This window comes from Lytechinus pictus, chromosome 4, assembly GCF_037042905.1.
Source record: "Lytechinus pictus isolate F3 Inbred chromosome 4, Lp3.0, whole genome shotgun sequence".
Taxonomy (NCBI): Eukaryota; Metazoa; Echinodermata; class Echinoidea; order Temnopleuroida; family Toxopneustidae; genus Lytechinus; species Lytechinus pictus.
In genome coordinates, this window is record NC_087248.1 from 17,147,380 (window position 1) to 17,219,468 (window position 72,089).

General features: G+C 36.5%; 1 protein-coding gene and 1 long non-coding RNA gene across 2 annotated transcripts in view; one reads left to right on the forward strand and one right to left on the reverse strand.

Annotated features, from left to right (window-relative positions):
- The first annotated feature begins 241 nt into the window (after positions 1-241).
- On the forward strand, positions 242-41,442 carry LOC129259437 (glutamate receptor ionotropic, kainate 2-like). The gene is made up of 14 exons (XM_064099021.1): positions 242-257; positions 5,450-5,620; positions 17,402-17,665; positions 18,631-18,806; positions 20,666-20,719; positions 23,389-23,550; positions 24,746-24,901; positions 27,752-27,853; positions 28,782-28,892; positions 29,543-29,752; positions 30,474-31,034; positions 33,097-33,325; positions 33,948-34,204; positions 35,118-41,442. Exons 1-14 carry the CDS (start codon positions 242-244, stop codon positions 35,274-35,276), a joined length of 2,628 nt encoding a protein of 875 aa, XP_063955091.1. The 3' UTR covers positions 35,277-41,442.
- Positions 41,443-66,848: 25,406 nt separating this feature from the next.
- The window catches only part of LOC129265931 (uncharacterized), a 5,456-nt gene continuing 215 nt past the window's right edge, over positions 66,849-72,089 (reverse strand). The window contains exons 2-4 of the long non-coding RNA XR_010293386.1: positions 71,011-71,088; positions 70,532-70,742; positions 66,849-69,527 (exon numbers count right to left, since the gene is read on the reverse strand). This is a non-coding gene — a long non-coding RNA (uncharacterized LOC129265931). The remainder of the gene's footprint in view (positions 69,528-70,531; positions 70,743-71,010; positions 71,089-72,089) is intronic.

A 72,089-nucleotide genomic window follows, 5' to 3' on the forward strand; every position in this document is an offset into this window, starting at 1 on the left:
TAATCGCAGGCAATTTACCCGCATGAACTTTGTTTTTTGTGTTTTACATAAAGAGGGAAAAAAACATTAGGCCTCAGTTATTAAACACAAATGAGGGGGAAAATAAAACCATGCCAGGTAAAAACCCTTGAATTATTTAAAGGGAATTATAGTGTGGTAGTTGCGTCATATGTCTGCGGTGTAGTGCTTTTCATATCCTTCCGGGAGAAACACTATTTCAAAGGAGAGAGGGAGATTCATAATGATGGATGTAAGAGGTAAATTCTACGCACAGTAAAATGCACAACAATTGTTTCCAACAATCTTTTCGCCGTTCTGATTGCATTCGTCGGCTATGGCTATCTTCAGTAGATCTGAAGTAATTAATTCTTAGAATGTACTCAACCCAAGCACAAAGGCTTATAAATCCGTAATCGGTTCATTGTTAGGGAACATTTAATTTATTACGAAGTCCTGCTTCAATTTCCTAAGCATGATTTATGTGAGATGTTGATAATAAATATTATATAGTCAAATCCTTTTTCTCCCCCTTTCTCCATTTTTCGCAATCATCTGTCTTTCGTATTCACCATTTTGTTATACTTTTATCTCTCTGCACCCCCTCCCTCTCTCCCACTATATTAATCTTTTTCGTAATGTATTGTTTGCAGCAAGCTTCTTGCTCAATTATCTGCATTTGTCGACAATAGTTATATTCAGTAGATCTGAAGTAATAAAGTGTTCAGATGGAATCAACGCAATAGTTTATACATCTAAACTATGTCATTGCTAGATAACTCTCTATTACGAAGAACTCTCTTTATTACGAAATCCTGCCCCTACATCATAAGCTTGGAGTATGTTAGTTGTTGATTATAAACATCTGAATTCAAATCTGTCTCTCCTCTTTTCTCCATCTTTCTCCATCTGCGCACACACACTATACTGTTTTATCAACCCTCCATCCCTCTTAATTTTATCTCTTTTGCAATGTATGAATAGTTCCCAGCAATCTCGTCGTTGTATGCCATTCGATTCGTAAATAACAGAGGCTATCTTCCGTAGATCTGAACGCATTTAGCGTTCAGATAGAATCAACCCAAGCACAATAGTCTATAAATCTTAAACCAGTACATTGCTAGGAAAATAACGAAATAATATTCCTAACCTTGATAATGTTGATAATGTTAAGCAATATGATGATATTGAACAGTGAAATAAATATTCAAGATGAAACAATTTAAACGCTCGTTTGCCTCTATATTCTTGGCGTTTTATTTCTTGAGTTTTATATTTCTATCCCAGTATCCTATCCTGGATTCCTCTTGCTCCACCTCTCTCCTTCTCTATCTCTTTCTCTCTCTCTCTCTATATATATGTCATTCTCCTTCCCTTTGTCTTTCGCGCTCGTCATACTGCGATACACGAATGCTTTCTCCCCCCCCCCTCTCTCCACCTCTCCGCCCTCTCTTTCACCCCATCTTCGCTCTTATGAATAACTTTCTACTTTCAGTCTTAATCTTTAAGTCAGTTTGCAACCCCTCTTATCCAAGCTATCACCTCTTTCAGTACTTCTATAAAGCTCAGGAGTGTTGTTGACCTATGACCTTCACTCGGCTCACTTTCAGAATGAAGTGATCACGTGGTCATCATCGAAGTGTCTTCTTACCAGAACACACATCTTGAGTACACATAATCAGGGTCTTCGAATGCTGATGCCGTAGTGTCCCGAATAAATCACCAAAAGTAATAAAGGTGTCGTACTCTGAACCCTAAGCTTTCCATAGATAATAAAGCAGATTGTTTCAAGTGCTCTGTCAACATATTATAGCAGTCTGTTTAACAACGCGGGATAATATCTTAGTCCATACGAAACAAAAAAGACATACTATAATAGGGGATACGTGGAAGTTGAGGGACAGCAGAAAGCTACTTAGCCCTTTTTTAATTCAGCCAAATCGGCAATAAGTTGTGGATCTCCAACAAATGTTTCCCCTCAATCACTGTCAATGGAACCCTTAATATGTTTATTTAACCTATGGCATTTCGACCGTTCATTTATTTTTATGTTTATTATACTTCCAATGAATTACTTTATTTCGAAACTGTAGAAAAGGTAAAAATCCCTGTTCACCGTTTATGTTGGCGGGATCCTTCGAATTATGAGATGCTAGAATGGGAATGATTTTATGGTTGTTGTCTTCTTTACGACATATTTATGTTTAGATTCCGTAATTCCATGGTAATCTTGGGATTCATTGCCATCGTGCATTAAGTTGGCCAATCTTAAATACTAAGTAGGCATATTTGCCATTCTTCATTTCATGAGGTAGAAAACCAATGTTAGTGGAAATCATCTGAATAGCATCTTACAAAATACAAATATGCAGCTTAAGATTCGCGACCCTATAAAAAATAAAGGTTGACCAATAATTATTTACCTGACGGTATTTTCATTTGCAAGAAGTAAAAGGGCCTGGGCCCGTTGCATGATGCATTAAAAAAAATCAAGGGCAAGTCCCTATACGCGCATCGGTTAATAATCACGATGCATTTGATCACTATTGGTAAAAAATAAGCGTACAGACAATCATAATGATCAAATGAGTACCTTTCGACCTCAGAGGTGTAGACATGATGTTGCTAAATGGGCTTCAGAGAGAAGGTAAAACGGAAGTCGAAATCTAATCCACACCCAAGCCGTATCGCACACTCTTGAGATGTTTAGAGAAGGAAACTTAAACCAACATCAAGTGCTTTTAGTTAAAGCATGCTTCAGAGGTTTAGTAACACTTCACATGTGTAAACTAACCAATAGGGGAAAGGACAATCAGTGCATTCCTTCCCCTCTTATTTACAGATGTCTAAATGCTTCGTTTACATGTTTGTTGTTTAATTTACAACTAAATCACGCAAATTATAACAGTCAACCCTACCTTCTTTGGTTTCATCGGCATTTTCTTCTTTTAAAATGTATAATACATCGTAACTATTGATCTGGACGTCCCTTTCGACATAAAAATCCTGGTTCCACTATAGACAGTGAATAGAGGGACTGCAGTTGCAGGTGGAATTTCAGAAAGGAAAGACGCTTGTCGATACCGGAAATGTCTGCTTCGTGATACATTACCAAACACACAGAATACAATGTACGGTACTTGAAACATTACCGTAACGATCAAAATAAAGGTTTCAGGTTCGTACATGAATTTGACTTACATGTAGTCGAGACGTATCTTGAGCAGTGCTCAAGGTGATGAAAGTCCCAGTATTACGGGAGGTAAAAGAAAGTTTCACTCAGCGTCGTACGAAAGATTCAAGCGAAGATCGATGTAATAGAAAGTTTTCGCACAGCAACAGAGAAAAGATTCAAGAACTCTTTATACTGTACAGGCCCTATGTTTGAAATGCCCGTCAAATGACAATGAACAACTTATCATTTATAAGTTTCGGAGCTGACGAAAAATTAATTGCCAATATTTCATTTGTCCAATGTCCGGAACGAAACTGTTGTTTTGATTCACGACACTTCGACAAAGGCTTCTTAGGAATGGTTGTTTCAACTGTTGAGCAACTATATTATAAGTTTCATATAGTGAACGGCACATTGCAAAAACTCCGGTGTTGATTTAACACCAACCCGGAATCTATATATGTCCACACCAGAGAAGTGTTGAAACAACACCAGTTTGGAATCGAACCGATGCTGTTTTAACACTAATTGGTGTTGTATAACATCTATCTGAAGTTAGACCGAAACCAATCTGGTGCTTTTTAACACTTCTCTAGTGTGGACATACACAGATTCCGGGCTGGGGTTAAATTAACACCGGAGTTTTTTCAGTGCATTGTATAAAAAAAATTGCAAAGGTGTTTGTACTGTATAGATATTCCAGTCACTAATTGTATAAAAAGGCAAAGAGACAGAGAAAGAGAGAGATGAAGGGCTTGAAGGAGGATATCATCAATTAATTCTTAATTTGCTTGGAATGCATTTCACGCAGTCATCATCACAATCATATCAATCCCTTGCTGTGCACATACACTAACAATAGGATGTTTGGTATTTTGTGTATGATGAATGCATATTATATCAGTAATGTGACAAACCAAACAGTTCATCTACTAAAAAAACAAATAATTTCCAGTTTTATATTAAAAAAAACACAACATCTAATATTCATTAACTCCGACATGGAGACGTCCCATTCCAGGTTACAGTAGCTCTTGTGAATACTCATATGTGCGCTTGGCTAACATCCGTGTAACAGATTATGTGTCATTGGTGAATAAATGAATAATGGTTGCATCAGAAATAATCCATTACCCCCTTCATACAATATACCTATATAATCATGCTATGATTCATGTATGTTTCTTTCCTATAGGCCTAGAATGACAGAGTGTTTTAAGGAACAGAATATCTTAGCCTGGATTAGATTCCAGTCTGAATGCATGCTGTTACCCCCCCCCCTCTTTGGGTGTCGTTGCATAAAACGCAGCAATCAAACGAGACTCTGAATCCTACGCGAATCGACTTTCAACCAATCAAATTCATCTGTGTGGTATTTGTACTTTTTTTTTTTTAGATGCGTTTGATTATAGTTCTTCATGCGATGAGTACCTCTGTCAAGCTCTCGGGCTTTCAGGCACCACTTAAAAATGGCGTGCTTGAATTTAAATGTAAAAAGACATTTCGTTTATATAATGTAGAAATACAAATTACATACTCGCTCCGATCACCTTACAAATTAAAGATATTACATAACAAAATGATGTAGAAAAGGGGAAACATCATATTTGATAGGATAAGGAATGAGGAAACAAAACCTATATCAAAACAAGTCAAGAGCTTGTTTTTTTAATAATATATCATTTATAGGCCTATAGATCGTCATTAATCATGTAATGTCCGGTCGACCATATTGACCGTCGATTCCTAGGAGCCCCGCCCCTCTTGGGCCCGATTGGAAACCATCAGATATGAATTTTTAAAAAGATTTCACAAAAATTTAGGTCACTGTTTCTTCTCTTGTGTCTTCGGTTCTATGACAATTTGGCCTCAAATTATCGACCAGCCTTCTCTGTGAACCCGTTTTGGGAACTATGTCGGATAGCTGTCGCCATTTGATGAAAGTTGATAATAAAAGAGATAGTTTTGATATTACGTCACAATTTAAGAAGTTTAAAATTTCTAAAGACCAAGGAAATGGTACGAATTTGAATTTTAAATGCATTAAAGCTTGAGTATGTTTTAGCTAGTATTTTTATTCAACACTTCTTCTTTTTGTCATTTGGGAGACATCTAATGAATTATTCAAAAATCTTTTTGTTTTTAAAGTTCTCGGAGGATCTATGCGATTTTCGGAGCTCTGCATTGAAAGTTACCGGGCTCTTCCGTAATGTTACTTTCGGTAAGAAAGCTACAGCTATACATCCCTCACTTTTGTTCTCTTGTTTTCTTTTACAGGTGGCATATTTAATAGAGATGGCATGAGTAGCAAGGAGGACCTGGCTTTCCGGTTCGCGATAGAGAAGGTGAATGCGAAAATCCGAACCGACTCTTCGCTGAATATGAGTATGCTCACCTACGATATACAACATGTAAAAGGCAATGATACATTTGAGGCGACGAATAAAGGTGAGTCGGAACTTTCTACTTTTGAATGTTTGATGCCAGTCGCATTTAATCAACGCCATTAATTTCCTATGGACAACACCGTTTTGGCAAAATAAAGTTGCTATTCTCTGAGCTATACTTTCAAAAGAAAATTGTGTCTACTGAGCCCATGTTCAATGGATGCACCTATAATGGTTTGAGAAAAAAATCTATTCAAATCATAAATATTGGCCTATATAAGGGAGTAAGATTACCCCTTTTCATCATCATCATCGCCATGGTGAGATATTTACCGTCATCATCACCCACATGTGCCTACTCAAATCCCTATTCATCTTGGTTTCCCGTGGGTGAATGCCCATCCTCTCTCGAACCCTTTCTATCATTCATGGCAAACCATAATTCATTAAAGAAAGACCAAAAAAATAGGAATAAAGATGCTATGAATTTATGCCTTGAAATATAGAAAAATAAAAGCTTCAGATGCACAAATTTGTTAATACCATTGCAATTAAAATTTTTATCAACAATCAACATTATTAAGGGATAGTTTTCGAACTCAGGTTTGAATTAAACCCTGGTTTAAAGTTGTAGATTAACTATGGAGAGCCAATTTGGGCATGAGATCCCTACAGTACACATCCAATTTTATAACTAATTTGACTCCCATATTGTCTATAATTGTCTGCGAATGATAGCTGAAATATTTTTCTTCATTATGAAAGCAAAAGGAAACAAAATAGTAAACATAAGAAATATACAATAAAAACGTAATTTTTGAACTTTCGGCTCCCATAATTTTAGCAGAGTTAGACCGTGGTCTAAGTTAAACCTGACTTAAGAATACGGGCCACTAAGTTTACAGTTTTATCTAAATTCCAACTATTCTTTTAGCAGACCATTACCTCATATTAATCATTAACGTTACTGTATTCATTATGCATTAGAGATTTTAACCAGTCTACAGAAAATAATTTTCACAGAGGGGAGGGGATTAATGGATAAATCGAGGCGAAAAAAAGTAATAGACAAAACCCTTGTGATAGCCGTTTTGGAATTGACAATCAAGGCTACTCCGTATATAAAAATAATGATTATATTTTAACATCAGTGTGTTATCATTTCGCATTTTTCAATTCAGTTGAGCAATACCCCACATACCTGTCCTTTTAACTATGTTGATTTTGGGACGCACAAAGCAATTGAAATTGTCTTAAAATTGCTTTAGGATTTTAGGGGACATGTGAGTTCCAATATCATGAAAAAATAAAGATTAATTAAAAACTCAAGAAAAAATATGTGAATTCGCATGTCCTTAATTTACTCTAGATTACCTTATACGTCCAAATGTCGCATACGATCTACTAGATACGCTGAGTGTAAAATTATACAAAATGAAGCGTTTTGATCGATGTGGGCAGGTGGAATATGACGTCACAATGAAGAAAATATCGTACTTGGAATACCTTTGCTTCAAAATGCATATTATAAAGGATACTCAATCAACATGAGGCTCTGTGTCCTTCGAATATTTGGCAATGCAGTTTTATGAAACTTTAAGCGTTGGAATTCCGATGCAATCATGCAACTACTAATGCCAGCCACGGTCCCTACAACGTACTTGTTCAATATGGATCAAACAATATAATGCGATTAAAGCAATATATTACATTTTAGTTGCATTAATAGGGACTTTGCATGACAGTACGGGAACGTACCCGCTATAGATAAGTACTACCTAATTCAATAGAGCATGCACATGTAGATGTAGTGTAGCAATCATGTCAATTCCAAATTTTCTTCACCGAACCGACTCTAATTTCTCATAAGGAGTTTTTGCAATCACAACGCAGACGTTTTGTACAACGCACAAATCCCTTTAAAATGCAAGTCAAATCACAATGCACAGCTGAGAGTTTTTTTGTCGAAAGTTGGTGGACTGGGACAGCAGATTTTTCCAGTTTTTATTTATTGAATAATTTTATAACGTCCAATGTTCTCATGAACGTAACCGCCTAAAGTCAAGTGTTTAATGCAATATATTGACTACTAGTCCTTCCCTACACAATTTTTATATCATAACCTCATCTCACTTCTCATCTTGTTTCCTTTTCTAAACAAGCAACAACAAAAAACATCAGTCTGATATCAATATTCGTAATACCCCCACGAATTATACTCCAGTCAAAGCCCAGACTGGACCTTAAAAATGCATTTCTGTGTCATTTTTTGAAGCATTAAGGTCATCATGACTAATATGCCATATTTTTTGTTTGAACATTAAAATTCAGCTTCGAAACACCAATTGTATAGCGATATCTCAGCTAAGAGGGTAATCGCTTTGCTGTACCATAATAACCATCACGCTCAATTTGGGTATCTGGGGTAGAGTGAGAGCAGGGATGAAGTTTACCGCCATTAATGGGGATCAGGAAATAGGTACGGTGTATGGGGTACGAGTGAGCTGCACCTGTATGACTGGTATACTATAGATACAGGTGCAGGATAGATGCCGACGACCATGATGGATGGGGGCACGGCGGGGCATCAAAGGGATCTGTTCACTGAAGATAGCTTCCATAACACGGGGATTAGCAGTATACCCATCCATCATTCCTCTATCGCGACACGACAGCGAATACTACCAGTGAGGGAGGGAGAGAGATAGAAAGAGAACAGGGGTTGGAATCAAAGCTGAAAAGAGCGCTTTTTATCACGGAATGTGTTACAATTAATTCATCAGATTCTTAAAAAAGGATTCCCGTTCGTTATTCATTACCTGATTCTAACAAGATAAAAGAAACGGGGGTATTTGGCATGTAACATTAAGTTTAAAACGTACAGTGTCATTGACATAATTCGTGTGGCCAACTTTAAACATGGCAGTGATGAGGAAAGATGAGACAAAGGGGAATCTTGATAGAATAGAAAAAAAAATGATGAGATTATCAAAAGAGAAACTATTTTAAGTGCAACTTAGATGAATACAGAAAGAGATGAAAACAAGAGGAGAGGACAAGATGAAAGAATGACAAGGGAAGAGAAAGAGAAAGAGAGAGGGGGATATGGGGGTATAGAGGAAGGCAGGGAGAAAGATAAATGAGAGAGGAGGAGAGGGGAGGAGGCGTGATTGGCATTGGCTTAAGTTTCCACCTCTCATTTTAACCTAGATTGCGTCCAGATTACACCCTCACTTCCTCGATCATCCGGACAGATATGAGATTCACCCATCGTCAAATAATTGAAAGAAACGGGAACGCGATAGGGACGGGACGTCATTTACTACCAAGAATGACACAATTTCAATACTGACGTATTTTCACCTATAACAGCCAAAATCTAAAAATACGTTCTTGTGGGAGGACACAATCAATGCATTATGAAACGACTGGAATTACGCCGTCCATGACACCAAAATATGATTTAGGTTTGTCAAAATAAGCTATTGAATAAGTTGGTTGTCGAGACGCATGTGGTTTTCAGCGACGCGGGCGTATGGCAAGCCCTTTTAACATTTATTCAAGAAATTCAAGAAAGAAATAAATGTTGAAAGGGCTTGCTACATATGTCCGCGTCCCTGAAAGCCCTGCACGTCGCCAAGCGAACCAAAACAGAATATTTGTTATTTTTATAGAAAACTGAATATTAGCCGCAAAGAAGAAGACATAAAAGAGCCGAACAGATAAAGTGAAAATATACCATTCCTCAGAGAAAGGCGCCGTGAAATATACTGTAGTAACATGTATGGTAGTAATTCTCTTGATTTATTTGCAATTTTGTATTGGTTATGTTGTTATATTCTTCATAGATTCTTCGTTAAAAAATCCTTTTCAAAGAATAATTCTGGTGTGTCATTAGTTATTGGTATATCCTTCGAAAGGCACGCATGTCACAATGCTAACACAAATTCTAAGGTCCATTAACAACGCTATTATTCAGTGTTAACAACCAAATACCACGGTCACATTCGATCTACGGCGGCCGTACGGCGAGTCGAAAGCAGCCGTTTTATTCATTTTTACTAAAAACCACCTATATGTAGCTGGTACAAAAAATGTTAAAACGGCTGTTTTCGACTCGCCGTACGGCCGCCGTAAAACAAATGTAACCAAGGTAGGCATGTCTTTCATGTATACCTGACATAAAAACCTAAAAGCAGAATCATGTAAAACTAGAACTTTAAATGTGCACACCTCTCTCTTTACTTGACGGTCCAAGAAGACTAGCTTATCTTGGTTTCATCCAAAATGAATGTAAGTAATATATTCCAGGAGTCCGTGTCTCATTGTGACCCACTTTTTATTAAAACAGGCAGGCATTCCGCCTTCCGAATCATCGAATTCAATTTCCATTTCTAACAATAATCATTGCATGATGGGCCCCTGGAAATATTGAAGATGAGATGGAGAGAATACGAAAAAAGGGCAGACTATGGACATAAACGAAATATTCTGTTACATTATTTTCATATTTCTCTCAGCTTTCAATGCTGAACAAACTCCAAGTCTCAATTCATTTATTCACCCTCTCTACTCTAGGTCTACCAGGAGTAAACGACACGGCAGCCAAAAAAGCCTTGTTTGGCTTCAAAGAACGTTCACAATATCACTTGAGGCACACCTACATGGTATCCCGCAAACATTGAATTTTATTTTAAATTTTCACCAGGAACTCATGATAAGGTGTATATTGCAGTTAGAATAACCATGGAGGTAGTATTTCTTACTACCTCCATAGAATAACAACTTTATATACAGTGCGTCCCGGAAAAGAGGAAACCGGGAATCCCATGTCTTTTTTTTTTCTTCAAAGGCGATTGAATTATGATATTTAATTTACACCATCATATAATTCAATAATTACTATTTATTTTGATACGTAATATGTAACAAACACTTCACGCATTAATGAGCAAAACGAGTTTGAAATTTAAATGTTAAAACCAGGTTGTGCAGAAATATTGGACAAAATTGATTTGTGATACGACGAACGTGCTTGTTCGACGATTGGTTCATTAGCATTTCTTTTGTATTCTTTGTTAATTCTCTCATTGATCCCTGAAGTGAGAAAAAATCATAGAGATGTATTACTAGTTTGCGTTATTAGTATATATCTCTATGGAAAGAATTCAGATTCACGTGTGACATTCTGCGCAAATCGTTTCTGATATGCCTCAGTATTTATTGTTTGTAATCTGCCATGCGTGAACGATTTACTTTTTGTTTCATATCAGAGATGATATTCCACTCTTGCCATGAGTATCAAATTTATAGTAAAAACCTATTTAATATTTGTGATATCTATCTCTGAAAACGGGTTTCCTTTTTTGTGGGACGCACCGTATATACGGCATGTGCTTGTTTTTGGTCCGACTCATGATTTGAGCAGACGACGTCAGTAGCTTGTGTCGGTCGCTTTATTTGTAAAATACCCCTCGCCGTTTTGGCACATGAAAAGGCAAACAAAGAGCAATCACGTTAAGGCGGGCACACAGCCTTAAAATAAATTGACGCAATCGGACAAGGTTTGGTTAGATATTAGCACCCTATTCTCGCTTTGCCCTTTCCGTATTTTGAGAAATGTTAAGAGAGGCTCGACATGATGCCCTGAAGGATAGTCTTTCATAGAGAAAGACAAAATTAAATCAATGTTATAAGAAACCATGCAATCTAATACTTGCATTCAATTTGATGGATGTTTACTTCACAGTGCTCCCGAAAATATGAAACATTGAAATAAAACTCATGTCATTGTATTGTTGATTATTAAAATCAAACAGAGTTAAAATGGGTTTCATTCAATATATTTATTGTTTTTATAGATAGGGGAAATGGCTTGAAAATTATATTTGAAATAATGCAAACAAATAAGATTCTTTTTGGCATGAAGACTTTCGAAAATCCAATATCGATGCAGTTGCACATGTTGTGGCTAGAAATGGTATGGCACTAGCCTTATTTAATGTTTGCAGAATGTTTAAATGGTATAAAGATAAGCAAAATCCAAGTATGTTTCATGACATCACTGCATCTTGGTTTTTGCCTCATGATGCCCATATTTAAGAATCCAGCGAGAAGTCCAGAGGAAAATTGTCGATTTCCAGGAGTACTGAAAATCTTACACATAAAATAAAAAACAAATATATATTTTAGCATTTGTGATATTGCTCTAGATTATAAAGAAACCTGGGATTTTTATATCAGCTTGCATTTTGTGCCCAAATGACTTTCTACATCAATGGCCATGACTATTATTTTGGCGGGGAAATTTGTTTGGCAGCCAAATGTTATTTGAATGTCCATTGGGGGAAGGGAAGTTACCGGTGTAGAAGATGAGTGAAGTGATATGACAGTCAATCCTAAATCAATTTTTAGTTGGACTGCAGATATATATTTTAAACGTTTATTCCGGAGACACATTAGGAAATTCAACAAGTCGTTGAATTCGACCAGACGTCTATAAGAACCCACCTAACAAAACAACAACAACAACCAAGGATAAAAGTTTATTACAACCCGCTTGCGTGATAACTTATTTCATTTACTTGTAAAAAATGCTTTATTTCATCTTAATTTCTTTAGGTTTTATTTCATGGATCTCATCCAGCCTTTCCATCCACCCTCTCTCTCTCTCTCTCTCTTGTCGATGACTTTTAATTCCTAGAATTTCGTTTCCTTTTTGTGTATTGATTTGTTATCATGACTATGATGGGCGTACGTGTATTTTTTTTTCAATCTGTCATCTATGTTTATGTCCCGCCTTTTCTTCGTCTTCGGTGCCTTCTGTAAATTAGACATTCCACCTTCTTTCTTTGTGTTTTCTCTCACAATAAGCCTCTCCTGACCTCTTTCACACTGCCCTGTCGGTTCGTAATTAGTTTATAATCCCGCCACCTGACACGATGTGAATCTATAATGAGACTGAGGCAGGCACACCCATGTAAAAAAAAACGGCTAATTTTATACATACACACACTTGACACCAACACTCGCACTTCCACCGATCACGCACATAAAACACACACACTCGAATTGCCAAGCAAACTGTTCCACTGTCCATCAAAAATTGTGTAAAAGTACTTTTTGTAACGCAACTTTTCGGGAAATATGACCAATAGTGTAAACGAGATCCCTCTTTATAAAAATAATAGAGTAAATAATGCATTTTTTAATCAGCTCTGTGGTTTCGTTTCCCGCATATGATCATTCATGCTCACTTTACATAACCCCCTCCCTCCCCATGAAAAAAAATGATGAGAATGGCCACCCTTACAGACAAGGGGGTTAGAAAATCATGAATATAAATTTCCTATCAAGAAAGAATTACCTGCCATCTAATGAAAAGTACGATCTTGATTTCTTCAACCGCAAACTGGTGTAAAGCAGGAGGGTTTTTTAAACATGAAATGAACATTATAAATTCGAATGAAATGTGTCATTAATCAATGCTCACAATTTGTTTTCTTTTTCAATGTATTTAAAAATCATAATTTCAGAACTACAAACAAAGAAGAAGTCATGATTGCTCAGGGAAACATGTGCAGGTAGATGAAAACATGCTTCCTAAATCAATGAAGCGATGGTAAGGGTTTCCGTGACTTCTCATCCGACATTACAGTTCCCAAAGGCAAGAATGAAAGGCCTCATCGGTAAAAGAATGAATAACCAAAAAGGAATTCTTGGAATGGAATGGGTATTCATCCTGTAGAAATGAGGTTGAGAAAATGAGAAGTGAAAGCAGTTGTCATGTTTTAGCATAAAAGGAGACAAGATTAATTAAAATAATAAAACAGAAAAAATGAACGAAACGATGAACATAATTAAAGCGGGTGAGGTGATGATTATGATTGTATGCATATAGTTCTGAGGGACATTGACTATCATGTTGGGACTCCAAAGCAAAGCGACGGATGGAGAGAGAAAGTGTGTGGGAGGGTGTGAGATTCTGTTTTTCTGTTGTGGTTAAGGGAGGTAGAGAAGGAGAGATGGAGAGAGAAACATCTACAATCACTATTTAATAAGATGCGCCATTCATTGTATCACAATTCAAAAGTCCAAAAAGGGGCCCAAGCCATGCACATGTCTCCCAAAGGCAACAACTTCTTTCGCCTCGACATTTCATGACGTCACAATATTTAGCCATAAAATCGAAACGTGTGGTTAAGTTTGCGGAAAACCGTCACCCAAATTTCATTTCTCGGACGTTTCACAGATCGACTCCCTGTGATACCAATGATCTAGATTGCCACTCTCCCAGGGAATTTCTACAAGTTTCACCCATATCTGTAAAGGTCATATGCACCTTACACCAGATCAGACGCCTCAAGAACGAACCCTCTTCGGCTATCGATTAACAGGGAGACGCTATCGATAGGAAAGCATGTCAGTGAATTCATTGACTGTCTAAAGTCGTGCTTGAGAATACTCTGCACAGGACAATCATTCAAGTGTCATGTTATGACTGATAATAGACTCGGGTCAACATCAATAAATATGGCTTTGGCCTTGTGTATAAGATGATGTATACAGCATCCTTCTTATGACATGTTTCTTAGGACATGTATGATGTGCACCGTGTTGTCCGTAGCCTGAGAATAGCCTATAGATAATGATTTACATCGAGATAGGGATCCTACGAAGAGTGTCAAAGTTTAGCTTGGTAGGTCGTTAAGACCGATTTCAGAAATACTCACCCCCCCCCCCCTGTTTTTCGGCTTGTCTCCATCAAAATCTTACTAAATTTTATAATCTAAGATTTTGATTAGATAGCTATCCTTCTTATCATGTCCTCATCGTAATGGAATCGTCTTTATCAATTCATTATTGTCGAAATGTTTCCACATTGATTGAGTACTATTTTCTAGTCACATTTTCCCGTTACATTGCAAAAGCTTTACTTCTCCAGTTGAATTCATGTAGATCGAACGCGACGGAAATGTCAAGGTGGCAAAAGATTTTAATCATTCATTTCGCCTTTCTCAGATGTTTAGTTTTAGCAATAAATGAGAAATTATTGAAATACACGGTTTTCTCTAGGCCTTGTAACCAGTGTACAAAAATGGCAATTGTAATCGTGTGAAATATAGCTTTCGCCCTGCATTTATAACGTGCGAAGGTGAAGAAATAATGGAAATACTAATGCATAGGCATAAACAGTTTTGCAGGGGTAAAATGCTTTCATATCGGTTGTTCTTAACGTTTCCCACATTTTGATCCAAGACAAAGCCTCAGTACTGTCCGTTAACAATTGTATCAGCGTTTAAGTTTTTACTCTCTAAACATTTGACATCTTGAAGAGGATATCCATCATCAAAGTCAAAGGTCTGCTGTCATGGATATAGACGTGCAGGGCCTGAGGTGTTTTGAGGATACAGGATCTTGATAGATTCTATCTTTGTTCTCATAAATATTAGATGGTGACCAAGAAGGGAGATTTGTTATCATTGTAATACTCAACCTAAGAAGTGTATGTATTGATTCGTATTTTGAAAGGATTGATTGGTCACCTGCCTGTATAGATAAAGACATCTGAAATATCATCTAAAGCGCATGTAGACAAGCCAAAGACCCAAAGCGAACGTTGTGAGAGTGCCAATGTCCTATAATATTTTCTCTGATATATTATAGGTCATGGGCAACATCACATTTTTGCTATCTAGTTTACCCCCCCCCCCCCATGAAACATTAAAGTATTCTGGTACTGCCCCTGTTGATGGCATTTTTCTGTGCAATATACTGTTCGTATCAAGTCCTATTGAGATTGATATATGTTTATTTGGTTAATAAAGGACCATGTAGTATTTGCTTGGCTTTTCTTCAAAACATAACCTTTGTAGAACTAACGTGATTCTATCACAAGAATGGATGACGATTTCCGTTTCTCATTTCCAGGATCGGTTTGACTAATTGAGACTTTTATAAATTCACATCGGCGCTTCGCGGCGGTTTGCGCGCATCTTTACTCTAAATTGATGAGCGACTTCCGGGAGAGCTAATTGCAATTGCACAATTGGTTATCTTATTTTAACATTAACGTTTTCCCCTTCTTTACTTTTGCTTCATCAAATAATAGTATAGCCAGCAAGCCAACTACCAATCCACATGCCCTCTGTGATTTTTTTAAAGGAATCTCATCGATTGAAAGTGCGAACGTTAAAATGTTGTATTGGGGTGAATAAGTTATCCTGTTAATGTTTGGTCTCTGAAAGACCATGAGGCTTGAACATTTTAACACCAACACCATTATGAAGTATATATTTTAATATACATCGAGGGGGAGGGAGAGCGAGTATGTAACGTCTCTGTCAATGTTCTGCTATCTGTTTTTATTGAAGCGGTAGGTTTGTAAAAGGCTTATCATGAAGTTATATTAATCCCAGTTTTCGAACACCCCTTCCATTCACTTGCATCAGGCGGACCGTTACTTCTTCAATACACGTTTACAAAAGAAGAGGGGAACAAGTTTGCCCCCCTCCCCACTATTTGCGGAATCCTTAAACCAGACCCCACAAAATAGTTAATTTACCTCGCTTGTGTGATGGATGAACATGTATAGTTCTGAACTCCGACACCATCCCAGTTCCTGTCTGTAAATCTCTTTCATGTCTGTCACCGTGTAGAGTAAGTTCATATCTAACTTAGATAAGGTACACTCTGAATAATAGAGTGTTAAAACTCACACCAGTTGGTGTCGCGAGAAGAACACATCATAAGGTGTTAAAGTTACACCCTAGATATTAAACAATGAGTGTAGAAGTAACAAACAAACTTTTAATTACACCGATAGGTGTTAAACTAACGGCAGAAAAATAACGTTGAAGTAAAGCATGGACATGAGTAAAGTGACTGGTGCACTGCAATAACACCGGGGTTGATTTAGCACCAGCCCGGTATCTACACTGCAAAAACTTCGGTGTTAATTTACCACCAGCCCGGAATCTATTTGTCCACACCAAAGAAGTGTTAAACAACACCAGTTTGGTTTTGGTCAAACACCAGATAGATGTTTATACGACACCAATTTAAGTATTAAGCAGCATCGGTTTGATTCCAAACTGATGTTTTTCAATACTTCTCTGGTGAGGACATATATAGATTTCGGGCTGGTGTTAAATTATCACCGCAATTTTTGCAGTGAACTAACGGCAGAAAATATCGTCGGAGTGAAGTGACTGGTACACTGAAAAAAAAACACCGGGGTTGATGCAGCACCAGCCCGGTATCTATATCGGAAAACACCAGAGAAGTGTTGTAAGCAACACCAGTTAATATTGGTTTAACACTGATTAGTGTTGTTTAAATGCCTATCTCGTGTTAGCCTAAAGCCGAAGTGGTGCTGTTTCAACACCTCTCTGTTTTTTCCTATAACAGATACCGAGCTGGTGTTAAATGAGAGGCGGTATTTTTGCAGTGTGTGGTCCTTTATGTAACCAGCAACGCCAGAGTTTTTGCATCACATGTTAATATTCTGAACAGTTATGCATGTGCGGTCAACTGTAATTGCTACAGTTGCTATCCAACATGGAAAAGATCACTTTTTGTGTGTGTTTCAAACTGTTAACATAAACTGGCAAGTTTGCTAGGCCTAGTATTTGTTACAATCTTACAAGTTACAACTGATATGAATCATAACAGTGATTACATCTTAGGACAAAGGAATAAGTGATTTTGTTCGTTTATCAGGTCACGGAGTTCGAATAAGGAATAAAGCGGATTAGGGACATCGAAATGAGAGTTATATAACCACATGATTGAATGCAATGCTAGTGAATATAATGCATATACACTCTCCTTTGTGTTTCAGTTTGTCAACAGCTTGGTGTGGGCGTGGCTGCTGTCTTTGGTCCCACCACTCCCCACGACTCTATAGCTGTTCAATCCGTTTGTGACGTCATGGACATCCCTCACATCCAGACACACTGGGTGCCCGAGTCTCACCTACCGGGTGAATCTACCACGATCACCATCAACATGTATCCCTCCAACGATGTCATCAGCAAAGCCATCAGCGACCTCGTTACAGCTTTCCGCTGGAAGAGGATATCCATCATCTACGAGGATTTTAGTGGTAAATTAATTGTTGCATTCTAATGTGACTGAGGGCATTTTGCGTCCCCACCTCGTTACACACCCAGTTACTCACATGCATTCACGCACACCTTTTTTAACATGGATGTATTTCTTATGATACTATCACACCAACGCAACTAATTCCAATAATAATGATAATATTAATAGTAATAACAATAATAATAATAATAATAATGATAATGATAATGATAATGATAATAATAATAATAATAATGATAGCTAGTTTTTATATAGCGCTTTTTCCATAACGACTCAAAGCGCTTTACAGCATACTATTACCCCAGTCAGTGGATTCATATCAATCCTGCACAAGAAGTGCACAATTTCCACTCCCAGGGGAGCATTTCTTTCATTCATCGCAGCCTCATTATGGTGCGGGCAAATTCAAACATACAATAACGTTCGCATCCTACCGGGTACCCATTTAGCACCTGGGTCGAGAGTGGCAAAGTGTGGATTGACGCCTTGCCAAAGGACGCCGTGGTGGGATTCGAACACACGACCCTTTGCTTACAAAGCGAGAGTCACAATCACTACACCACGGCTCATCCAAACAGACCATTGGTACGTATTTGGTGATAAGGTAATAGCTTTTGTCGAGACTAAAAGTACACAACTTCAAACAGGGGTGTGATTCCTTATACAACTATTGTTAAAAAGGATATTTCTTATTGAGTACCCCCACCTTTAATACTTAAGAGCACAAATCCACAGCTTATACACATTTACGTGCGAACGAGCTTACACGTCCACACTTTTAGGCCTACATGGATCTGGCAAATTAATTGAAAAAAAAATCGGCATTATTTGCGTGAAATTTGTTATTTGTGACTAGTATCATTGAATGAGGAGAGTCCAGAAGTTTGAAAAAAGAAAGAAAAACCAACACGGTGTTGGTTCTCAGTTCAATGCATTAACTTCAGTTCACTGTTAATTTTCCAGGTCTGGCCAGGTTAAAAGATGTCTTACAACTGTCCATGTACAAGGACACCGAGATAACCGTCTATTACACCAAGTCCATGCCATTCGGAACCATGATGAAGAGGATCAAGAGTTCTGGAGCCAACCACATCATCATCGACTGTTCCAGAAGGTCACTCCTCATCATGCTTGAGAAGGTTTGAAAAAAAGTGGCTTTCATAGTTTCGAATTGGTGTTCAGTTTTAGTATAGGCCTACATGGTCCTGAGGCCAGAAGACCCATGATTAAACATACTGCAATTATGACCCTTTGATTGCCTTCACGACTGGCATCCATTTACTTCACCTGGGTCGAGTGTGGAAGATACAAAGTAATGTCATAATGACATATCCACTTCCTCTGGAAGCGCGTAGGGACATTAATGTGATTATGCACTATACAAGAACTGCAGTGGTAGTAGTATGCCTATTTGACCCTGTCAATTCTTTAATAAAAAGGAACAGGAAAATGTGAATGTTCTATTTTGTTTTCACCTGCTGAAGTTCAATCCATGGGGGAAAAAGGAATGAGGTCATTTAGTCAACAAGGCCTTTAAAACAAAGACATGACAAACTAACAGAGATGGATACGAATATAACCGTTGCTGCAAAATTGCAGATTCTAAAAAAAACATGGCCAATGCTGTATACATAATATTGTCACTTCCAACTCAGTTTCGTTGTAAAAACTTACAGGTTACCAGTCGAATCAGCGTATAAAAGAGAAAGGGGGACTATGGTATGGTAAATCGTAACAGTGATGGTTGATTATTGGAATATGCCATTAGTCAAGAGATTTTCAGACAGGAAGGGATCAGATATTTTTGGACAAGTTTAGAACGACTTATTTCTGTTTTATTCTCTATCTCTCTTTCCATCTCTCTCCCTCTCTCTCTCTCTCTCTCTATCCATCGTTTCCTATAACCTCTGTCTCTCTATCTTCTTCCTCTCTGTCTAAGCCATAATTGCTATCCCTTTATCTCTCTTTCCCCTGACATATAACCTTCAAGATTGAATTGAAATCTAATAGAAATTCAAGTATCAAAGGTTATACTTCCCTACTATATTAGACATTTCGCCTAAGTATGCCACTGCATTAGCTTAGGTAGTAGAGCTGTGATGGTATTCCTTAGTTCATTCATCTATGGTAATCCCCTGTGAGGAATATAGGTGATAGGCTTTCATCAGCCTGTTTTTTTTGTAGACAGCAGATCCATCACAGAATACGAAATAACCTGGACTCGGTTTCAAGAAAGCATTCCGAGTACACGTACAACTCATTTAGAGGCTGAGTTTGTACTTGCCAACTTGTTTGAATCATGCTGAAGTGAAACCAGGGCTCCGTAACACAAAGGTTTGCGATAAATTGCAGAAATGATAGAACCGCACTGATTGGTCCCTGGTCAGTATTTTAAACCTAATGCAGTGTAACATTGATATTGATTGGTCAGTTCATTTAGCGATTGATCGCTAATCTTTGTGTTCCGGAGCTCAGGTCCACCTTCAAAGAAATTTATTTAGAATAAGAAGGTTGTCCTGACAAGTGTTTTTCTTGTTGATTTTGAGTTATGTGCTCGATTTGCAGCAAAGGATTTATTTAATGAGATATAATGTGAAATATGTGAAATATTTACCCTTGCACGAAATTTACGCTGTTTTATTAATCATGAGAATAAAGGGCTTTGCCTAATTCTGGTTGTAATTGCTTTCAACTGATATGTGGACGCTAAGAGGATTAATGGTCCTACTCCATATTTGGAGCTTCTTAAAAACCTAATCAGTCATTAGAGTGTGTGGGTTTTTTTTTTACAATAACGATCTTTGTTTGCTTATCTTTGGCATCGCAACTATCCATCATGTCTATCTTATTTCTTCTTCTCCCGGATAACAGATGTTACAGCTTCAAATGCTGATTGATTATTACCACTACATTATTACACCATTGGTGAGTATTATGTTCCCATTTCCCCCATCAAGAATCTATTCATTCATTCGTGTGTATCATTTGTCATACATAGATGCTGGAAGCTCAGATGTTATTACAAGGTTATAGCTACATCCTCACGGCATTGGTTAGTATATTGTGACGACGATCATAGCTACCCATGCTGATACTTATCTCACGCTTCTCAAACCATCTTTTCGAATGTCTTTCTCAATCTGTACCAAAGCTCTTAGTGCCTGCTAGCTAGTTCATTTCCCCGTCCCGCCTATGACGTATTGAATAGTCTCATTAGGAAATATTTTATCCGGGACATACGGAGGATTCAAGAACAGAGGAAATGTATTGTCAACGCCCGTCATGACAAAGGACATCAAAGAGGTATCTGTCGGAAATTGGTGAATCAAAACAGCAGTTTCGTCCCGGACTCTGGACAAACGACATTATTTGCAATTTTCTCGTCAGCTCTGAAACTTAGGAGGAAACTGCTGTTCCGGTTCATGAATTTGCGACAAAGACCTCCAGCAGTGGTTTGTGATTTGAGGAATTTTAAAAATACATTTGCTGAGTTCCTGAATCCATTTGGCGTCGCGATGAAAAAAAAATCCCCACTACCTGGCCTCGACGACGCTCTTAAGACCCATAACAATTCTTGGTAAATTAAGCTTTGTTATTAATATGTTACAGTAATATCGACGAAACCAACTCCAAGTCGACTGACAGTTTGTTGGACATTATAGAGATTTTGGTCGGTATGGGTCGATTTCGCTGGTGTGGACTGATTGTATCAACAATACTTAATCTGGAAGATAATACTTCAAGGGCATTTATTAACCACATGACAGCTGCATTCTGCCATTCATTATAGGCTTTAACAGGGACCATCCTATTTTAGTAGGCAATGGGGGGGGGGGGGAGGACACAAATAAAAAGATAATTATTGCAAATTAAAATGGGCAAATTCAAATTTAACATAAAATCGATCACCACAAAATAATGTAGGCCTAACGTCATTACATTTTTTGTGAAATGTGAATTCTTGAATGATAGCTATGTGTTGGAATAATTGTTAATTCTTTAGCCAAACCTAAGACAGGGTATTTCTTAAAATGTCGTATACGCCCTTTGAACTAATAAGGTTACTAATTACGCTCTTTGTTAGGTCTGCTTCACTGTTTAGTCTCAGTTCGTGTAAAATGTAATAATGGATACCGTTAATGATTTAAGAGAAGCATTCATTTTTTTCTTCGGTTTATTGATATTCTACTCCATCTGATTTGTGCATGGCTATTTTCATATCATTGCTTGATGATTATGACATCTATCTCTAGAATTATAGACACTGCCTGTTCACCATAACCATAATTTCTCACTATTTATGACAGCATGTGTTGCAAGTATCAATTTCAGCAGTTTAACTATCAATATGTACATTTCTCACACCTTAATGAGAAGTGTGTGTGTGTGTGGGGGGTGTGGAGTTCATACTTTTTGTTTAATGAATGTTCACTTTCAAATATAATGTATATGCTAAGGCGGGAAATTAGTAACGCTTGTAAGAAAGTCTTTTTTTTACTTCTTAATGATTAAAGTAGTATTTTGAAGGGTGTAATCCCATTTTTCATGATAAACATGCAGATAATGGTCTGCTTTCATGTTCCATAATTTGTGATACATTCAAAGCTTAATTGTGCAGGATAGGCTTACAGAAAACCCTTCAAACGAAGCATTTGTATCCCAAAATTGTATATCACCATTTTCATGATTGAATAATTTTCTTTAAATAAAGAAGAAACTTCTTTTACCACCCTCATCATTCTCCGCATCCTCTTTCGTATTTACTTTCACGTAGTATTATCACTTCTCATCATGTCATTATACGTCATGACTATTCATATGCATCACATTCCATATCGCCATTGTCATTTGCATGTTGACCCACTACATATCTAACCTATAATCAATGCAATTTCACATTCTCCAGACATTATCAAAAATTACTTTCGATGTTTTATATTCTGTTGAATATGGGGTACAAACTGTATGTTTAAGACGCCGACGGATGAAAATTAAAGTCTGTCTCGTTGTTAATGATTACACAAACGCATTTAAAGACACTGCAACCTGGCAACCGGAAGTTGGCCTACATTGAATAACGCCAACTTGAGGCGACTAATTCGCTTAAGTGTTCGCTTTAATACCACAGTTCTTAATAGTGAATAGTGTAGATATCAATGCTTAATTTTGATTCAACATAATAATTGTGCTTTCGTTGTTTATCTTTGCCCTTTCCAAAGAGTTGTGTAAGGAGATGCATTGGAAATTCTAACTGAAGAATTGATGAATTGTGGGTACAAGTCATGGCACCCTCTTTTCCAGATTTAGCATAAGATGGCGCTATTCCACGTGGTAGCGTGATCACGGTGATGTCTGTGCTATAAATTCGCAGGCATTAATTGATAAGTTCTAGAGGCAGAGCCCACAAATTGGATGTGCTCTACATAAAGAATGTCGATTTCCTTACATCATTCGGATTAAAAAGCAGAAATCATATTTTCAATTATGTATTTATAAGAAATTCCATAGTTATTATGTTTGCAAAACAAACTCCATTTATCACCCTGACATAATTGTAATTATAAGCCATATACTTGTATCTATGTCAGCTTTGACAAAATCATTATATTATTTTTGCTGCCATTACCATGTTTGTTATTTACAAATTATGCAGCTATCTCTCTTTTTTATTATCAATATCATCATTATTATGATAAGTATTCCCATTATATTTTCATTTAGGATACGTTCTCGTTGGACTTGACCCGGTACATCGGCGACATGGTCAATATTACAGCCCTTCAGCTGGTAGACAATCAAAGTCCCGAGAATATACAGATCTTGCAGGAGTATAAGGAGTATGCGTTGCAGAATGGAGTAGGACCGGAAGATGCAGGCATGACGGTAAGATGGTGACTCTGAATTTGAATAATACATTTAGCTCAGCTAAAATCTGGAATTTATATAAATCCTTAAAGGGGAATCCAGCCTTGGCCATTAAATATTGTGTTTGAAAGGAGAAAAATAAATTAAACAGAATGGTGAAAATTTGAAAGACATCGGACAAGCAATAAGAAAGTTATAGCTGCTTTAAAGTTGAGATCACTAATACTATGTAGATTTCAAATTGGCAACTGGGTAAGTAAATTATGACAAGGGGCAAGGACAACTTTCCCATAGGCCATGTACTTTATTATCAGGGATTTGTGGTTTTCTCCTAAGTACCCATTCCCCTGGGGCAGTAATCTAAATATAACCCAGGTAGTATATTGTTTTATGTCCTCATGAAAGAAAAATATAATTTGAAATAAAACTTTTGGGAAAAATGACATTTTAGCCATAATATGCATTGGAGTACATGGAAGAGTAGTCCATGCCTTACATCACTATGACATCCCATATGTGGCCAATTTGAAGTTTCCATGGGTATAGTGATTACCAATATTTACAACTTTTAGAAATTCATAACTTTCTTGTTGTTTGTCCAATATTGCATGTTCAAACTTTCACCTATCAACTTGTCTGATTTTTCTTTTCCTTATAAAAACAAGTTTTTATTTGGGTTGGATTCCCCTTTAAGATTTTCCTTTTAATTCTGAATTATTAGAATTCATATATCTAAACTTTGAATTACGGATAGATTCAGTATCTGAATGGTCACTATATCACAACAGATCTAGACATTTTAGATGACATTTGAACATGAAGGGGTGGGGGGTGAGAAAACCTAAACGTAAAATAATTTTCCTCATTTGGATTATTGGGGGTATAGTTACACGACTTGGGCATCTATGTTTTACATTCATTTTTCTTCGCTTTTGCTATTCCATTCGTCAGCAAGGACGACCATTTTTTTCCATAAGGGAGGGGCGGGGGAGGGGGGCAAGATGCCCTAAAAGTGACGTCATTTCATCTTCCAATAGAGTAACAGGTACAGTATATATTTTTGTGTACTTTTCCTGGTTCTTCCTTCCTCTTCTTTCACCCCCCCCCTCTTTTTTAGTACTTTCAAAATCATTTGTGAATCTTTCTTGGATACCATTATCTGATATTATCATAATCTTCTCTTCCATTTTCATTTCTTAATTTGGTTGTACAGGCTGAGGGTGTGTTAACATACGATGGCGTGAATCTAGTATCAAAGGCTTTGCATCGTGCTAACCGTCAGACGACCGATTTAGCAGTCAAGGCGCTCTCGTGTGAAACCAGTCAAGCGTGGGAAACGGGTCTCACACTGTACAACGATATCGAATCGGTAAGGAGGAAAGTAGGATCCTACTTGTGATGAATTCGGTCAAACTCATCCATGGAAATCCATCAGTGTCATATTTTTATACAGGACATTTGCACAATGTTCCTTTGGAAATAGATTAGATGGAATACGCTGAATTTTCAAGACATTGGTGCATGTATGAGTTTAGACCAGACATGCATGTTGATGTTAATGTTGTTGTAGCAGGTTTGCTTTATACCAATATCTCTAACATTTACACATTTTTTGTCTACGCAAACATAAAACTAAGAAAGAAAGAATACCAATTTTTATGGTTAATCGTTAACCGTCCCATGAAAGTAAAGTCATTCTTTTGAACATTTACAGTTCCATAAGTACCCCCGGGCCATTTCAAACAAGCCTGTTTAAAATTTGATCTATTGTGTTTGGCAGAAAATCTACAAGCAAAAACAAAATATATCACATTGGTCTTCGCTTGCTTTATAAAACTCTTCCTCTCCAGGCCGATATATATTACATTTTAGGCATACATTTCCTTTTTCATCGTGGAAAAAAAATCAATCGGATTGGCCTAGCCATGATTATTATGCTCAGTTTATTGAATGATATGACCCAGTCTGATGAAACTGTAGGCCTGTGGATCTCAGGAAGATCTATCAATAGAGCAATTTTCTATGTGGGATCCTAGCCCCCATGCCCAAGAAATGCACCTGAACATACCCACTAATAAGCCTATACCAATGTCAGGTAGAAGCTGAAAGAAGACACCCATGTTATGTCAGCGTCTAGTACACACGACCATAACGAGATAACTCATGATGTAATCACTAGTCACAATATGTGTAAAAAAGAGGATGCATCAGCAGGCACTTGCTCAAGTCACACCAACAAACCGACCTATGGAATCCCATTCAAAATAAGTAATAACATTGATCTGAATGGAATCCATTTCGTAGGTGGGACCGGGGTGGGACTGTAGCATCAAAAATACGAGTTATGTACATTCCCACTGTGTCGGCCTCACCGAGGCGCCTCCCCTCAACGAGAACAGCGTCCCGGACAACTGACCTTGCGAAGCGGGGTGTGACGCTAGTCCAATAAAATGTACTCCAGAACTGAGGTGTCGAACATGACCTTCTTTGGTTTCGACCCTTCGTGAATGATAGGTCCATGGTGTTACTGATAGAAGTATGTCAAAGCATTCTGCGGTGTTTTGTCTATCAAGTTAATGGTGTCTTCCAAGAGCAGTGATGAAATAGAAGATTAAGGATTAATGGAAGGCTAGGGGGTCAATACTCGATAGATAGATAGATATATAAATAGATAGATAAATGGAAGTTATTAAAATTCTCCACATATTGCAGTAAACAAACTGACTTGCACGTGATTTACAAATTTAAAAAGACAAGTATACATTTCATTGATTACATTTTACAATACAATTTTCAAGTGTGCAAAGAAGATAATACACTGTATACTATATACCATTGATCTTATGATACAATTAAAACTATTACAATTACATTCATGCATAATTGTATATTGTCAGGATCAAGGAAGATTTGTGGAAAGAAGAAGGTGAGGAAAGAGGTCAGAATTAGATAGAAAAAAAAAGAAAAAGAAAAGCCGTTAGGGGGGAGATTGATCCTGACAAGAACATATGACGAGATACATAAAAAGGAAGGGCAAGTTACGGGCAATAAACATGACAAATAATCCTGACAGTGGTATACAATACAAAAAACATAATCATTCAAAAAAAAATTGTTGTACAAACGGATCAGATCAGGGATTGGGTTGTTTCACATACGCTTAGTTCTTGAATTGTTCAAACTGAATTGTATGATGTCTTTTTGAAGAAGGCGACATTCAAATCATTTCGACGTTTTTCTAATTGTTGTAATTGTGACGTAGTAAGAGCAGTAGTGTAACAATCATAATCATTTCTCATGCCGAAAGAACATGTAAGATCATAAATTGTACCAACAAATGGTAGATAATGAGAATTTTTTAAGTTAGGATTTTCAAATTTCGAAATTTGAAAATTGAAATTTGCCATTTGCAATCTGAAAAAAATGAGACATTTGACCGGGGTCATTTGAAATGTGAAATGTAAAATAAGAATTAATTCTTTTTTTTTTTTAAATTGAACTTGTAATTTAAATTGCATAAAAGTACCCAACATTGGAGACTAACATTTTTAAATTTAGATCTCGGAGTTTGACAACTGATAATCGCACCCAAGAGAGACTGCATTTTTAGGACTAATCTTGATTTTTGTTTCATTCTTGATTTAGACTATGGTGTCAGGACTAACGGGGGGAGGTTAAATTCCAGGAGGGACTCCTGGAATTGTGTTTTGTTTACATTGTTCATACAAATATGTAATAGGAGGCTGCATTCTACAAGCTTCGCTTTTTAGCAGCCTCCTCCGTTTCCGACCTGTTATCTTAATTATTACATATAATAAGTTTCTTTGTTTTATTGATTATATCAAGATGTATGTAACAAAACTTATTGTAAATGATTGTAAATGATTGTTGGAAATGGAAAAATAAATGAAATAAAATAAAAAATGAAAAGAGATCAAATACCGTCTTACACATCACATCTGTACATCGTAGACTTAAGATTCGAAATTTTGAACCTGAGAGAGAGATTGTACTCTTAGGATATCTTGATTTTATTTCATTCCCAATTTAGACAATGGTGTCAGGACTAACAGGGGAGGTTGAATTCCAGGAAGGAGAGAGATCAAATACCGTCCTACACATTGCATCTGTACATCGTAGACTTAATATTCGAAATTTTGAACCTGAGAGAGAGATTGTACTCTTAAGATATCTTGATTTTATTTCATTCCCAATTTAGACAATGGTGTCAGGACTAACAGGGGAGGTTGAATTCCAGGAAGGAGAGAGATCAAATACCGTCCTACACATTGCATCCCTACATGAAGATGGGATGATACAGGTAAGAAAAGGGTTTGGTATCACAAGACTAACTAACACTCGGCAGTTTTGTGTCGGAGATTCTACCTAGGCTTCTAGCAAATTATCTAATACGACAAAAAGAACGAAAATTAGGTTTAAAAATTAGTATTGAGTGACAAACATAATACACACAAAAAGTAATGTAAAATCAAGATCACGAACAAGAATTTAAAAAGGGTACAAAAAAGGAAAAGGATTGTAAAACTCCTAATTAATTAGGAAAAGTGGAATAGTAATATTAATAATGACCCTTTTTTCGACCAGGTTAATCACTAGCTCACATTTCAGTGGGCCCTCCATACTTACTCTTTTCGTTTTTAAATCAGCCGAACGCCTGGAAAGATGGTCGGTATTCGTACACAGGTCTCTCCATAAATGGAGCGGATACTTTACCAATATATTTTTTTGTCATGTATGTAGTACCTCAATTGAAAAAAAGAAGCAACAATCCTTATTGAAGTCTAGCGGGTCCGCTTTACTCAGTATAAGTAAGTCATGGAGGCAATTTCTTCGTATTTTTCATCACGGCGGGGGTGGGGGAGACCACCTTCTCCCGATGGTTGCTGGACAAAATTAAGAAGTTTTGACGTGGGGGGGGGGGGGAGTCAGCCCGTCCCCCTGACCACCCTCCATGCTCCAACGTCACTGAACACATCTTCAGTTGATAGAATTCGAACGCCATTTATGGTCCAGACATAACAAATTCCCATGTCTTGCATGTAGTTCTTTGAAATAACTTATTTATCAAGGGCTACCATGCCCAGGAAATGTGAAAATACCGTATAAAAGAGACCGGTACCAATCCCTGGAATGTCTTAATATACCCATCACTGGAAGAGGTGTGTTGCTAGATATGACTACGAATTTGCTTTTGAGACTATTCTTAACAAAACACCATGTGTCTTCAGGTAGGGAACTGGTCTGAACAAGATGGAATCGAGATGTACCCTGTACAGTACCAATCTTCAGCAGGTTCTCGATCTGGAATCAACAGAACACTGGTGGTGACAACTGTACTGGTATGAAGTGTAGTTTCTATCCGTTTTTGTGTTGTTGAAAAGATTAAATACGTTTTATTTCAAGGCATCAATCTGTCCAGTGGGATCTGCCCGACCATTTATTCTAGCAAGGCTTCCTTGCACATAATGTATTCATTACGATGACTTTGGTATCCATTGGTAACTACCATGGTAACAATACGGGGTAACAACCATGGTAATAATGTTCAACATCCGAAAAAAAAATCAAGGATTTCTGGATGTCACCAATAGATGACAAAGTAACCAAAGTTACCTTTATGCAACGGACCCAGTAATGACTTTACTTTGCTGTAAACGATTTAAATGTTATTCCCCTGGCCAGAAGTATGGAAAGCAACTGTAATATTTGATAATCATGACACCCTGCTTCTTATAATTGGTGCACTTTCATTGATTCACCCCCTAAATTTCAAGCTATCAAATCAACTATCCAGTGTTTGAACTTCTGATAGCGGTGGAAATTTAGAATGATATAATAAGTTGACCACATTATTGTTTAGTTTTGTGTGTGGAGGTATGTGAATGCAAGAAGGAGTGAGTGAGTAAAGCTGAATGTAGCAGTTATTAAGACACGTTGAAAAGTAGATTATTTGCTTTATGACAAGCATGCTCTCTTTGTCCCTGAACAGGAGAAGCCGTTTGTGATGTTCAAGCAGACAGAGGATGGTCGTACTCTAGAAGGAAATGCAAGGTTTGAAGGGTTCTGCATCGATCTACTACAGTTCATCTCAGAGAAGGTTGGCTTTGATTACAGGATCAAACTGGTAGAAGACGGTAACTACGGAGGTCAACTGGAAAATGGATCTTTTGATGGAATGGTGGCCGAGCTTATGGAAAGGGTACGTCATATCCGGTGGCCCTAAATCACAAAACCTTCAATATCAAAGGAATAATTGGTTTTGTTGGCAACAACAAAGTACATTTAAAAAAATCTAATATAACAAGCTTCAAAGTGATGGAAAATTTTAATAAAATATTTGAGGAAAATTAAGCATTTCATTCATTTTTGTTCGTGGAATTGGCATAATTTTATTCATACCTTGCATAGCGAAGCAACATGATAACTTTATGGAACAACCAAAAGACCAAAAGAAAAAAAAACTATGAAACTCGATGATAACAAAATGACCGAGGAGATAATGCACTTGGGTCTCATTCATGTTATCAACCTCGGTCTGTGCCTATAGGACCACACCCCATGTACGTGTTTTATAAGTCTTAATTTAGCATAAGGCTGCACTAAAAAAAAATCCATGGGAAGGGGTGGGGGCAATATTAAAAAGGTGTTCGAGAACATATCAAGAAGGATTTTTATTTTCATTTATGATTAAAAGATAGATTTGCGGCACACTTTTACTGGACTCCTGTGAAAAAAGCCAATACAACAACAGTCAACATAGCATATAACCAAGTATTGTTAGCCATTTGGATTCCAGTCTGTAACTTACATGACTTAATTCAGGCAGGTTATTTTTCATACTTTATGGTTTTAACTTACTTTATCAAAATATTGTAATTATCACTAATCGCTTAATAAATGGAAATTTTATTACATCTTAGAAAGCCGATCTGGCCGTGGCGCCCCTCACCATCTCCTACGTACGAGAGCAAGTCATCGACTTCTCCAAGCCCTTCATGTATCTAGGAGTGACCATCTTGTACCGTGTTCCTGAACCTCAGAACCCCGGTGTCTTCTCCTTCCTCAACCCACTGTCCTTTGACATATGGATGTACATCATCATGGCCTATCTAACCGTCAGTCTCTCCTTCTTCATGCTGGCCCGGTTCAGTCCGTACGAGTGGTACAACTCCCATCCGATCAACCCAGAATACGACGCGGTCGAGAACCAGTTCACCCTGCTCAGCTGTCTCTGGTTCTCGTTCGGTGGTCTCATGCAGCAGGGATCCGAGCTGAATCCCAAGGCTTTCTCCACCAGGGTTCTCAGTGGTTTCTGGTGGTTCTTCTCGCTCATCTTAGTCTCGTCTTACACTGCTAATCTAGCTGCTTTCCTGACAGTCGAGAGGATGGTCTCACCTATCACCAACGCAGATGACCTTGCCAAACAGACGACTATAGAATACGGCACGAGAACGAGTGGGGCCACAAATACATTTTTCAGTGTAAGTTTACTTTTCATCAGAATTGATATTTTTCAGTTCAATATATCATTTTGATGTGAAATTTACTTTCGATGGAATACTTTTTCGAGTAATTAAGGGTAGCGCAAAGCGTTACTATGTAACGACTGTATTATATATTTTCATTTTTGTAAGAACATGTATAACACTGTTATGCAGTTTTATTTTGTTTGTTGGACCACTTACATGTAGCATATTCTACCCATTCATGATCTACAAATAAGGTTAACTACTACTACAACAATTGCTACTACTCCTACTACTACTACTACTAATACTACTACTACTACTACTACTACTACTACTACTACTACTACTCTTACTTATACTACTACTACTACTACTACTACTACTACTACTACTACTACTACTACTACTTCTACTACTACTACTCCTACTACTACTTCTACTACTACTACTACTACAACCAGTAGCGGACCGTGACCCGGAGGAGACAAAGCATTGGAGGGGCACTGTATTGTTTGTGAACAATGCTGTGCCCCCCAATGCTTTGTCTCCTCCGGGTCACGGTCCGCCACTGACTACAACTACTACTACTTCATCTCCTTCTACTACTACTACTACTCATCCTCCTATTACTACTACTACATGTACTACGATTAACGTTTCTCCTGCTCCTCTTCCACAATGTATTCGGATTCTAATGTACCAAAATTTTAAATGTGGCATGAATCGCACGTTAATTAAAATTGTGTTATTCACTGTAGCATTCGAAATTGATATGTAAGCTCATTATTGGTGCAGATATACAATTGTCATACCACTTCAGTAGCCTACAAGGTAGAAGGGGATCAAAGGGTGTATTTTTGTCTTAAGAAATGATAAGAATCATTCCAATATAGGCATGATATGAATTATCTGCTGGGTAGTACATACTGTGACAGCGTCAACACATAGTCACTATATAGTAATTTATGTGAAAAGACTGCTATTTAACATAGCCCAGTGAATATGTTGAATTCAATATTTCCATTACGCATACGTTGATACTTGCACTCTCAAAAGTGTTTTACGGATAAAACACTCGTTGATTTGGGGAATATTGGTCTTCTCCTAAATCCATTTAAGAATAATCGCCAATCGTTGAGATACAAACTTGTTTCCTTAACTCTCCTGGCAGCCTCTCAATTTTCATCAGGAATATATCTTTTTTTATTTATAAAAAGACTGACCATTCATAAACATGTGTTAGGAAACTGGGTCATAACAAACTTTATGAGGGACAAATCAGATTCAATCATGCAAGCATACCTGTGCTGGTGTCTTGCATCGGTGATGCTTTTAGAAGTCCAGCCGTTATCTCATTTCACCACACTCAGCATGAAGCATGGCGCGAAAGGTATTGGGGTAATAGACACCCCTCCAGGTCGCAACAGTTGCTGCTTCTAACCCAGCACCACCCTACATACTCTAGGTGTCGACTTCCAACGCCATCCCGCCAGGTTCTTATATCCACCATCACGCATTCGCAGATCATGTTTACGCTGCTATACATTGCTAATGGCAGACATCCCGCCATGACAATACCTACGATAAAGACACGTTAAAGAGGATCACATCAGGCAATGTGCTTTAAATGTTAATGTCATTCTGGCGTGAAGCTACTGTTTGTTTAACCAGCATGAAATGTCATTTTCTTAACAGCTTGATGTGTAGTTTATATGAAAGAAAATGAAGAAGAAAAAAACACATGCAATAGACCAGTTGTTAGGCCTGATCACCGCTTGTTTATCATCCTAGGCTAATAACAACGAATTGGATTTACACTTATATATATATTCAATGATCAAATAGCAATTCAATCTTTTTATGATATGAAATAAGCATCAGAAGTACATGATTATAACATTTAAGCCTATAATTCGAAATAAAAAGACAGGTAAAATGATTCAGATATTCCTACCTGTTTCCACCAACGATTTTCCTCAGGGAACCAGATTATTCGTTTCATCCTGATGACAATGTAGGTCGTGTGATACTTTTATTTATAGATGATTCCTTCATCCCTTCTTTGCTTTTCCAGCGATCTAAAATCCACACATATAAGACGATGTGGGAGTTCATGAGTTCGAAGCAACACGTGTTTGTGCAGACGTACAGAGAAGGCATCGACAGGGTCCTGAACAACAAGAACTACGCCTTCCTCATGGAATCCACCATGGCCGAGTACGAGGTGTCACAGCACTGTAAAAACCTCACCATGATCGGAGGGCTTATGAACTCTAGGGGATACGGTGTGGGTACACCGTTAGGTAGGTGACACCTGGGAGATCCCTCCAGATTTTCAGTTCAGATATTGACCAACAGTTACTCAGGGAGCAGTCTCTTTTACCCACTGCTCAACTTGATATCAAGAATTATCAGTTTCAATCGCAAGTGTCATGGAAGTTCGAAATGTGAGGGGTTTTTATTCACTGTGAACCATTCCGATTTTGGCGGAATTATTCCGATTTTTTCGAATTTTTAAATAAAACAAACCCGATTTTGGGGTCAATCAGTATTATAAATAAGTGACCAGCCAAAATAATCTTATGAAAAATATTTTCTGCAACACTGTGTTTGAGTGATTTTTTTTTTCGTGGCATACCCTGGGATGACCTCGTAAGATGACTTGTCTTTTTATATTACATGCAATATATTTGTTAATCATTAATATCATTAATATTTTATTCAAAGTTATTTCTTTAAACATCTTACTAGGGATTTTGAAGAATACAAAACCAGCTTCAGTAACCTACGTTTAGTAATACATTGAATTACAGTCATATACAAAGACAAGTCTAGAGCGAAAGGCTTTCTGTGATTCGTACCCAGCTATATCAATTGTTTATCGGAGCTGGATTGTAATGCTCTCTTACCTCCATCTAAAATTAGGTTCGAGATATCGAGATGAGATCACCAAGGCTATCCTCAAACTCCAGGAGGAGGATGTCCTCTTGGAGCTCAAGAACAAGTGGTGGAAATCGGGCCAGTGTGTGAGGGATGATAACAGTAAAGACGACGCCAGCGAGCTGGGCCTCAAGAACATAGGAGGCATCTTCCTCGTGCTCGTCGCCGGGCTCATCCTCGGGATCATCACCGTCATCGCAGAGTTCATCTGGAAGTCAAAGCAAAATGCAGAAATTGACAAGGTAGTTTTTGGCCCGTATTCTGAAGTCGGGTTTAACTTAAACTCGGGTTTAAAGTTGGGGTTTAAGTATGGGAAGCAAAAGTATCAACATTTTTATTAAGTTGTATGTTTTTTTATGTTTACTGTGCTCTTTCCTGATTCATCGATGGTGAAGACAATCATCTATTTATACTTCCTTGACAATTATGAATGATTTGATAGCCAAATTAGCTGAAGTACGAATAACTATGATATTTGTACTGTAAGTGATTTATGTAACAATTGGCTATCCATACTTAAACTACAACTTAAAACCTGAGTTTAAGTTAAACCCGACTTCAAAATACGGGCAATACTGAGCTGAACTGAACTTATCTTATTGTACATGGAATTGCTATGCATAATTATGTTAGAGGATAATTTGAACCAAAATGGCATGGATGTTTGTCGATTATAATACCTTCATACATTTGAAAAATCAATATTGGATAGATTTTTATCCTGTAGCTTTTCATATTGATTTGTTGACATTATTTCAGTTTCTTTCCGGAAACAATGGGAAAGATTGGCATAAGCGATTATTATTTCATTTAATTTGTTTATAGCCGACCTTATAATATTTTTCTCGTCACTTTGTCCAATTTCTTCTCACTTGGAATTCTAGCTTCGAAAATAGTCATTCATTATATTTAGTTTAAAAGATGATATATTTGAAAGCCAATCTTAACACTCCTGTCGGTAAGTCAACTCCGCTTCTACCTAGAAAATGCGATATTTTTGACTTAATAATATGAGCTAAATCTTGAAGTACCCCCCCCAAAAAAAAAATTAATAATAATAAATGAATGAATGACTAAATAAATGAATGAATTAATAAATAAACAAAATATAAAACTAACAATATGGATTCTTTCATTCTAATTTTTCCCCCACAGAAATCGCTATGTGCAGAAATGATGGCTGGAATCCGCTTCGCTTTTAGATGTAATGGTAAAAAGAAAGCACCCCCGTCAATGGAACATAAATACATCCCTTCGCCCTACCCTACTGGCATAAATGGACAAATGATACCCATGACTGAGACAGTTGCGTAACTGAGTAGGTTTATGAAACATAGGGGTTTTGAACCAACACGACGTTGATTGTAGTCGATGATGTCGGCGAAGGTCACGGGATTCCTTCTTTTAAGGCTGTTTGTCAAAACAATTATTTCTAAACTGACGAGAGGGAGGAAAAGCGAAGGAAATGTCAAAAGATGGTGAGGGAATACATATGCCATCTATGGTATCTATATCCGTGATCTTGTTTTATTCGTTGCTTAGCAACAGAGGGCGTGGTTCGTGGCATCTCGGCGTAAAATAAACACGTCATCTATGAACAAAGTTAAAGGAGTGTAGAATTGGAGCCCTAAACTATCTTCGCCGCTGAATACATCTCATTGTGATCGAAAGATCTAATGAAGAAGGGAAATAAGTTTTATATTTATACATGCTTCAAAAGAGAAGATGAAAACATATCTTCATGTGTTATATGATGGTTTGGTGGAGTCACAGCACATTTTATTCTTAAGCTCAAGGAACCTTGTATATTTATCACAATTATAATAATCGTGAAACAAAGCCAAATTCATTTATTTATAAAACAATAAAACGATGTTGTATTACATAGAAAATTGTGTATTGGTATGAAGATGTGGGTTTTTGTGACTATTCATTGTGGACAAAATGGTCCTTTGTTATAGGTCTTCCATTATGACATCATAGTAGTGGCCATGCTATGCAACAGTTTAAATTCTAATAGCATCCTGGTGATGTGATGTAATAATAAAATCAACTGTACTGACGTGACTACGCGTGTAGGGAGCTTACGATTCACGACGGGAGGTTTGATGACGGTACGTCAGAGCAGAGTTAACACCCAAATAGATTTTAGAAGCTAGTCAACACTCGTAACGTATACACCGGTGCACTGTAAAGAGTACAGTGTCGTTTCAAGGGCAATAACAGTTTCTGTGAATATCGCACTCTCAGGTGTTACAAATACAGCATACATCGTGGTTTGAGCATAACACCAAATATTGTTATACTGTAGAAAATGAAGTGCTAATTCAGCCCCTGTATAGTGACCTCACTTCGGAATGCCGATTTAGATTTCAAATTCTAAATAGAAAATAAGAACTCCGAGGTGCAGTCACTATACAAGCTCTGTATTATAGTGCTGAATTAACACGACACTTTTAGAGTGTACATGTATGCTGATAACAAAATGTGGTATATCATCACCAATGTTGTTGAACGTCCCAAATTTTACACTGGCCCTTGGCCCTCTGAAACCACTGGCCGTGTACTTTTAACATTACCGTCTCTAAAGTGTAAAGCACAGAACAGAATTCCCTCCTTCACGGGGAGCAACCTCTTCCTCATAGAAAAAAATCAACAGTACTTTATCTAAAATGAAATCGCGAAAATTATAAAGGCGGAATGCGGCAACGCTCCCGCGTGCGGAAATCATTTTTCAAAAAGAATTGCAGTGGATCTATATATGCTTCTGTCACCAAAGGTACCGTCCTTATTCGTAGGGTCCCTACTCTTACAGGCTTGTTTTATCTATTTGTCAAATATTGTGATACATACCTAATTGATGTTATGCAAATGACGTCATACTATCATAGCGCCTTCCCTCAGAGGATATAGGAACACGCGTAAACGGAGTTGGCCGAGATGCGCCAGCTGCAGATCACCAATGGATGCAAGGCAATGGCTTCAGCCTCTAAGATGGCGGTGCGGTGACGCCAGTGTATAAGGGCTATATATATATGGATCTTGAAATCACAATATTTGATTAGTAATTGAATAACGCCTGGTAGAAACTTTAGACTGACTGGAAGGTGTGTGTCATTCAGGGTCAAAATGCAGTGTTATTTGTTTCCTATTCATTGTTTGCTTGGTTATTAAGTCTTGTACATATCGTATTTCATCAAGTGAGTTTCTAATTTGTTTCTTGAATATTACTTACTTTCTTCGTATTTTCCTCGTAACGGGTACATATATATGTTTTAAAATCCATAATTTTGACTCGTAATTTTGCAAAATATGTGCAATGCACTTTGAAAGTGGCTTCAAAGAAAGAAATAAACAAGAAGCAAACTTTATCGTGTTTATGTATTATTTACGTCAAATAGAATTCGTCAATTCGACCCATGCAGCTAATTATAGTTTGCCCATTTAAAAAGCTTTATGATACCTCTATTATTTGTTTTATTCTGAAGAAAAAAGTATCATTTTCGGAATAGTTAAATGTCTCATCATCTCATATCACAATGATTTTTTTGTCCATGAATAAACAAAATCAAACCAAAAGCAATGGAAGTAACCTCGTCAAATTAAGGAAAACTTGTTTCTTTTCTTGATATGAGAGTTATTACCCTGCTTTTTAAATCAAATAACCTCTTATTTTTTCAAACGCCCAACGTTAATATGTGTAGCATATAACAAAAAATAAAGGTATTACAAAATCAGATATCGCGAAGTGATTGCAACAAAAAGAAATATCATTAAAAATGTAGGCCCAGTTTTCATGTACCAATAGCGAGTGACTGCTGAATTAATGTCATTTTGTGGATTGCGATCCATAGTTCAAAATCTACCTTGCATCTGGAATGTTGCAAATATAGCTTGATGCGAACTTGTCATCCCTTTGTAACTGGCGACCAATTCATATATAGCGGTTGTCATGGTTGTTTACTGGTAAAACCATTGTATGGGAAAGTCATCAGTTGTTCAAAAGATTGACGTAAGTCCTAAGTATAAGTGTTGCTGATTTTTTAAAACAAATGAATAGGTCCTCAATGTTTCATGAAATAATGTACTTTTTTATATATATCTAACCGGTCTAATTTTGGCGTTAAGTTCTTGCAATACGTGTGCATCAGTCTGTTTCCAATCACATTCACTTATATTTTCCAACCAAGGTAACGTGTTTTAGAAAATAATTCAAATGAAACGTAACGCAAATTCCGTTTGAATTCACATGAAATTTTTACCCTTTACTCTGAAAAATAATAGACATCTCGTGATGGATTTCTGTTCTGAAGTGTTGAAAATATCTAAATAAAATGAACGAGGGGAAAGGGAGACTGAGAAAATGAAAAATGTCATAAAATGCTTTGATTTTTAACCTTATGTATAACAAAAAATCACGTAAGTCTAAATGGACGTACCTTTGAATTTACAATGAACGATATACAAATATTACATATGATTATATTCAACTTGATCATGTTGATAATGTGGTATTACGTTATATTTATTCCAGATCAATAGTCACTTGATACTTCCAATTTGACACTCATTTACACAGATAAAAATGTACGGACTATTTTAGAATATCTGATTCATATCAGTTTATTGACATTATATTGTCTTACTGTATCTCTGATTCATTTGAGTCATATGCGTACTATATCGTGTGAATTGTCTTTTGCCGATTGAATATTATGAACTGATAGCATAATCTATACGTCATGCAATTACATTCTTACTTTGTTTTAACCAACCTATAAATTGGTTGAAGTACGAAGGTAATAAGTACTAATGGTATTATATGAAACTAATTGAGAATTTTTGGAACGAGCATTTGGGTAGGTTTCACAAAATTCTGACAGTGAACAGACACAAAAAATCGTGCACAGAAATATATTTTGAGGGAGATTGGTAAATTAATGTTATTGACTTAGTTTTTCATGCAGCTGTAAAAGTAAAAGTTTAGATGAATCTATTAATCTATTTCCATTGGATAAGCTATTTTGTAAAAATCTTTTTTTTTATTGACCCTTAGTTTTTTTTTTTTTTAGATTGATCAATCCGTACATTTGGAACAATATTTACATTTGAATGCTTTTAAATGCTGTATTACAAATTAGCATTAATCACATGTATCTGATTATCACTGCGATTTATTTTTTTTCCTTCAATGATAATAATTATGTGAATGTTTAACATGATATTGTAATGGTTTCCGAATCCCATCACAACAACATTTTTGACAGTGTAATCACTTTGATATGGGACATGATGAGTAAATATGTGTTAAAGTTAAACTAAATAATTAATCTCAAAATAACGTCATTTTATGTAAGAAAGACACATGCTTTGTTGTTTTATTAAGAATGCCTGCACAAAATTCTTGTTAATTTCTCTAAAGAGGTTTTCAAAATTTGGCACTGCACTCTAAAAACAAATAAGTAAAAAATGACTAGTTAATAGGGTCAGCTGGGTGCAACTGTTATTCTAGTCATATTTGACTATTTTCTAGTCACAATTTACTAGAACATATATAGTTATGTGTCGGAAATATGACAAGGCATATCAGTTGCACCAAGCTGACTACTGGTCTAGTCAATTTGACTGATTTGTTTTAAGAGTGTGTAAGCAATAATGATGTTCGATAAGCAATATACAGTGGTATTTCGATACTGCCACTCTCACATTGTTTGTTTATTGCAAATTACACTGTAAAACTGTGGTGTTAAAATTGACACCAGTTGGTGTTAACAGAGGACCACATCCTGAGGTGTTAAACATACCCTGAGGTTTTAAAAATTACACCCTAGAGATTGAACATAACACCAACGAGTGCAAATGTAACAACGAAAGGTGTTGTAATAACACATATAGGTGTTAAACTAACACAGTCAATGTAACACAGGTGTAAAATAACTGTGGTCCTCTATGTACACAGGTTAACACCACAGTTTTTGCTGTGCGGGAGCAAATATTGTCGTACTATGTTAATGATATCATGCATTTTGTCTTTTACTTCTCTAAATGAATATATGTAAATGGTAAGTGTAACGTTTTGTAAAAGCACTTTGGTTCTGTGCGGTATTATATACAGGTTATATCACCGTCTTCAGAACATTTGTTTTCTTTGTTTTGGTTCAAGTTCTTTAAAATGGTCTGTTTGACGTGTTACAATTTTTATGAACCTTATTTGCATATGGCAAAAAAACATTGAATTATTGATAATTGTCGGGGCATATTACATTTTATGATTAAAGGGAAGAGCTATAGATGTTATTAAATTTACACGATACAAATATATAATAACTTATATGTATCTCTGTAGCAGGTTTAATAGTGCATCGTTCACCTTGTTCTTGTCGGAATTTAGAGACCGATTTTTTTCAATACATTTATCTCTGAACTACTTCAGAGTAAAACAAAATCGATTTATCACCACTTTGAAATATAATCCTCAAATGACTTGTGCATTATATAGCACTTTTCACATTAGCGTTCTATTGTCGAGAATCTTTTTTTTTTCTTTCTTCAATGAGCATGGTACGTTTCAATTTATTAAATTCAAGCAGAGACGCCTTTGGATTTTGGAAGCCCATAGCAGAAAGTTTTGCAATTTAAGGCAACTCCGAAAATCAACATACATGTAACTTGGTTTATAGTCATTTAGAAGCGTGCATACATTAACCTGCGATCGATTTTTTTTCAGCTGCTTTTGATTTCCAACTTTTTTTTTTGCAATGGGCACATGATTATACTGACAGGTTCAGTATACTTCCAGCTGCCACGTGGATTGGTCATGGGACTGATTTCTACGATTGATTACAATGGTTGTGTATGATCAATCGTATAAAATCAGCACAACGATCACTCGCTAAGGTTCGTGTAACTGGGTCCAAACAATGATAACCACATCTTTAGATAGCTTTTAGATGTTACACTTTGTATAATGTTCTAATGCATTACATTTATGCTACTGAAAAAGACTTGCAGACATTTATTTTGTATTCGGTATTATCATTCTTCAAGGTGGATATGGTTTTCACGTATATTGATGATTATAACAGATGAGTATATGATGATTGTAACAGTTTCCTTTATCTGGATAGCAATTTTGTTATCAGTGGTTGTGCCAGTAACACAAATGGGCGCAGTTATCTGTGGCAACAAGATCATGTCCGGGTCATGACCCGTGACGTACTTTGTAAATAGAAAGCTGTTATTGAAATTCAAACATATTGACAAACCACCTTACTCTTTGGTTGTTAGATTAAGTAGAAACATTATCTTCAGTCCATGTTTGTTTGTTTTTCTCTTGAAGAATTTAGTTCTGACTAGATAATTTCTCTTATGTAGCTTATGGGTATTTATAGGTCTCATGAATATTTTTATTGTATTTCCGTAATTTTTTTTCTTTCAAAAACAAATATTATCCTCATTCAATAAAATTGCTAATTTGTATAAAACATGAGCTTCTCATTTTCTTTATTTTTTGGTGGTATTCAAATGAATTTCGAGTAGTTGTAGATATTGCCTCGGTTTAAATACATTTAATACAATTCATTTATATATTATATTTTTTCTCGAATAAAGCAAAATATAGTTTTGATTTCTCACGCAACAGTCAAGATATCATTATCATAATTAACTGTTATGCACTGGATAATCTCTTATTCATCAAATCCTTGAAGATAATTAATATAATTAAATACAAAAGAAAAATGGGTGGGAAATATCATAGGCTCTTTCATTGGGAACATTTAATTTTTTTTCCATAGATTACTTATCTTGCATCTGATTTTGATGACTGCGTTGTATGCTCTGCTAATGATTTTTTTCCTGTATTTATTAAAATAAACTTGATTTTGGGAACATAACTGGTCTTAAACGGTCGCGATCAACCAGACGGTCAAATCATGTCTGATTGACACACTTCTGTGTGATTACATTCCTTCTGGAAAGAACACAATGTCACATAGCGCGATCACATTGTGTTCACAAAATATTACCCACACTGTTAAAATGCTGAAATTCAGCAGTGTGAAGATATATCCACACTGTGAACACCGTGTTCACACTGTGTGACTGTTCACAGCGTGTTCACTTGGTCGACTAAGTCACACAGCGCGATCACATTGTGTTCACAAAATATTATCCACACTGTTAAAATGCTGAAATTCAGCAGTGTGAAGATATTTCCACACTGTGAACACCGTGTTCACACTGTATGACTGTTCACAGCGTGTTCACCTGATCGACTAAGTCACACAGCGCGATCACATTGTGTTCACAAAATATTATCCACACTGTTAAAATGCTGAAATTCAACAGTGTGAAGATATTTCCACACTGTGAACACCGTGTTCACACTGTGTGACTGTTCACAGCGTGTTCACTTGGTCGACTATGTGAATATGACTGTTATCCACACTGTTGAAATGCATGCTAAGTGCATCCACACTGTGTCACACACTGTGGTGTACTGTGTTCTTTCCAGTACTGATACCCTCTAATCGGTCAATTAAATAATGTGTTACTGCCAATAACGGGGAGGACTTCGAATTCACGTAGTGGTTTTAAATCATGGAATATTCAGAAGGGGGTATGGAATCGGGGATGGTGAAATTTGGAAATTGAAAACTTGCAAGGTCTAGTCATTATTTTGTGGAAGATGACTGGAAAGGAGACGAATATGCCGGGGTGAACATCCGGGCACTTTTAATCTCGAGCCCTAGCAACCAACCGGCCGATGAATACAATGCACTAGCGACCCGTACAGCAGCGCGGCTTTTGGCATGCCTACAATGTATGATAAATAAACGTCGATTTCATACTTTGTGCTGAACGTCGTGATAATCGAGTTTACCCATTTCCTTATCTGGAATTTACGAATCTATTTGAAATGTACACTGCTGTTTCTGACATCGTTTAGTTATGATTCTTTGTTTCATCGCAATAAGGTCAGTACTGTCGTCGTTAAGCGGATGTGGCGTCACTCCGCCCCGCCTACATTATGACACAGTATGCCAAGAAGATCGCGTCAAACCCAAGAAGGGGGGGGGGGGGGGGGTTACCTCTTGATAGACACCCAGTCAATTAAAGAGGGTGGGCGAACTGACCAATGCTGTGTTTCTCATTAATTGTGTGTTATAATTGGCTTGCCTTAGAATAGCCTATACCTTTTAAGGCTTTTGAGATTACTATAGTAAGTGATCTAGGCCTATATGTTGATGATAAATTAGCCACAATTGTATTTGTGTATATAGAAACTGTTTTTTTTAAGGTAACTGTTTTGCTACTTGGTAACATAGTTGCGATACGAATGTATCGAATATTGAATTAGTGTTTTATCATTCAGGTGGGTCTGTATAAGACTCCACTGCTCGCACGTTGCATTGTGGGGGATAAACCTGGCCAGATATGAGTAGTTCAAGACTTGAGGGAGAGCTATTTATGCTGCTGGTTCGTATGAGCTTAAGGGATCTATAGAGCCATTTCTTGTTTTACAATGTGATGATGGCGGTATAGGTGAAGGATGATTACACAAATCACCTCATGCATATTACTATTATTATTCATAGGCCTATACCTCCTTTAATTTTCGAACTATGATAGAGGAAGTCATCCATGAAGTTGCATAAAGACATGATCGGAAATTACCAAGGGGAAGGGGGGGGGGGGGGGCTGGTTCATCAGGTAAGGAGGAGTGGTCGGGAACGCATGCAGAGCTCATAGATATAATGCTCTCGAGTAAACTGTCTGTATTTCATCATCAATAATGATAATAATAATAGTAATAGTAATCATGATAAAATAATACGAAACATTTAAAATCGCGCCTAATACAATGTTTATAAGCGCTGAATAATATTACATTGTATCCCAGCTTTAGCTTGGTTACTCTCAATTCATTGAATTTCTTCCTACCGGGTACCCATCACTGCACCTGAGTGGAGAGTAGCAAATGTAGATAACGCATTGGCAAATTACACGAGTGCTGCAGTGGGGTTCGAACCCCGGACCTTGTGGTTCAAAGTCCGGAGACTCATCCAACGAGCCACAACACCCCATTTCATTTGTACAGTTTATTTTGCATTTCTTGTTGATGGAGGTTGGCAATGCTGCGCAGGACCCCCCCCCCCCACCCATTTCTTCGGCAATACGTGGTAGATACTAATGAGGGCAGTCTATCTCTCTAGGGACTGATCTACGAGGGTAATAGATAAACGCCTTGCCCCGAGACTGGGAGGAACGTCTTCAATCGTCTTATCCCCTGTCACACCAACGAAACCGACTCCAGACCGATGAAATTTATCAAGTATTTCGAATGGCATACACTAGGTCGGTTTGTGATTGATGTTGTTGGTGTGACTGCTGCATAAGCATTATATCGAGATCTATCTGACCTGTCATTTATCTCATCTTAGTCATGATCTAACTGCTTGCGTGGATTTGCCATTGGGTCGGACGCCGCTATAGCTTCGCCCCCCAGGGAGACGGGACGAGGCGTGACTAGATTACCGCTTGAGTCACGTTGAAGAGGCTCCGATCGCGAAGTAAGCTGCTTCACATTGTCGCGCTCTGTAAAACTAGAATGGGGATAGAACACGAGAGAAAGTGTTTCTATTTCTGTAAAAATAAGAGGAAATGTATACATCGATACGTGGCAGTAAAGGTTAATTGAGAAGCAACATTTATTTTTTGTTCTTATCATCTGTAATTGAGGAACAGATAGAGGAAGAGTGAGTAAGACAAGTGACCCATTCGCCAAAACATACAAGTGACAACTAATGATAATATTAAGGTGGTATAAAATATTATAGGTAGTGAGATGAACCCATAAAAATGGCAGAGGTAATATGGCAGAAGTAAAAGTGGCAGAGGCAAAAATTGCAGAGGCAAAAATGGCAGAGGTAAAGATGGCAGAAGACAAACCTAATATGGAATCATACCACTTTTGACACAACTTGTCACAGTTCTGAGGCCGGTAAAACTTCAGCTGGTAAAATGGAAATGCATAAAGTTTGTATTTGTGTATTCAATAGTTTATAAGCCTTCGATTCGTTTATAAATTGTCAATTTTACTTTAGGTTTCGGTCTGGGTCTTTAATTTTATTTTCTTCTTGGCTGTGGAAAAAAAGCCAACTCCTGTACGCCTGTGCTTGAACGTTAATTTAAGTTAATTGCAGGAAGGGGCCATATAGGTCCCGGTAATAGAGCTATTTGAAAGTTACAGATGAATGGCTCCTAATACACGGGAGTCTGGGCAGAACACCCGGTAGCTTTGGAAATTAGCCACAGTAAACGTTAAAAGGATTGCCAAGGTAACTCGTGCTAGCGTAAAGGCATATACGCATGTCTAAACCTTAGATTTATGTACATAATTATGCAATGCTCCTTAAGGGGTATTGGCGGTACTTCCGGATCCTCCCGAAGTTCTCAAAGAAATTATGTATCCTGATTGAGACCGGTAGTGCGTGAAATTTAGCAAGACTATATAAACATAGGCGGATCCAGGGGGGGGGGCGATAGCCCCCCCCCCCTATTGGTAGAGCAAAAAAAAAGGGGAAAGAAAGAAGAAAAAAGAAGGGAAAAGCGAGAAGAAATAAGAAGGGGAAACATAAGAGGAGTAAGACGCGTGAATAATATAAGATGAGGGGAAGACTTGAAAAATAATTTTTTTTTAATCTCTCATGTCACTATGTAAAATTCATTATTTTGCTTGATTTACAAATTATTTTTTTTAAAGTGCTCTGTCAATTTTTTTGTTTTATGGTCTGCTCGCTCTACGCGCTCGCAAAATTTGATTTGTCAGGTACCTATTATTTTCCTGTGTTCCATAAAGTTCTCAAAATATCCCTATTGAGGTCAGATTGTCAAAACGTATCAGCTATAGCGCTGCGCGCTCGCATTTTGATAGGAGAGTTATGTATATCTCAATATTAATTCTATAACAAACTACTTAAAACCCCATTTCATGGCACTTTATCAAAAATTTTGGCTCGCGATTTGCGCCAGCATTGATTTTTAAAAATATATTAGCTCATGCATCTTATTCATAATTACAAAATTGCTTTAAATGTCCAGTTATCAGGCCATAATACATTAACAAATTTCGCGCTCTAATTGGGCTTATTAAATTAATAAATAAGACATTACTTCAATAATCAAATTATCCCTTTTTTCAGAATGGAATATCGATTGACCCTTTTTCAGATCAGAATATCACATATTTTAAGATCGTGCTTCGCGCTCGCTTTATTGATTTTCATGATAAAGAAAGGTATTTAGAATGCCCAGATTCTAGGTCGAAATCAACGAACGTAGAGGGCAGCAACACGCTTGTGTGTTGCTGCCCTCTACGTTCGTTGGTCGAAATCTTGAACGCGCGCGCATGTTTATTCAGATACGCAGCTTGTTCTCTATTTAAATCATATACCGTGTTTACACGCTGCATCGGCTCGCGGTTCAGAACGGCAAGCCGATGCAGAATCGGCTTTTTCATTGCGTGTAAACGCGATTAACTTGCCTCGGCTCTCGATGCAGAATCGGCAATCTTGCACCACCAAAGTAGTAGGTTCAGAACCGCGAGCCGATGCAGAATCGGCTTTTTTCTACGTGTAAACAGAAAGCCGATTCTGCATCGGCAATTGACGCGCAAGGGTTTGTTTAGGGTGCTTTTCGAAACCGCATGGTCGTGCCTGGTATCCACTCATCAATGGAAGTGGTCCCCCCCCCCGGGAATTCGAATCTAATCCCCATTTCTGGGGAAAGTAAAACATAATGCCCATTACATTGTGTGCTAGAGGCATATCGTTTGTGTAGGAGTAAACAAAAGAAAAAAAAAACCTGTTCAGACGTATACATGCTGTGTACATAATCAACGCATGCGAAATGGTTTCGGCTGGAGAGGTGATTTGACCCATGGAATCAATTGCCAGAGATCCACCAATCACCAATAATCCACATTAAATGCAATATCGATTCGATGGACTGTAATGATCTATATCTAAGCCTTAATTTAGTAACTTTTTCCTCACTCAATATGTACTCGATTTGTTTGAAAAACCACTTTCTTATCCATGTCGTAATCTATTGTAGGTCCTGTATTTCGAATATCTCCAGCCATCAGTCGTAATGTACATGCATGTATGGTGCGGGTGTCGCGGGAAAGAATTTTGCACACGAAAAGCAGATCATTAGGGCCTGAAACCCCCCTGTAACACAAAGCTTAGCATTGATTGTAGAGCAGTGTTCTACGTTTGATTCTATTGACTATAATGTACAATCAATCTTAAAAATCAAGTGTACGATTAAGCGTTAACTTTTGTGTTAGGGGACCCTAATATTAGCGTCCGTGATGATTGCGAAAGTGGCTATTGTCATTCTTAGGGGACGGACAGGAATTCGCACGATGGTACAAAATACTGTAATCTACGGGATTTCAAAGCTTAGTTTTACTAAATCTACGTACATGTATATAGTTAATTTTTCATGGGAATTAATTAGGCTAATTAATGCATTAAAAATAACTTTTGATCTATAAATAAAGCCCATGAATTGTTTTTTTTTCACACCCTTAATGACATTTGACCTTGCTGATGTTCAGTGATAATTGATTACCCGTATGTTTCCTGACAGTGGTTAATATACTGTACTTAAAGGGGAATCCAACCCAAATAAAAACTTGTTTTTATAAGGAACAGAAAAATCAGACAAGTTGATAGGTGAAAGTTTGAACAATATTGGACAAACAACAAGAAAGTTATAAATGTTTAAAAGTTGTAAATATTGGTAATCACTATACCCATGGAGACTTTAAATTGGCCGCATATGGGATGTCATGGTGATGTAAGGCAAGGAATACTCTTCCATGTACTCCAATACATATGATGGCTAAAATGTCATTTTTCCTAAAAGTTTTATTTCAAATAATATTTTTCTTTCATGAGGACATTAAACAATATACTACCTGGGTTATATTTAGATTAATGCCCCAGGGGAATGGGTACTTAGGAGAAAACCACAAATCCCTGATAATAAAATACATGGCCTATGGGAAAGTTGTCCTTGCCCCTTGTCATAATTTACTTACTCAGTTGCCAATTTGAAATCTACATAGTATTAGTGATCTCAATTTTAAAGCAGCTATAACTTTCTTATTGCTTGTCCGATTTCTTTCAAACTTTCACCATTCTGTTTAATTTATTTTTCTCCTTCCTAACACAACATTTTACGGCCAAGACTGGATTCCCCTTTAAGATGACATTTCAAAAACTTAACCCTGGTTACGATTTCAATGTTGGCAGCGCCGCCGTCGGAAAAGCGGCGCCTATTACAGCCTCGCTACGCTATGCAGTCGAGACAAAAGTCAGTATATAATTTTTTCCTGATGCATTTTAATTTTTTTGATATTCTGTTTCTTTACTATTTTTTTTTGTTTTTTTTTAAATGAAAATTAGTGTCAATACTTTTCTAATCATAATGGCATGCAAAAATGATTTTAATCAGTATTAGTACAAATAATGATACCCTTATGAAGTTTGGCAAAAAATTGTGTTGGATTAAATGAAATCACGTTTTTAAGCAAGGTTGGGTCTGACATATAATGTTGCGTAATTTCATACCGTATATCCACGCGTCCAAGAAATAGTCTTGAACGATGTGGCGTGGAACTGTTAAGTGTTGCATGCATTTACGAAGACCAATGTTTCATTTTCATTCGTACAATGTCAGTTTTACACATATTTGTAACACAATCTTGTTTGTGAAACATTCATATGCCATTCATGTCACTATTGCATGTACGTGTATTATAAGCTTCTTTTCCTCTACAAAAAGTAAGCAGAACACTGAGATGTTCGTTTAATTAAATCATTCTTATGGATTGATGTGCACAGCTGAAGAGGGACACAATGACAGGGGCCGCGGAACGGTTTTCAAAGTGGAGAGGGGGGGGGCTGAGCCAAAAGTGGGGGGGGGGGTTGACCCTGCTTAAAATAACAATCATATGGTCATTTTTACATTTTTGTACACGGTTTTGGAAAAAAGTGGGGGGCTGAAGCCCCCCCAGCCGACCCCCCCCCCCGGTTCCGCGGCCCCTGAATGAGCATGGGAGAGCGATAGAGACGAGGAGAATAGAGAGGAAGAACGAAAAAGGGAGAAAAGAGGGATGTCGATGAAGAGTTAGTTGGTTAAATGTTCCACATAAATCAAAGTATATATTCACACCAAAAAGAAAAAGAAACATTCATCTAAAATCACATACATGAATATTTACAACACACAAGCGTATGCGGTGTATCAAAACTTAAAAGAGACGAAAAGATCATACAAATTCTAACTGTTCTTTCGAGAGCTGATTATAATTTAACACTACGGCTACGCTATATTCATGTAGCTGGCCGGTGTTAATCAATCACGATGCTGCGTTGTGTTCATTTTACGCTGATGATAAAAATGTAATGAGGAAATCACAACCTGGATATGGTGTTAGGCAACTGTGGTTTTCTTTTTGTGGATGGTGGGGTGACACCTGTTTCTCGCCTCACCCGGTTCGGTGTAAAAATTATAAAGGTATTAATGACGGAGGTAAAAAATGATAGAGGAAAAAGTGGCAGAGGTAAAAATGGCAGAGGTGATAATGTATTTTAAAGTCGACTCGGCGATTTAAAATGATTCATTAGTCGGCGGACAAAGCCAGATCATAAAAGTGTTTAAAATCTGGGATGGCGCGGTTGACGAGGTGACGCGTCACGAGCGCGCCGGTCTGTATTGTTTATGCGCAGAATTACAATAATCTGTACTGGGCGCAAGGAGCGCGTAGGTTCGGCGCGCGCTTTGGTGAAGGCGCGAAAATCCTTCATTTTAGTCTTGGCTTCCAACGGAGAAGAAAGTGCAAAAGATTCGCTTGTAAAGATTCCCATCCTCCTCCCGAACATCCATCAAATCCTGCCACCAATGCAAAACTTTACGTTTGATCACAATAAAATGGTGGAACATTGTTTAAACACATACAATGAAGATGGTTGAGAACGAAGGTGCTATGAATATCAGCTGGGTTGATTTGTGATTTACTGGAGTCCACGGCTCTTTTTGAAATGAAATAGCTGATGTTTAATTGTCAGATAACAATGTATTGAAGTTGGAAAATACTTTATTTCATGAATTCAATGTTCTGTTGATTTAAATAACGAGACACGGATACAAATCCGGGGGGTAGTTTGCCTGGTCGCACAAACATCCCAACAATGTAGCGATCGTCGTGCATTTAGAAATGTGGGCCGTAAGGGCATTTTCTATTTCTGACCTATTTTGGCTAGTGGTCAGGTGGGTTTTCGCCCTTACCCGTTTTGAGATTAAGTGTTCGTTATAGTTTATCATTAGATTATTTTATCCACAAGGTTTATTTCCGCAAGGTGTTTATAAAGGCATTGAATGATATTTTAGCTTCTATTTTGTACATTCTTATATCTGTTCTCTAATTTGATACCTCAATTATAGAAAATGGTCAAGAAATAACAAAGTTCTGGTTGTTTGAAATAAGGCTTGAATTTCAAGAATTTCATTAAATGAAGAGGTGTTACTGGCTAGCGTCCAGACTCGCTCAACACTGCGTTTTGTTGACGATCACCCATGCATTAAGTCTTTTGTCAACCGTGTTTTCGAGGGAACATAACTTTTTTACTTCTTGACCATTTTCTGTGATTAAGGTATCAAATAAAATAAAAGAGCAGATATTGAAGTTTTTAGGCATGTGATTTTCTTTTCGAAATTCAGATACCCCCGCCAAATGAGTTTTTGGTATCCTTTCTTCATATTATTTTTGCTCACTTATACGTGAATGAGGAATAATCTAAGTAATTTCACATGTAAGAGGAGATTCTAAGCTTTATAATGATAGGTCATTTGTATATTTTATTTGTGATTAAGTTATGATAAATCATCGATAAATCTCGGTTTCGTTTTTTGTGGGACGCACTGCATGTATAATTAGTATGCTATTTGTTAGTAATCCACCGATTTGCCGATAGCTCATAGTTAATAGCTGTGCTGGTATTCCTGTCCGGCTAGCAGAGAACCAGTGGGACGCAGCCGCGAAATTTAACGTTGATTTTCTGGGAGGGGGCCTTCTTGCCGGGGGTTTAACCCCCTTCAGGGAGCCAAAACAAGGCTATCGGTTGGTTCCAGATATACATGTATGTAAGTCTCTAATCAGAGTTATTGTTCATTGTCATGTTTTATAGTTATGTCATTGTGACACCAGAATCCGAAAAGCGTTCACCTCTGTTTAATAAAAGCCACGACATAATCGCACATTATTTTCTTATTTCATCTTGTTCGCCGAGAATAATGACAGAGATAATCATGGCAGGGGTACACTGTAAAAAATGATGTGCTAATTTAGCACTTACAGTGCTTGTATAGTGACTGCACTCCAAGTGCTGATTTTCTAGTTTAAATTTGAACTAGAAAATCAGCACTCGTAGTGCAGTCACTATACAAGCACTGTAAGTGCTAAATTAGCGCTTCATGTTTTACAGTGTAAAATGACAGAAGCAATTATGGCAGGGGTAACATGGCAGAAGTTATTATGGCAGAGGTAATACTGGCAGAAATACAAATGGCAGAGGTAATTATAGCAGAGGTAAAAAAAAAAGAATGGAAAGAGGAATAATGGCAGATGTAAAGATGTCACTGGCTTGTTTGTCTGATTTTCTCTTTTTTCTGTTCAAATCATATCATTTTTTTCAGCCTGGAGTACGCCTAAAAAAAAATAAAAATATGAGCCAGAGCTAAGAAATTATCCCAGTTTTGAAAAATTGCTTGTACCTTTTATAGGTGGCTGACATTTAAAGTACCGTTTCATAAATACTTTTTATAAATAAGAAATTATGATTTTTTTTCAATACATGTTTATTAATAGCCAATCAAAATTGAATCATTTCAATAGCTCCAAACTACAATTACAGACTAAAAAACTATTAAATACGTTTGATGAAACGGACCCGGTGGTACTATTTAGCGGAAAATTTGCAAAACAGCAGAATCATCGTTGAATGCTAATATAAATCAATTACTAGTATTGAAATGACATTATCATAAAAAATAAATCTCCAATAAACAAAACATGAATGAATAATGAATAATCGATACAAAATGAAATTAAAATGTAATACAAAGAGAGGGACAGGAGAGTTAATCACATACGATCATGTATAGTAAATGCCGTAGAAATAAAAACGTAGACTCTATTAAGGAACATATATATATATATTTATATAATGTTACAATGCGCTGAAATAATAACCAATAGTTACAAAGGCGTTACCAGAAAATATATATTTTAGAGAATCATCATGAACATGAGGCTTGTAATATCATTATGGGTTCGAAAGGGGTTTCTCACAGAAGCTGCACATGTATCAATAATTTTAACATGCTTCCCATAACAATTATTAAAATTATTAAGCAGTATTCATCTTCAAACTGACAGCCACGTGCAGAAAATAAGGAGGTTGTCCCTTAGTTTGTCATGTTTGTAAAACATCACGTCCTCGTCGTCATCAAAAGTTATGACCATAATATCGCATCGCTTTGGAGGGACATTCAAATCATATTGACATTTAAGTTGAACAGCATTATCCTCCTACAGTTACTGCAATATATGAGCAAATACAAAGAGATTGGACGGTTCAAAGAAGTCAGTGATCAAAACCTAGATCTTGAGGCGCCTGTTTGCTCAAAACTTGCGACGTTAAAATCCGTGTATGATCAAGGCTCTGCTGTCCGGGGGATCTGTTCCGAATAAACTTGCACTTACCAAGCTTACGAGATAGAGCTCCGAATTCTCTTGTTACAGCTGTGTAATTGCCAAGAGGGGCACAGTGGAGGCGATGTTCGGATGGTTGATGTATCTAGCAATTATGAGTTTCATTTAAAAAAAATATAGATATATACCTGAGGAGGACACATTTTAGGTGTTACCAAGTGCCCTTTCGCGTACAAATGTCAATTTTCAGAGAAAATCTGAAAGTTAAAACAAAGTTATCGCTCATTTTGTGAAGGAGTAGGATGCATCCACTGTCCACAGGACCCACGAATCGATAAAGAGTCGATCTAGCATATATATCGAAGCATTGCTGATCACATACAAAGACGAGGATCTTACGGCATACAGTAATCCTTGGTTGCAAATACTTTCCCAAAATTCATCCATCAAAACTTAACGAATAAGATGACAAATCGTCAACTAAACAATCAAATTTCATCTTTGTACATTGCAAAGTATAATTTGGATTTGTTTGTTTAAGGGTTTGCTTGCTCTTCTTCTAAAACAATTAAATGAATGAACAATTCTGACTTGACGTCTATTGCTACGCCTCTTATTTGTAACAAGTTTCATGAACTAGTCCTACTTTGTCACATTTGAGTCCTATAGTAATATCCGCACCTCAGTTTGAACCCCAAACCACTATCAAACATGTTTAAAAAATAATGTAACCCTGAAAATTTCTTCCGGTGTCGGTTTACCAAATCTTCCCTCTATCTTGTCTTATACATGCTATTCATGTTGTACATGATGGCTGCAGGTATACGGGGTATAACAGCCTCGGGAGACACCATGACATATTCCATGCACTTTGCACCGGTTAGCAAATCCTCCCCCGACGATGCCTGCGAAATCCGAGCTCAAATTGTCAAATTATTAATCCCAAATCCACTGCCTTTTCACCGTCAACGTGTAAAAGCCATTCCCATACACCTCAAGTTTCATGGTGTCATTAAGGGTCTCCCTTGCCTGGCCTGCTGTATAATGAGAGCAAGAAGATACCCTACTTGCTTGAGAAAGGGAATCCTCTGATAATATCAAATAAAGAAAAATGAAGGCATACTGCATTCCCAACTAACACCTCACGTTAATTCAGGGTGCTCGAAGGAGCGCAGATGCTATGTGCCATATCATTTGCACACCCATAAACACTTTCACCTGCAAATATACAGACACTAAATAAAATCAAACAAGGACTTGGCTCTTATCTATGTTGAGTCAAATTTAATTCGGTGATGGTGCTAGCTAGTCAATTCGAGTCAAAGTGTCTATTTTCCTTACTTTGATTCAGCTCAAGTCAATTTTCAATTGGTTATACATCATTCTGAGCCAAATACAATTTTAAAATCCAAATTGGTCTAACTCGATAGAGAATTGACTCCAAAGTATTCAGATTTATTTAAAAAAAGTAACCATTCCCCGTTTTACTTGTTTACACTGAAATAATGTACATCCGACGCTGATTGTTAACATGATATAAACACAGACATGGTGTTTAGCATAATCATGACAATGAGCGCGATTCAACAGAAAATAATCAGGCCAGAACTGGGTTGAACTGATAGCTATTCAAATAACAAAACATGCAAGCAATTTACATTTTCAATCGCCTGGGGCTTGCCGTAAATATTTGCAAATAATGAGTGGAATATTGGCAGTAGCCGTAATGAAGCGTCTTTTGGTCGGCTTTTTTCCCTTCATTTGGCGGCTTATTACGTTCTTTTAAAGCGTTTTTTTTTAATACTTTTGGTAAATCCCAAAAATGTGGCTATTACTATTCCAATCCATTACTTGATTATATTGTGAATGTGTATCCCCTAAACGATTCTGATGTGGAGGATAGAAAAGGAAAAGGCGTTTTACATGACAGATCTTGCGATTGTACACGAACATTTTTAAGATATCTGGGTGATTTTTCTATTTTGATATAAAACCTATTCTAAAGCATGGACTGGGCATAACATTTAAAGATTTTTTTTTTCTCTTTAATCCTGATAAGAGGGACTTTATTTGTTCATATATTTACAATCGTTTTTACAAAAGTCACATACAAAAATATACATAGATAAACATTTAAAGATAGAATCTATGTCTGTATAGCCAAATTCCCAACTTTCTGAGAGAAATATTCCCCGGGAAATACTGATAGCCCTTATATATAATATCGCCTGAAGAGGGCGCTAGATATGTGTGATTTGAATATTTACATGTACATATTCACAGAGAATCGGCGGTTGAAAAAATCAAACGGCTACTACGAGTAATAAATATTGAAATGCAAGATGATACTCGAGTATAATTCAGATTAAAGACACTTTACCATCTTTACCAATGCTAAAGACGTGATTTAAAGAATGAAAAAGCAATTCACTTACCACAATTAGATTAAAACGATAGTGATAGTATTAAACAAAATTACCATAATATTTAAAAAAAATGCAAATACGTGTATCTGATATCATAATGGTTCCTGATTTGAAACCAAATCACGACATACATGGCATAAAGTAATCTATAAGGCCTATGTGTTTTTTAATAGAACAAAATTTTGTACCCATAATGTAGTGCGACATAACGTATACCATTCGAGATTAAAGACTCGCCTGTATTATCATAGTAGTAGTATTATTCCCAACATAACATGATATTTCCTAATTCCTTAATTATTTGAACAAAAAATATGATTTATCAATAAAATCAAGGACAATTTATATTACATTTTGTAATCTTTTATTTTTCTAAATATGATTTTGATAACCTTCGATTGATTTGTTCAGTAAGCATGGGTAAGTGGAAACGGATTATGATCATTTCATGGCCTTTTAAACACTTGCATTGCTACTTGGGTTGATCCCATGCAAAATGGTATTGCAGTGAAAACCTTGATATCTATATATAAAAAAGAAAAGAAAATATGTATATCATTGTACAATGTAAATTGTGTAAGGGCAGTCACGTAGGATCTTCCGTCGAATTGGAAATGTCATGCAAAAGGTAGACATAATAAAATGGCGTCTAGCAGGACGTAGCCGGGGGGCAAACACCCTTTTAATCAGAGGGAACATTCCTCTTGACGATATATTGTTTTATCCTTAGAGAACAGATAGATAGAGCTCCAATAAAGTGAAATGGGAAGATTATAAGCATGTATACTATACTGTGTATCTACTCTGCAATCCTGTTTTTTTTCTTCGCTTATCCGTGGTTTCAGTACGGCCTTTGATTGAGCATGCAAATTGAGAAAAATTAGGCAAAAGAAACAGTTTGCTTGTCAAATCAATTAAAATCGCTTTCAAATCCAAATTTCACTACACAATTAATGAACATCACAATTTACACATATTTGATTTATCAGTCATGTATACTCACAACCAAAATAATGGGAATTATTTGTCACAATGTGACTGGTTATCCTTTCATTAACTACGTTATTAACTATGTTAATTACTATGTTTGATATCATTCTTATCAGAGATCCATATCGCTATGTATTTCTGTCATGGACGTTAAAAAAAGGGCAGATGAATATTCTTTGTTCATGGGTGGGGACATCTATTGTTGCCTCACCCTTGAATACAAAATATAACCAGTTGATTTGAAGCCCATGAATGAAATTAATGGATCTTTTCTAAAAATGGTATAAAACATGATAATTTTGAAAGGATATGTTGTTTGTTGGAAATTAATGGCGACCAGTCATATTTGACTATTACCGGCCACAATACTTTATTAATGACCACTCGCACATCGGTCATATCAAGTGAAATTACGCGTTATGAACGAAAATAATAATACCTTGTCACGTGTGAGTTTTCAGCCAATCACTGAAGAGGATCTGCGTCTTCATCTTACCACGCGGCCAAAACCTGAGCGTCCAATTCTAGATTGACTCAATTACAAGTAATGACCGGAACTCTAATTAAACTTGATCGTCTTAACTATAAATTTGAAACCGAATTAGAGATTGCTTTAGAAAAATTGAGTTCTGTTATTATTGAAAACAAATTACAAGAAAATCTGTATTCAAGGGGAAATTACCTACTCGATCTGCGAATGAAACTGAAAATAATCAATGCCCCTTTCAGTGTGTTCCAGTTTTTATAATTCCATTTCGAACTTAGGGCACCGGTACCGTACTGCATTTTCATATTCATTCATTGGAAATATAAACAATTCTAATTAGGGAATGGGAATTACTTCCGGATTATGAAATCCCCTTGTGTATTTTCAAACTTTTTTATGATAAAATTAGGGCAAACTAAATTTAAAAACATGTTCTATTAAGCCTGATTTATATTATACGAAGAGGATGATTGGAACTGCTTCCTAGATACTTCCTTTGGACTCATATTTCTCTGTAAAGAAACGATATTAGGGGGATTTCACATGTAGGCAAACAATATATAAAACATATGTGTGTGTATATACATAGATATATTGATAGACCTTTGCAATTTTGAACTTCTGTGGATTCATGTTTCTGACAAAGAAACGAACTATAAAATGGTGCACATTATATATATATGTATATGTGTGTATGTGTGTGTAAGATGTGCCTATTTCATAATTCGTTTATTTGTCAGAAACATAAATCCACACTAGATGTTCAAAATTGCAAAGGTTTGTCAAAATGAGTATTTTGTTGTTTCACCGCATGATTTCCTTATCAAAGATCTCAAACCATCATAAAAATTGCACATGCTGTACTGAAGACAAAACAAAATATATTTAAATGCAAGTTACGAAGGGTTTCTTGAATATTTTCCCTAAATATACGATTAATGAGAAACTATTTCCATATTTTAAAATGCGATATTTTGTCTACTATAAAGAGGGAAAATGACCTCCGGACAGAATGTAACGAGAGCAATCTTCAGGTGAATTATCATGTTTATCGCGGTTTAATTTAATTTAGTTTAGTTTTGTTCAACATATTCATTTAAAAGAAGAAGAAGAAAACGCAATCGACCATGTCGGGTCTGTGAGTATGAATGCGACAACCCAGGGCGACCATACATGCTACATGTATGTACAGCCATGACGACTCTAGAGTCAGGTGACTTCAGTGATCATGTGATCTGCGAAAAGCCTTTTCAGTCTCCATATGACCTCAATAGAAAAGTACATCCATCATAACTTCATTCTTCTTCAAAATGGAAGACCCCCATCAGTCAACTGAAACATCTGACTCAATAAAGACAGATGTTTCTAAAAAGTTGTTATATCATAAAGTCTAAAACTGTGACATCTCTAAGATCAATGCCGAGTAGTCGAGATCCTGTCATAAAGTCGTCCAATTATCTTGGGATTTTGTCAGTCGATGGAGTAATGAAAACTGTTAATGCGATCTAAATAAATTGGATGGTAGATGACAGGAAGTAGTCATGTCTTCGTGGTAAGTGCTGTTGGGAGTAAAACATGCAAAGGCGTGTTTATTCGGCGATCCGTGGTAGAATAGGGAATAATATCAACTATTTTTTTCTCAGAAATATATGAAATGCATTTTATCTGATTCTTAGTAAGCAGTCTACCATGCTTATCAGCACTGGCGTACAGATGCCCTCCCGCGTTAGACCACTCAGGCAAACACACACTCATTCTCTATCACGCATACACACACACACCCTCACCCACACACCTTCCCACATTCACCCATATCCTCACAACCAGACACTCGCTTTTTATTATTTTTCTCTGCATTTCATTTCTAACCTTCTCTGTACTCTCTCGCTTCTAATTTTGCTCTCTTTATCATGTTATTCCATGAGGTGCTTAACCCTTCCTTTTATACCTCTTCTTCTTTATCACTATCTCCCTTGCCTCATATTATTCTTAACCACCCTAATCGTTTATCCACTTAGGCATAACATAATCTCTTGTAAAAGGTTTTCGACGAGTTCAGTACGTGTCTGTGTTAAGAGGAATACATAATCATATCTGATTCCAAGTAGCGTACTAATAGAATAAAGAACCCATGAAATGCGTGCAACGCATGGCGAAATTATTTACAACTCTTCTTTCTTATTAAGGTCAGATGCTATATTTTGCTTATGTTGCCAAAGCAATAAATTCCAGGAAAGAGAAGATAAAATATTCATTTTGAACGAGGGCTTCTCTTCGGGCAGTATAGTTTAAAAGAAAATTAATAAATGTCGCATCAAAAGAGAATGACATCATTATTAGGTGGGTGGCTGAAACTGATTCCATGAAAGGGGGAAAAGGTTAGCCAAACTTCATGGTAAATCTATTTCTCTTGAGTAGATTTCATTTTCTGCATCTATTAAAAGAGATAATAGCGTCCTCCCATCATCAATGTGCTTATGGAAGCTTTTTCAAGTATTTAGTGTTCTTTTTTTAAGACCAGGATAACGACGCCAATCTTCCAAGAATCATGGGAAGTGAAATTATGGGAGGCAGCACCGAGTCCTTGCCACAGTACAGTCGAACAAACGAAACCGCCTCTAAACCGGTTGATGCTCAGTCGTTGGTAAACAACGCAATAGCTATAATCGGTCGAGAGTCGGATTCGCTTGTATGACTGGAGCACTAATCATGGATAGAATATATGTTTGCTAATCGATCAATTGTGTAAATCCCATCGTTTACAATACATTATGTAAGCCCAATAACGTGAATTAATTTAAAGAGGAAGCATTAATCTGGTAATGGCTCCATTTAATTAATGCCTCCTCAGTGAACGAATTAATTGATTTGCGGTCACGATTCGAGGTAATATTTACTCTGTCGCTTGTTCAAAATACAATGCTGATGGAACGGACAAAGAATCAGGGGAAAAAACTATAGCAAAATGGATCAAGAAAGGTTGAAGGAATTATTAACCGAGCTTAATTGATATTTCGTGCTATTGTCTTTGTTCAAACGCTTCGGCTGCGTGTTGGACTGCTTCGTGCCCAATCACGATAGGAAATTGTAAAAAAAAAATGCGTATATTTCTTGGCAAAGCAAAAGGTATCATTGCAGATGACTTGGGGGGGGGGGAGGGGGGATTTCGAACGTTAATGAACTATTATCAGTTCCTAACTGAATGTGTTAGATTGATCTTGCAGTTCTAGATATCTATCATTTAGAGATTCGTAACAGCACTGAATTATTTCGAAGGAAGACAAATCGCAAGTCATCGAAAATGGTACACTTTCATTCTAGATGTTTCAACCGAATTTCAACAAAATTAATAAAGGATGAAAAAAAAAATATAATAAAGAAACTGCGTGTGCATATGTGGTAATTGCACAATAATTTTGAATGCGTGGTTAATTTCATGGTAATATGTGGTAATTGCATATGTGGTAATTTTCGTTTACTATAGATGTAATTTCAAATATTCCATACGTTATGCCTTGTGTTGTGTATGCGAAAGGCGCTATACATCACGTGTTATAGAAAGGGCAACGATTTTTTTTTATATTCATGTTAGACGCAAACTAATACCTTTTGGTGCTCTGATTTATTCAATGTACAAACGTAATCCTAAGCTTAACTTCATGACAATAGATACATAAAGTTGGTTTCCTGACCTATTCGTCGGATATCTTCAGACTGTTAAAGAGAGAGCATTGGGGTTGTCATGGCAGGATACAACGAGGTAATTATTTATGTTGGGGCGGTAGGGTAGGGCGTTAACAAAATAAGTGAGAACGGAAAAGGGACATGGAACCCGAGGGCAATGTGAACATCGTACAGAGGATGTTTTCGTCTTCTTCTTATGTTTCACTCCCATTATCCGGTTTCATTCTACCACAATGTTCACTGCTTCTTTTCCCACTCTCCACGAGGGTCTGAATACCTCTATTGCCCATTTTTGCACCAATAAAGTCGAGAAAAAAAAAAATAAGTCTCCGCGCGATGACTCTGATTAAGAACGACTTGTAAAATAAAGGATTTAAACTCGGCACGTAATGTATCTCCACAAGGCATTTATCGCGCAGAACTTGTCACCTCGCGCAGGAAGTGCCATGCAACTGGGCTGTAATTGCTCAAATCTGACGGTAGATAAGGAAATGACCTTTTCACTTTGCAATTCAAATTCAAAAGTAGAGGGAATGTTCTTAAAGGGGAATCCAGCCTTGGCCATAAAATGTTGTGTTGGGAAGGAGCAAAATAAATTAAACAGAATGGTGAAAGTTTGAAAGAAATCGGACAAGCAATAAGAAAGTTAGAGCTGCTTAAAAATTGAGATCACTAATACTATGTAGATTCCAAATTGGCAACTGCGTAAGTAATTTATGACAAGGGGCAAGGACAACTTTCCCATAGGCCATGTACTTTATTATCAGGGAATTGTGGTTTTCTCCAAAGTACCCATTTCCCTGGGGCAGTAATCTAAATATAACCTAGGTAGTATATTGTTTTATGTCCTCATGAAAGGAAAATATAATTTGAAATACAACTTTTAGGAAAAATGACATTTTAGCCATAATATGTATTGGAATACATGGAAGAGTAGTCCTTGCCTTACATCACTATGACATCCCATATGCGGCCAATTTGAAATCTCCATGGGTATAGTGATTACCAATATTTACAACTTTTAAAAGTTCATAACTTTCTTGTTTTTTGTCCAATATTGTTCAAACTTTCACCTATCAACTTGTCTGATTTTTCTTTTCCTTATAAAAACAAGTTTTTATTTGGGTTGGATTCCCCTTTAAGAATCGAAAAAAAAATGCTGAGTACATAGGGATATGTTTTTTTTTTTTTTTTTGATAGGAACATGAGTAGTGTAATTCGAAATGCCTTAAGAAATTAAAAAGATGCCCATCTTATTCCTCTTTCAAAAATAGTTATAAAAGATACCCTATTGATGCCTACGAATAAATCTGATTAAATGTGAGGGAATTGCCTTTTCACCCACCCTAATATTCAGAGGTATACACTGTTAAAAAACCCTGATTTTACAGAAAAAAAAGAAAGTTTGCAGAACGCAATAACAGAATCATTCTGTAAATTCATAAAACAGGGATTTTCTGGAATATAACAGAACAGATCTGTTTGAAAAGGGGAAAAGGGTGTTTTCTTAAAGGAAATGTGTAAGGTTCCATACACCAAATACCAATTTCCTGGAAGATTACACAATCTATAGTAGGATTACAGGTGTTCTCGAGACTCTGCTGCAGGAACTTATTTTATTTTAAGGATAAATTTTCTGACAGTACACAGTACGTGTACCTTCTCTTTATCTCTCTTCTATGGTTTCTGGAGCCCAGCCTTTAATGGAAAGGCCATCGGCATGTGCTGGCTCCACATATTCTAATGTATTCTCTCTTGTTTATGTCTTTCCATTTTTTGTATCTTTATCTGTATACAATGTATTCTTTTTATTTGAATTTTACAGTGTATGTTTAATGATTTTAATGAGAATTTGAAATGAATAAATGAAATGAAAAGTGAAGTGATCTAAAGTAAGAGAAACAAGGTCAAATAAGCATTATTTCAATCCTTGCCTTGTTTGTCCGTCATGGACTAATAAGAATGAGAAATTTAGTAAATATCGTCTGAATATTTTTGCATTTTATCCCTATGATAATAGTAATCCAATATTAATTCATATTCTATTCTTCGAAATATATATCAGAAATATAGATCCTCCGAAAAATTAATTTTGCCCAACTGATCGTGGACCCGGCAGCACCTGAACAGCGCCAGTTCGAAGTTGCTCTCTCCCTTAAATCGTTGAACGTCAAACAGGGTAGCAACAACTTCCATCTGTCAACGTCTTTGCTCTGATGCGGCCTGGGCTTGAACTCCGAACGCTCTACCAACTGAACCAACACACCGCTTAAAGACAAAAAAACACAGCTTCCGCCCGATGAGGGACTCGAACCCGCGACCCTGATACCCTTTTTACACACGCTAAAATTTCCTTAACCCCGTACTATAGGTGGGGCTAAATTGCCATTTAGCCCCACCTATAGTACGGGGTTAAGCTTAGCCCACTTTCTTTTTACACAGCATTTTTGCAAAGTGGGCTAACCCCACCTTTAGTACGGGATTATTTGGCCCTGCAAAAAAGCAGGGTTATCCCAGCAATTGCGGTGCTAAGAGCGATAGTACGGGGTTAAGATCGCTAGTGTAAAACGAAAGTGGGCTAAGCTTAACCCCGTGCTATAGGTGGGGCTAAATGGCAATTTGGCCCCACCTATAGTACGGGGTTAAGGAAATTGTAGCGTGTGTAAAATGGTACGAGTGAAGTACTTGTACTACGAATGATTGACAAAAACCACTAGTCCGGGGTTAGCGAGTTTCGTGTGTAAAAAGCAAGCATTTCTTATCCGGGGTTAGCAATAACAATTTGGCATGTGTAAAAAGGAAAAAAAATAGTACGGGGTTAAGGATAGTACGGGGTTAGCGATAGTCCGGGGTTAAGAAAATCCTGTGTAAAAAGGGTATGTCAGATTAAAAGTCTGATGCTCTACCGACTGAGCTGACCGGGCTTTGGATATGCATATTTATAAACATATCATTATTTGTAAGACCCTTGCCGTTAAAAATTAGGTAATTCATAATTACAAAGTACTTTCTTGTGTCTTGGACAGACGTAAGGCCTCCAATTTGTACGGTAAAAATGCGTTGTGTGAAGATGGGTGAGGACCGTATGTGTGTGTGTGGGAGGGTGCATACGTGTGTGTGTGTGTGTGTGTGTGTAGAGATCGGAGGTGGTTATAAGTTTAATGTTTGAACAGAAATAAGCCTTCGAGATCTTTTAAATCATCTTCTTGCATAAGCATGCATTGACGTATAATTGAATTGGTTCATTTTTTACCAGTGGAGACATCAGGATTTTTAATGTAGGGGGGGGGGGGCATTTTTCGGGGGGCAAAGGTGGACAACCTTTTTTGCCTGTTCTTCAAAATCTAGCTCGAAGCGCGAGATAAGATTTATATTACAGACACTACTGACTTGAAAAGCAACCTGCGTTTGCAATGACGTGTAAAGGTGATATCTTAGGAAATAAATAATGCGAGCGCGAAGCTCGAGCTGAATATTTTTAACATCCTATGAAGATGACTGGACGTTCTAAGCATTAAAAAAAAGAAAATTAACAAAAAAATAAATGATGAGAACGAGCTGCGCGAGCTAAAATTATGTGATTTTCAACATTTTTTTCGTAATTATGAACATGCATTATGCGTATATCGCTAAAACGGATAATGACAATTTGAACTGCGAGAAGAATATTTTGTGCAAATTGAATTGAATGCTGGATTTTTTAAAAATCCCCATGTTATCCTATTGAAAACCACTGCGAGCGCAAATCGCAAACAAAATTTTAACTTTATAGAATGACCTGAAATAATTTTTTTAGCAATTGTTGAAACTAACGTTTAATGGGTGAGAAAATTTTCCAAATTTTAAGAGTGAAAAATGCTGTTTTGGAGCAATTTACTGCTTGAGTAGGATTTTAATGTCAGCATTTACCATACATTTTTTTCCGTTTCCAATTATTTTTGAGGGAGGGGACAAATACTCCCCCTGTGTCCCCCTCCTCCTTAGTGCCACCACTGGTTTTGACCTGCGAAATTTTTTTCCTCCACCATGTCCATTAAGAATCTGGCATTTCGAGAGATTATCTGCAGTTTTTAACCTCCTGTCTTGTTATATTTATTGATCGTTCTCATTTTCAACACATGGGTGACTTTTAATGAACCGAGATAATTTGATGGGACTGTATTAAAGTGTTCACGAAAGCTGCGTTATTATTTTGTCAAAGGCATCTTAATCTTCGGTAAATGTACAGTTATTTATTTTTGAATAAATAAAAAAATATAATCAATTTTTTGTTATATATGCTCACTATTTCGTACATTCATTGCCAAATATACTATTAAAACGTGTATTAAGTTAAAAACGTTAAATCCCCGACAAAAGCTTAGGAATCGATTTCACAACTCATAGCTCGTATTTTACACAGCATCATCATTATCACTGCATTTCTTAACTTTCGAAGGACCTTTAAGAAAACAAAGTCGAGAGGGAGAGAGTGCAGAGTGTGTGTTAAACTGAATAATCATTTTAGAATTATAATGAAGAATAAATCAACGAACATCATAGTTTAATATGATTCCCATGATTTTGAACCTTTACAAAAGTAAAAACTACCATATTGAAATGATTAAAGTGTTATAGGCAATTATAATTTTCTACGATTGCCAACATTTATCTTACCTCCCCATTTTATGCACTTTTCCAATGATATGTCCATATTTATTAAATTCTATCCAGTCATTATATAAAGATAATTTCAATGATTTTGCTTGACTTTTGATAATTCACTCTTGGCTGTTTTGTCTCCCTAAACATGTAGGCCCGAATTCACAAAGGAGGTTTAAACCCCGAGGGGGTTTAAACCCCCTCCTAGGTTTTTTAGTCCACGGTTTAAACCCCGAGGGGGTTTAAACCCCCTCTCTGTTTCACCAACGATGGTTTCTTTAGTCCATGGTTTAAAATTAAACCATGGTTTAAACCATGGTTTTATTTTAAACCACGGTTCTGAGCATGCTCAGTAGAGCATATGTTGTCTGCTACGGTCCTTGTTGACGATGGCAAACGGGGTTCGAAAATCCAAAGTATGGGGTTTAAACTACCGATTTTCGCTATCTTAATCGATTATATGAAATGAAATTACATTAAAAACTTATTCATTGTTGGATGAGTCGAATTGTATTGTACATCCACTATTTTTAGATATATCACAAAATGCAAGAAATTGAAAATTTGTCTCAACCACTGCGGTCGTCTGCGCGTCGACGATAATCTCATTTAAGTCCCATCCATAGACATCGATGTCAAGTTTTTAATCATTGAATACATTTAATTCGGCTGAAAATGAAATGACAACAACCAGATGTAATATCAAGATTACCCGATGAAACTTGAAGTATGAATATAATTACTTCATCAGTTTAAAAAATAAGTAGTATCTTATCAGATAACTTCCTCATAATACTTACATTTTGGTGGTAAGCGGCATTTAATACGAAAATCAGCTGTTGATTTTGCATGTCTACGATCTCGATCGCTGAGCTGAGAGTTAACAACGCGCATGCCCGTACAGTCGTCCGGCAACCAATCTAAAGGCATGGATCTTCTAATGCTTTTTCAGTATAAAAACAACAATCATAACAAAGATTGTCGATCAGCTATTTTTACGTCATAATCAAACTTGCGAAACAATCTTTGAATCTAGTTCCATCGTCAAAAATATAATATTTCAATTCAAATGTAAATTCTAGAAAGAACACGTCCCCAAATTTACCCATAATTCTTTTCTGAAGTAAACTTTATCCTCCAATTTGTTTATGTTCCTTTCCTAAACTTGAGACCGCCCTGATTTATTCCCTAAATCTTGACTTTATTTTTTTAATGGTAATCAAAAGTGCATCCCATAAGTCTAGCACGCATAGAAATAAATATTTGTGGATCACTGAAACATGGGCGGAAATCCCTACTTAAAATAGTTTAGGTCTTTTTTGGGAAGATAACCTTTTTTTGGGATGGGGTAGTTGTAGAATTATTTGATTTAATTCCCAAAATATTTTAAAGGTTTAGCATATATATTTCCTAAATAATTTTTATTAAAATAAATAATTTGAACTTCTATTTCTCATTTCAATTCAAAAATTGTTTCAATAGTTAAACAATATTGAAGTGAAAATAAATTGATGAAGTGTTCTTTCACGTTCTCATAATCTTTCTCTTGTTCCCGCTCATTTTCTTTCTTTCTCTCAAACACATACACCATCCTACTACCTTTTTCTCTCTGTCGCCCCCTCCTCCCCCTTGCTCTTTTGGAAATACATGTTTTTAAATGGAAATATAGGCATTACAAATTGGCATTCTAACTAAAATAAAAGTTATTGAGCTCTTGGTCACAACCATTCTTAACCAACTCTTCCCCCCACACATTTCTCTATAAAATCTATCTTACATCGAAGCAGTTTAAATATTTGAAAGTTATCTATTTTTTTATTTCAATATTTCAAGGTGGTGTACATAGAGAAATCATGAAAATTGCAATATTCAATCATAAAATTATTTCCTGTTTTAATGATTGTACAACAGAATACCTTGGCATAAATTTATAATGGAAATATTTTCAAATGTCAAATTCATTAGAGTGTATATTCTATAGGCATATAATATTCTCAGTACATGTAATGTATTAATCCAATAAACAATAATGCTTCTCCCCCCCCCAAAAAAAAAAAAAAACATTGCAGGTCATGTACAGATCAAGTTCCAATAACACCTAGCAAAGCCAGTGCATCTACTATGACTTCACTCCCTTCACGCCTTTTTTTTGTAACTGTGTTGACATTAATAAAAAAAAAGATTTTATTTTTTAAATTGATTTTTTAAAATTAATTTGTAATTCTCCAATGAATTCATTTTCATACATACCAAATTATGTTAATAAGTTTGTTCAGATCAATTATGCATTTCTTTAAAAATCTATATAAATATCAAGTATTCCACATAATTAAACAGTCATCTTTCTTATTTCCCTCAACCATGAAATACGGCAACTTCAAATCCAGCACTGCCTCAAGTTACACCACCCAATCAACCAAATGCATGTACTCCGATTTCATTTCCCCATTCTAGGTGAATATTTCTGACAATATATCTGACATCCTCCCCCCATAAAATATATATATATATAAAAGGGGGTACTTATCACAAATCATAAAAGTGCAGAATACAATTTTCCTACTAGTGAAAATCCTTTTAAGCAAGCACTATAAAATTGCATTCTTAATCCTTATTGCAATACATAATTATAAATAAAACTTACTCTTGCGTATAAGAAATTTAAATAAAACCTAATCAAACATCCTGTCTCCCCAACTTCAAATCCATCATTGACTGAAGACATATCTGAATAAATCAACCGTATAAAGAACATTTATCTTTTAAATATTTTATGAAACAAAAATACATTTAATAACCTATTGAAATAAAGATTTCTTAAATTAAGAACTGCATCCTCACAAAATGAAAGGTCATTCTTTCTTCTTTTTTATGCTTGTTGCAATTAATACACAAATAATGATTGCAAATATGAAAACTCCATGTCCAGTTTAAGCTAATTTTGAATAAAAGCTATCTCACAAAGTGGACCTCTCAAAAAAAAAAATCCCAAATCATAATATAATTACATGATCAAGAGTATTCATCACTTTCCTTGAAACAAAATAATAAAACCCTCCCAACTGAGATGAATGAGACACATTGTTGAAATTTATAAACCAGCATAAGAACAGAAGTTCATCTATTTTTTTCACCACGAGGACAAATTCTACAAATTCATTTCTGTCCGAGTTATCAAGGAAACGTTCCCAGACTGATGGACCTTCTTCAAAATCACATTCCTCTTCAAGGTAATTTAGTACCATTAAAATTACAATGCCTTTTTTTCCATTAACCCTTTCTGCCAGAATATCTCTTTGACCAGACTCATAAATCAGATGTAGTTGAAATAGATGTTAAATACTTTAACAAATTAAACATGATCCCCAAATCAAGTACATGTACATTTAATTACAAGATCATGTTAATTGGATGCACAATACACTGGTACACACAAAATAATCTGAATATACTACAGATATGTAGTACGATATTTAGAGGTGAAGAGGGATTTATATAACTGAACTGGGAGGGTGAATCATTTGAAGTATGAAAAGGGCTTCAATATATGTATGTTACCAGATTCAAGCGATTCAATGAACTGTGCACTGAATATTGTATGCTTCTGAAAAGAAAGCATTGCATTATTTTCTGTTTTTAAAGAAATTTTATAATTACCGGGTAAGTCTTTAATGTTTTCCAAAATTCAATTTATGGTTCTGAGAACAATCAGAGAACTCCCCAATGTCATTGGTGTCAGAAGCTGAACCAATCAAGTAGAGAGTTACTAGTACGTTAAACAACACATCTTTGACAACGTGATTTATAGTATGTTTCTTACAAACTGCACTGTTACTATATGTTATGTACTGGTACTTCAATATTGAATTTTAACCCTGCAGCAATACTACAAACCTTCCTTCTTCTGCAAAATGGAATTTGAATTACCCATCTCAAGGAAAAAAGAATCATCTGTCAGAAGTGTGTGAGCTGGTAGAAGTGCATGCCATTAGAATTGAAGTTCAATGGAAGAAGCATGATCTCGACTTTAAAGAGTACAAGATGAGAGTGAAAGAACACAATATGAGATTGAAAGAGCACGATATGAGCTTGAAGGAGCATGAACTATGAATTGACGTTTTGAATAAAGAAAGAGAGGTTGCTGAAGCTAAGCTGCTGGAATCACAGGGTTATACCAATCAATTTATTAACAAATAAAGAAGTAAAGTATTCTTCATAAATTTGAATGAACTCTGCTTTTCTATGTTCTTAATACTTTTGCCATTGTTATAGGCATTCCTCTCCACATGAATTTGGAATGGGGTATATAGGAAGCATATGGCCCAATCCCCCTCCCCCCCCCCCTGGGCTCTTGATGTAGACATGTGTCCCATCAATTGCACCTTTCACTCCTGGAAATCTAACAATACTGGTAGAACTGTCGCTGAGTTGCTTCAACTTCTTCTCTTGTCAAAGGAATTGTATAGCTTCCGACACATCTTTGATGATCCGACACATTGATGACTGCGATATTGCTGCCTCATCATCATGCATCTTTTGAAATGATCCTGTAAAATCAAACAAACCATATGGTTGATGGGTGAGGTGATTGTTTCGAGGTAATTTTAAAACATTTCATTGAAGCACATATAGATTTTAAACAATGAATATCCATCTTGTACAAATATCAGACAATTTTCTCCAATTTATTTTAACAAGTGGAACGCCTCTGGCAGTCTCGCCATCATTATGCGATTCAATATAGCAGCAGTGCTGACTTCAAAAACAACTATTGAATAATTTTTTTTGCCCAATGCTTTTATGACTTTTTACCTTGAAGTTTTGCACATCTTTTGATTAAAAGTTAAAAAAATAATTGGGTTGTACAGTACCCGAACAACGTACCATTAATTTTTAATTTCAGCCAAGCTGACACTAGTGAATTATATTTGTGACATAAATTGAGGAAACAGAATTGAAATTAATAGAGAAATTACATAGAAGAAGCATTTTTTGTGATTTATGAATAAATTTTGCATAAATTAACAAATAATTTTCTAGTCAAAATTTCAAGTCTGTGTGGAAATTTGGGGACCCTTATCATGTAGCTCTACCAGATGGATGAAAAAAAAATCAAAATTGGTCAACAAATACAGAAGCATTTTTTGTGATTATGAATTTCGCATAAATTAGCATGAATAAATTTTGCATAAATTAGCATAAATAATTTTCTACTCAAAATTTCAAAAATTTTGTGTACAAATTTGGTGAACCTCATGAAGCTCTACCATGGGTTAATGGCAACATTTATAACTCTAACCTGACATAACAGTTGTAACAGCAGAGCCTCACTCCTGCTGTGGTACTTTTGGAATTTTTAAAGTATGCAATTCATAGGTACTTGACTGTTTGCTTAAATGATACATTTGTTTATGTGCTACCTCTCTGATTTCTAGATATTGTCATTAACTTTATCTGGAGTCCTAAAATTAATAGAAACAACCTCAGTCAAATAGATTTAACAGTGCCAAGAAACATTCAATAATTGTTTATGAAAAATTCAATTACTCACCCACTGCATAAAAACGGAGAGTTGTCAACGCCTGCAAATAAACAGGAAGTGGATCATTCTTCTGTGTGTCCCTCTTCAATTCAACTTCCAGCATATTGATGACGTACATGTCGGTTTCTTTTGACAGTCGATACCGATCTCGAAGTGGCCCATCCTCGTAAGATTCTGATGGATTTTTAGCATCAAGTAGCCCACGTCTTGGCAAAGGTAGCTGTATGCAGAAGAGTTGAATATTATTTTAAATTCTTTTATTTTGTGATCTTTATAATCGTTCCAAATCCAAACTGGACATGAGCATGTAGATTTGATCTACCAACATAATTACTGCAATCTTAATTTTCTTCCCGAGATTAACAAAAACTACATTCGAGTTGTTATTTCATTTCTTCAGTCTGAAGATTTCATTTTCGTTGTCTCATCAAATCATTTCAATAACACTTTTGAACAAATTAAAACAATGTAAATCAAATTAATCATACCTCTTAGTAATTCAAGGTTGTGAAGATGGAGATAATCCATGGATATAGATCTACGGTTCCTCTGATGTCGATGTAATTCTGTGAAACAATGGTCAAAGTTTTAAACAAACGTAAATTTTTCATATATAAAAAAAACAGTCATTGGTTTATCACTTAATACAGGAGCCTGTTGCAGACAGAGTTGCAATCAATCGTAACTCTTAAAATCATGCGCAACAGCGCGTATTTGTGACTTGCGATTGATTTATTGGCTTGCGTTTAAACGCAACTCGTTCATAGTGAACATGGTGAATAATAAAAAAAACAAAAATATTGTAATAATTTGTGCGAATATACCTTTCACAATTAATGGGTTTTTTAAAAAAAAAATTGGGGGGGGGCTATATTTTCTCCATTTGAATTTTGCAAGTGAAAAGATTTTAGACCAAAATCTGAGAAATTCCTACAGCCTCAAAAATTGGCCTGTGCCGAAAGGAAAGGTAGGTCTAGAAATAGACCAAAAGCTTCATTTCAGTCTCTGTATTTTGGTTGTTCCGCTGAACTGCGTTGGCTCCACTTTTTTTTTTTTTTTTGTGAGTACCCCTCTGGCTTGGAACCATCTCCCACCTGACATGCCTGACACAGTGAACAGCACATCACTAGAGGTGTTCAAGTCAAAGATCGAAAAGAGCTACCTACGATACGACTAAATATCACCGTGCCCTCTCTCACCCGCTGCATTCATACCAATTGGTCCAGCAGTGTACACATCCAGATCCAGAATTTTGAAATGCAATTTAGCCAGGCAAATTGAAAACAAAATTCTTTCTCTCTAAAATGCACCAAATAGTACAAAATTATATTGATCTAGGGTTATATTTTCATCTTGACATTTACAAATGAAGATATAGAAGGCACCATAATATAATATCCTTGTGAAGCTCTTAAAAACAAATATTAAGCCCGGCCCGCGGCTGAGCTGCGCACCTTCAAATTCGTTCAACAACCACAGCGTCAAAATATCCCAACACTTAAATGCACCGATGGGACTGTGGCAATACACACGCGACGATAAAGTGCATCGTCTGGACTTGTCAATA

Coding starts and splice junctions, on each gene's coding strand:
- LOC129259437 (XM_064099021.1), top strand. Junction 18,807..20,665: donor TCCTCATCATGCTTGAGAAG/GTTTGAAAAAAA, acceptor TGTCATACATAG/ATGCTGGAAGCTCAGATGTT. Junction 20,720..23,388: donor GCTACATCCTCACGGCATTG/GTTAGTATATTG, acceptor ATTTTCATTTAG/GATACGTTCTCGTTGGACTT.